Source organism: Somniosus microcephalus, chromosome 16 (genome assembly GCF_052327205.1).
Source record: "Somniosus microcephalus isolate GS21.2 chromosome 16, FLI_Smic_1.0, whole genome shotgun sequence".
Taxonomy (NCBI): Eukaryota; Metazoa; Chordata; class Chondrichthyes; order Squaliformes; family Somniosidae; genus Somniosus; species Somniosus microcephalus.
This window is the reverse complement of record NC_141002.1, coordinates 89,412,349-89,484,437: the sequence shown is the minus strand read 5'-3', so window position 1 is coordinate 89,484,437 and position 72,089 is coordinate 89,412,349.

Sequence of the window (72,089 nt, the reverse complement as noted above, 5' to 3'; positions counted from 1 at the left end):
TTTACATAGTGCCTTTAATATAAAAAAGCTTCTTAAGGCGCCACCCAGATAAGCGCATGGAAAAATGGACACTGAACCAGGACAGCAGACAGTACCAGCATCAAGGAGATGGGTTTTGAGGAAATTCTTAAAAGAGGAGATTAAGTCAAGAGGGGAGGGACTTGGGGCATCAGTTCCAGAGCATGATTTGAAGGCTCTGCCGTCAATTGTGGCGCGGAGGGAAGGGGAATACGCAAGAGTTTGGAATCAGAGAACAGGAGATTTTGGGTGATGGAGTATGGCACTGGAGAATGGTGCAGAGATTTTTTTAAATTTTTTTATTCATTTATGGGTTCTGGATGCCACTGGCATTTATTGCCCATCCCTAGTTGCCCTTGAGAAGGTGGCGGTGAGCCGCCTTCTTGAACCGCTGCAGTCTGTGTGGTGATGGTACTCCCATAGTGATGTTAGGTAGGGAGTTCCGGGATTTTGACCCAGCGACGATGAAGGATCGGCGATATACTTGACGGTGGGTGACTTGGAGGGGAGCTTGGAGGTGGTGGTGTTCCCATGCGCCTGCTGCCCTTGTCCTTCTAGGTGGAAGAGGTCACGGATTTGGAAGGTGCTGCCGAAGAAGCTTTGGCGAGTTGCCGAAGAAGCTTTGGCGAGTTGCCGCAGTTCATCCTGTAGATGGTACACACTGCAGCCACGGTACACCAGTGGTGGAGGGAGTGAATGTTTAAGGTGGTGGATGGAGTGCCAATCAAGCGGGCTGCTTTGTCCTGGATGGTGTTACATAAGAACATAAGAAGTAGGAGCAGGAGTAGGCCATATGGCCCTTCGGGCCTGCTCCGCCATTCATTAGGATCATGGCTGATCCGAATCTAGACTCACATCCACTTCCCTGCCCTCTCCCCGTAACCCCTAATTCCCTTATCTGCTAGGAAACTGTCTATCTCCATTTTAAATTTATTTAATGTTGCAGCTTCCACAGCTCTCTGGGGTAGCAAATTCCATAGATTTACTACCGTCCGAGTGAAGAAGTTTCTCCTCATCTCAGTTTTGAAAGGGCAGCCCCTTATTCTAAGATTATGCCCCCTAGTTCTAGTCTAACCCATCAGTGGAAACATCCTCACCGCATCCACCCGATCAAGCCCCTCACAATCTTATATGTTTCGATAAGATCGCCTCTCATTCTTCTGAGCTCCAATGAGTAGAGTCCCAACCTACTCAACCTCTCCTCATATGTCAACCCCCTCATCTCCGGAATCAACCGAGTGAACCTTCTCTGAACCGCCTCGAGATCAAGTATATATTTTCTTAAATATGGAAACCAAAACTGCATGCAGGATTCTAGGTGTGGCATCACCAATACCCTGTATAACTGAAGCAAGACTTCCCTGTTTTTATACTCCATCCCCCTTGCAATAAAAGCCAAGATTCCATTGGCCTTCCTGATCACCTGCTGCACCTGCATACTAACCTTCTGTGTTTCATGCACCAGGACCCCCAGATCCCTTTGTACTGTAGCACTTTGCAGTTTCTCTTCATTTAGATAATAACTTGCTCTTTGATTTTTTCTGCCAAAGTGCATAACCTCACACTTTCCAACATTATATTGCATCTGCCAAATCTCTGCCCACTCACTTAGCCTGTCTCTGTCCTTTTGCAGGTTTTTTATGTCCTCCTCACTCACTGCTTTCCCTCCCATCTTTGTATCGTCAGCAAACTTGGATATGTTGCACTCAGTCACTTCCTCCAAGTCGTTAATATAGATTGTAAAGAGTTGGGGTCCCAGCACTGACCCCTGCGGAACACCACGGGTTACTGATTGCCAGCCCGAGAATGAACCATTTATCCCAACTCTTTGTTTTCTGTTAGATAGCCAATCTTCCACCCATGCCAGTATATTACCCCAATCCCATAATTTTTTATCTTGATCAGTAATCTTTTGTGTGGAACCTTGTCAAATGCCTTTTGGAAGTCCAAATACACTACATCCACTGGTTCCCCTTTATCCACCCTGTATGTTACGTCCTCAAAGAATTCGAGCAAATTTGTCAAACATGACTTCCCCTTCATAAAACCATGCTGACTCTGTCCTATTAAATTATGTTTATCCAAATGCTCTGTTACTGTTTCCTTAATAATGGACTCCAACATTTTGCCAACCACAGATGTTAGGCTAACTGGTCTGTAGTTTCTGGCCTTTTGTCTACTTCCCTTCTTAAATAAGGGTGTTGCATTAGCAGTTTTCCAATCTGCCAGGACCTTTCCTAAGTCCAGGGAATTTTGGAAAATAATCACCAATGCATCCACAATCCCTACCGCCACTTCTCTCAAGACCCTAGGATGTAGGCCATCAGGTCCGGGGGATTTATCCGCCTTAAGTCCCATTATTTTACCAAGTACCATCTCCTTAGTGATTTTAATCGTGTTTAGCTCCTCCCCCCATTGCCCTCTGTTTGTCCAGTGTTGGGGTATTCTTAGTGTCCTCTACTGTAAAGACTGATACAAAATATTTGTTCAGCGTCTTTGCCATCTCCATGTTCCCCACCACTAGTTTCCCGGTCCCATCCTCTAAGGGACCAACGTTCACTTTAGCCACCCTTTTTCTTTTTATATAGCTGTAGAAACTCTTGCTATCTGTTTTTATATCTTTTGCTAGTTTACTTTCATAATCTATCTTCCCTTTCTTAATTAATCTTTTCGTTATTGTTTGATGGCTTTTAAATGCTTCCCAATCTTCTATCCTCCCACTTGATTTGGCTACTTTATATGCCCTTGTTTTCAGTCGGATACTATCCTTTATTACTTTACTAAGCCACGGATGGCTGTCTTTTCTTTTACTCCCCTTTTTCCTCAGTGGAATATATTTATCTTGAAAGATGTGAAATATCTCCTTGAATGTAGACCACTGCTCTTGTACCATCTTACACTTTAATCTGTTTTCCCAGTCCACTTTAGTCAATTCTACTCTCATGCCTTCGTAGTCTCCTTTATTTATGCTCAGTACGCTGGTTTGAGATCCAACTCTCTCACCCTCAAACTGAATTTGGAATTCAACCATATTATGGTCACTCATTCCAAGGGGATCCTTTACTAGGACATTTTTTTATTAATCCTGTCTCATTACACAGGACCAGATCTAAGATTGCCTGCCCCCTGGTTGGTTCAGTTACATACTGCTCAAGGAACCCATCCCAATACACTCTATGAACTCTTCCTCAAGGCTGCCATGCCCAATTTGATTAGTCCAGTCAATGTTAAAGTTAAAATCCCCCATGATTATAGCTGTTCCCTTATTACAAGCCCCAACTATTTCCTGATTTATACTCCGACCAACAGAGTTGCAACTGTTAGGAGGCCTATAGACTACATCCACTAGTTACTTTTTCCCCTTATTATTCCTTATCTCCACCCAAACTGTTTCACTATCCTGATCCTTTGACCCAATATCATTTCTGACTATTGCAGTGATTCCATCCTTGATTAACATAGCAACCCCACCTCCCTTTCCTTCCTGTCTGTCCTTCCCAATTGTCAAATACCCTTGTATGTTTAGTTCCCAGTCATGATCATCTTGCAGCCATGTTTCCGTAATGGCCACCAGATCATACCCGTGTGTAGTTATTTGTACTGTCAACTCATCTATTTTGTTACGAATGCTGCGTGCATTCAGATAAAGAACTTTCAAATATGTTTTCTGACAATTTATTCCTGCTTTTACCCCCTTTACTACTTTACCATTATACATTCTGTCCCTTCCTGACACGCTCTGGTTTTTAATTCCCCCACTTCTACCTTGCTCTATTGCCTTCTCCGCTGTTATTTTTATTTTTCGCTCTCTTAAAACCTCCCCCCCACTAATTAGTTTAAAGCCCTCTCTACAGCCCTAGTTATTCGATTCGCCAGGACTCTATTCCCAGCACTAGCCAAGTGAAGTCCGTCCCAATGGAACAGCTCTCTCCTGTCCCAGTACTGATGCCAGTGTCCCAAGAAGCAAAACCCATTTCTCCCACACCAGTCTTTGAGACACGCATTTAACTCTCTAATTTTATTTACCCTAGCCAAATTTGCACGTGGCTCAGGTAGTAATCCAAAGATTATTACCCTTGTGGTTCTGCTTTTTAATTTGGCCCCTAGCTGCTCAAACTCCCTCAGCAGAACCTCTTTCCTTGTCCTCTCTATGTCGTTGGTACCAACATGGACCACGACAACTGGATCCTCCCCCTCCCACTCCAAGTTTCTCTCCAGCCCAGAGGAGATGTCCTTAACCCTGGCACCGGGCAGGCAACACAGCCTTCGGGACTCTCGCTCTCGGCTGCAAAGAACCCTATCTCTCCCCCTAACGATACTATCCCCTACCACTACAACATTTATTTTAACTCCCCCCACTTGAATGGCCCCCCGCTCCACGGTGCTGTGGCCGGGTTGCTCATCCTCCCCGCAGTCCCCGTTCCCATCCTCACAGGGAGTAAGAGCCTCAAACCTGTTGGACAAGAGCAAGGGCTGCGGCTCCTCCAACACTACCTCCTGGATCCCCGTACCTGCCTCACTTCTAGTCACATATGTTTTCTGACAATTTATTCCTGCTTTTACCCCCTTTACTACTTTACCTTGAGTGTTGTTGGAGCTGCACTCATCCAGGCAAGTGGAGAGTATTCCATCACAGTCCTTACTTGAGGCCACGGAAGGATTTAAAGATGAGGATAAATGTTTTAAAGTTCATGTGTTGGGGAACAAGGAACTGTGTAGATCAATGGGTCCTGTGGTCATAGGCAAGCAGGATTTCGTGAAGGGGCAGGAAACATGCAATAGAACTTTGGTTAAGTTGGAGATTATGAAGGGTGGATGGATGGATGGATGGCCAGGAAGGAGAGCGTTGGAGACTGGAGGTGACAAAGGCACTGATGTACGAACATACGAACAATGACAGACAGGTTTCTTCTGGTCCATCCAGCCAGTCCCAGACGATTGCGATACCTTGTGCATCACAATATATCTACTTTCCTCCTCACCCGAAACCACGCCATTTCCTGGGAGAGCCAACAAAACATAAAAACCCAGGTCAATTTCGGGGGGGGGAAACTTCTGGGAAATTTCAGAGATGGAGACGGAAAATACTGTGGAGGTGGAAGTAAGCCGGCTTTGTGATGGAACGAATATGGGCCCAGAATTTCCTGGAAGGTTTCAGTGTAGCTATGGCGCGCAAGAGTGTTTTATTCCCTGAGGACATTCGTGCTTTACTCTGCAACATCGCTACATGCAAACTTCCTCTACCGTTTGCGGCCCTTCGGAGAGACATCTGCCGAAACCCTCTGATGCTCGTCTGCATAGCTCCGCCCCCCATGCAAAACACCAGCTTACATGAGTTTCTTGGATTTCCCTGCAGCACGGCCCAAAACCACCTGATGTTGGTGTAACTGAGATTTCTAGAGTTTGATAACGATTTTCCTCTCAGTCTTCCTTCACCTAAATATTGCATGCAAACCATCACTGGAGAATGTGAAAAAGTTTATGATGGACATTTATAGAGCCTCACTTGTGCACTGCTCAACTCAGCTCGTTAGCCCTGTTTCTCCACACAGAAGAAAAAAAAATCCAATGGCACAAAATTGAGATTATCAACATCCCACCATCTCTTTTTAAAATTTTACATTTTTGCGGGCCATCTGGTTCCCAATACTATGTTAACAAGAACTGGTCTTCCCACACACATTCACACGCCAAATTCTACAGCTGCTTATCATATAAATAAGCCATGCAAAAAGTTTACTAAATATAAAATGTAACAGGTTTCTGATATTGCAGAGGGATGCTTCCATCTGTTCCATTAATTCAAGTTTACAGTATTCAGGTTTGGAAATTTACAGAATCATTCCCTAATGGCACTTTTGTACTGTGAGGACCAGTTTGAGACTGGTACTTGTTTCGAGTGACACAGGGCCTGAAAGCCTAAGATTTAACACAATGCAGGCCCCACATTGCTCCTAGGTAAGGGAATACAGAGTTCCAATCACCAGCATCTGAATGCTGGCCACATTTTAATGTTAATGAAGTGCCAACAGCACATTCAGTTCTTTCTCGAAGAAGAGCAGGGAAGTTCTCCTGGCCAATATTTATCCTTCAACCATCATCACTGAAACAGATTATCTGGTCATTATCACATTGCTGTTTGTGGGAGCTTGCTGTGCGCAAATTGGCTGCCAAGTTTCCTACATTACAACAGCGACTACACTTGCAAAGCGCTTAATTGGCTGTAAAGCACTTTGGGGACATCCTGAAGTCGTGACAGGCGCTATATAAATGCAAGAACAGAAAATGCTGGAAATACTCAGCAGGCCAGGCAGCATCCGTGGAGAGAGAAACAAACGTTTCAGGTCTGGGACCCTTCATCCCAGACCTGAAACGTTAACTCTGTTTCTCTCTCCACGGATGCTGCCTGGCCTGCTGAGTATTTCCAGCATTTTCTGTTGCTATTTCAGATTTCCAGCATCCGCAGTATTTTGCAATTATATAAATGCAAGTCTTCCTTGTTGAAAAATGGACCGTCTATGAGCGTTTTACACATTGCTGTTCACTTATTACAGCACAACAGCAAAAATAAAATAGTGTGAGACCACCTCCTCAAGGTGCTTTCACACAGAGGAACATAGGAACAGGAGTCGGCCATTCTGCCCCTCGAGCCTGTTCCTCCGTTTGGCAAAGTAAGTTTGAGTGACTTCGCACCTGAACTATAGGACACAATTTATGCCAATCCAGAGGCAAGACAATTCAGTCTCGATGCAAAATGTGAAGGGTAACTGGTCAGTTGGTAAAAACAAGGGTATCTTGAAGGGATACTCGAGGTGAACAAAGGAATACAATATTTCTCTCCCTATTAGCTTGCAAACTCTGCTATTTTTAGACTGAATTAGGTCTCAGTTTTCCTGTTGATTGGTATTAGTGTGGCAAATCCACTGTCAATCTGGATAGTGACGGTGAAGGCCTGACATGGCCCCTTTTGTTTATAATACATGACTAAATTCACTGGCTGTAAATGTAGCTATCAAATCAAGTTCAAATTTCATGAATTAATTGTGTTACATAGAATTACATGGAACTTACAGCACAGAAACATGCCATTCGCCCAACTGTGCATGCTGGAGGCACGAGCCTCCATCACCTTACTTCATCTAACCCTCTCAGCATATCTTTCTATTCCTTTCTCCCCCATTTACTTATCTAATGCCCCAGGTATGAGTCATTTGCAATTTGCACATAAATCTGCTCCGTTTCCACTTTGAGTAAGTATTGGGGAATAGTAGTTAAAAAAACACAAGTGTGGGAACCATGAAGTAACATAGTAACATTTTTAAGGCTACGAATAGTGTCATGGGACCTTTCACGTCCACCTGATAGAGCAGGCGGGGCCTCGATTTAACATCTCATCCGAAAGATGGCACCTCCAACAGTGCAGCACTCCCTCAGTGCTGCAGTGTCAGTCTAGATTTTTTTGCTCACATCTCTGGAGATGGGACTTGAACCCACAACCTTCTGACTCAGAGGCATAAGCCACGGCTGACACCTCGATGGAAACACTGGAGAGAACAGCACAAGCGGGGGCTTCTGCCGATCTTCTGTCAAGCTGATAACAGGAGACTGGGAGAAATCCTACAGGAATTCGACCAGATGTTGTTTCTGATGCTCTCCCAAGACTCAGATGTTAGTTTTGGATGCAGGAATCTCTCCAGGAAGAAAATTTACTTGGTTCCTTCTTGCTGAAGGACATGTGTAAATAGAAACTAGTTGTGCACGTGCACACTTTTCAGCACAAGCCACTAGATAGCAATCAAGTAGAAATCCTAGCTGATTTTTACTCTCCCCAGCCCAGATGCGGTCATACCCCTTGTAGGCCCCAACCCTACCCCAGTTGAAAACAGCTAACTCAATACTGACCGTGGATGAAATCGGAGACCTTCCCTCTCTGCTTGGCTCAATCCTACACTAATACCTTTACCCAGTAAAACATCGGAGGGTCCTAGAGCTAGGTAGATTTAAGTTGTGAGCAATGACAAGCATGAAAACTTTTCTAGTAACATTTAAAATTTCACTTCTTTCTAAGGTTTCAAAGTGGCCGCACATCCCTTACCCGTCATTGGGAACAAGCCTAATTTAATAGCTAAAGAACTCAGTTCCTCTCACAACTTTACATAACTGGGAAGAAACTACTTCATGCATACTATTTGGTCAAGTATAATGCATGGAATCGTGGACTTTGACCTTAGAATTGATTCAACTGCAACAACAACAATTTGCATTTACATGGAGCCTTTAACTTTGCAAAACATCCCAAGGCGCTTCACAGGAGGGTTATCAAACAAAATTTGACACCAAGTCAAATGAGAAGATACAATAGGAAAATACTGCGGATGCTGGAAATCTGAAATAACAACAGAAAATGCTGGAAACACTCAGCAGGTCAGGCAGCATCGAGGAAAGAGAAAGAGTCAACATTTCGAGTCGGGGACCATTCATCATGAGAAGATATTAGGACAGGAAAGAGGTAGGTTTTAAGGAGTGTTGTAAAGGAGAAGAGAGAGGTAGAGGGGCGGAGAGGTTTAGGGAGGGAATTCCTGAGCTTAGGGCCCAGGCAGCTGAAGTCACGGATGCCAGTGGTGGAGCGATGAAAATTGGGGATGCGCATGAGGCCAGAATTGGAGGAACTAGTTAAATTAGATGGTTGTTTGGGCTTATTTGTCATTATAGATTGTCCTAGGATCAGGTAAATACATACAAACCACACAGAGGCACCTCACAGAATCACAGAAACCCCACAATGCAGATAGAGGCCATTTCGGCCCATCGAGCCTGCACCGACACATATCCCACCCGATCCCTGTAACCCCTACACCAACACATATCCCACCCTATCCCCGTAACCCCACGTATTTAATCCCCCTAACACTAAGGGTCAATTTATCATAGCCAATCAACCTAACCCGCACATCTTTGGACTGTGGGAGGAAACCGGAGCACCCAGAGGAAACCCACGCAAACACGGGGAGAATGTGCAAACTCCACACAGACAGTCGCCCGAGGCCGGATTCGAACCCGGGTCCCTGGCACTGTGAGGCAACAGTGCTAACCACTATGCCACCTGTGGGAATATTAATCAAAATTTCAAGGCAAATACATTCTGTCACTAGAGTAATCTAGATATCCCTTTGTTAGGCTGGTTTGTTGAGCATTTATACATCTAATCCCTCCCCAAACAATTAGTCTAGTTAAATAGACTAGTGCTTAGAGACCTTATTACCTGTAGCGAATCCTGTAGGTGATGTCACTCCTTTGTGTTTACTTCACAACTGTCACTACAACTCTGGTTAGATAGCCATGGGGCTGGAAAATAAAGCACTCATGCTGTAGATCAAAGAAAATGTAATATAAGCCAACTCAGTTAATTAGAGAATGTATGGCTGGTCCAACAAGAATATACATGAATCACAATTAATGATCCATCTTTGCGCTCAATGTATGTGGCAGAGGATTTTGCAGCTGGAATATTTCATTTCTCTTGGGGTGATGTTCAGTCATTCAGTTCCGATAGGGCATGAACAACAACAAGAGCTGCAGCAATGCTAATGGAACTGGAGGCAACTACAGCGGCAATAAGAGGATCAGTCGAGTGCAAACAGTAGCAGGCAGAGTAGCTGCAGCAGGAGGAACAGTTGGAGGACAAAGCCTTGAGATTTTTAAATGGCCCTTGTTTCTTTATCTTCTTCTTAGGCAGTCCCTCGGAGCTGAGGATGACTTGCTTCCACATTAAAAATGAGTTTGCAGGTGACTGATGAGTCTAATGCGGGACCGACAGTCTCTGTCACAGGTGGGGCAGACGGTGGTTGAAGGGGCGGGTGGGTGGGGTGCTTGGGTTGACGTGCGCTGCCTGCGCTTGGCTTCCGCTTGCTCCCAGCGAAGAGACTCGAGGTGTTCGGCGCCTTCCTGGATGCTTCTCCTCCATTTTGTGCGGTCTTGGGCCAGGGATTCCCAGGTGTCAGTGGGGATGTTACACTTTTTCAAGGAGGCTTTGAGGGTGTCCTTGAAGCGTTTCCTCTGCCCACCTGGGGCTCTCTTGTTGTGCCGGAGCTCCGAGTAGAGCGCTTGTTTTGGGAGTCTCGTATCGGGAATGCGGACAATGTGACCCGTCCATTGGAGCTGATTGAGCGTAGTCAAAGCTTCGATGCTGGGGATGTTGGCCTGAGCAAGAACACTGACATTGGTGCGCCTATCCTGTCAGGCTCCCATCTTTAATCTTACAAATATATGAACGATGACAGAGAGGAAACGACCCTCTGGTCCACCCAGCCAGTCCCACACAATTGTGATAGCTTGTGCATCACAACATATACACTTCCCCACCCCACCCGAAAACATGTGATCACCAGGAAGAGGCGAGAAACCTGATTTAAAAACCCAAGCCAATTTGAGGGGGAATAAATCTGGGAACTTCATCTCTAATCCCCTTAGCCGATTGAAACTAGTCCAGGAGATCACTCTGATCATAAGAACATAAGAACATAAGAAATAGGAGCAGGAGTAGGCCAATCGGCCCCTCGAGCCTGCTCCGCCATTCAATAGGATCATGGTTGATCTGATCCTAACCACCAATCTACTATCACAGAACCATCTCCTGAATCTAACAGAATTAGACACACGAAATAGAAGCAGGATCAGGCTACACGGCCCCTGGGCCCGCTCCGCTACCCACAGGGCCATGACCAATCCGAACCTAGACTCATGTCCAAATTCCTGCCTGCTCCCCGTAACCCTTAATTCCCTTTACTTCTAGGAAACTGTCTATTTCTGTTTTAAATTTATGTAATGATCCTTATAATGATATGCATCGTGGATATTTTGTAAGAGGCAATCTCCACCCCAGCTAAAAATAATTCCAGCTCTTGCTTGAAAGAATTCAGTTCACTGCAAGAGCTGGCAGCCTGTTTCAGAGGACCACTATTCTCTGGGGGAAGAACCACCTCCTGACATTTAACTTAGATCTGGCCTTCTACAACTTAAAATTGTGATCCCTGTTCCTCCCTAATCTATTTAATTGGAACAAACTGTCAACTCAAACACAATCTATTCCCTTCATCATCTTATAAACCTTGATCAGATCACCCCAAAGTCTACGCTTCTCTAAAGTGTGACATCCCAGCTCTTTTAGCCTATCTTGATAACTAAGATGCTTCAAACGGTGAATTAATCTAGTCGCCCTCCTCTGCACCCTTTCCAAAGTCTCAATATCACCCACTATGTGAGGAGACCAAAATTGGAAACAGTCTTCTAGCTGAGGTCTGACCAAGGTCTTGTGCAAGGACAATGGTAAACAGAAAACAGCTTTCATTGCAGAAAAACTTCGTGCAACTTGCAACAACTTGCTCTTCATGGGTATACAAAATTTGATGTTTTTCTACCATCTGCTTTCCCAAAGTTATGTTAACAAGAACTGGTCTACCCACACACACGCCCACAGTCAAATCTTTCGGTCTAACTGACTAATCACCTCTAGTATGAACCTAGCTCCTGTGATCTGATGATACTTTTTCCACATTGTTGTAAAAAAATTTCAGGCTTGAATGGGAAAATTGATAATTATACCTACAGGGTTTAAACTTAACCCCAGCCTTGCCTGATGGTCTAACTCCATTACTCTCATTGGTGAACTTGTCATGAAATGTGCCTGAATGGAGCCCTGCACAATGGAAACACTTTAGATTACACCCCAGAAATGAGCGCAATAACTCAATTCAATTCAATTCAATTCAATTTTATTTGCCATATATGCAGCAGACGTGTGTACTGCACAATGAAGTGTTGATTTTTACGAGTCCTCCCAACATTGGAATAAATATGGCATAACAATGATAAAATACTAATAGAAATACAGTAATAATAAATAAACCAACAGTAATAAATAATAATAAATTATTCGTTCATGAGTCTTATGGCCTGGGGGTAGAAGCTGTTTCGAAACCTGCTGGTACGATACCGTATGCTTTGGTATCTCTTACCGGATGGGAGCAGGGCGAAGAGATTGTGGCTGGGGTGGCTCGCGTCTTTAATGATTCTCAGGGCCTTCCTCCAGCACCTCTCGGGGTAGATATCCTGCACAGCAGGTAGTTTAATTCCTATAGTGTGTTGTGCAGCTTTCACCACCATCTGTAGAGCCTTGTGGTCTGTGGCGGTGCAGTTGCCATACCAGGTAGTGATGCAGCCGGACAGGATACTCTCGATGGTGCACCGGTAGAAGTTGGTGAAAATCTGGGGGGCCATTCCAAATTTCTTCAGTCTCCTGAGGAAGAACAGGCATTGGCATGCCTTCTTGGTTACAACGTTGATGTGATGGGACCACGTTAAGTCCTCTGTAATGAATACACCCAGGAATTGGAAGCTGCTGACCCTCTCCACCTCAGCCCCTTCGATGTAGATTGGGGTGTGTCCCTCCCCCTTCCGCTTCCTGTAGTCCACGATCATCTCCTTTGTTTTGCTGATGTTGAGGGAGAGGTTGTTGTACTTGCACCATTCTCCTAGGGCTCTTACCTCCTCCCTGTAGGCTGTCTCATCGCCATCTGTGATCAGGCCTACAACGGTAGTGTCATCAGCAAACTTGATGATGGAGTTGGAGTTGTGCGTGGCCACGCAATCGTGAGTAAACAGAGTAAACTGTCTCTGAGTTAGATTTGCCAAATCAGTGCATTTGAGTTGTTGAATTATATCCACTGAGGACCTATCAGGATAATTTCAATTATTCTCCCATCAAAGGAGGAGCATCATCAATCATTTTATCTGAGCTTTAAATTCTTACAACCACCAGATAGAATTCTTTTGGATGAGTTCATTGAGTGTATTAGGGATGGGTTTCTTGAGCAGTATGTAACTGAACCGACCAGGAGGCAAGCAACCTTAGATCTGGTCCTGTGTAACGAGACAGGATTAATTAAAAATGTCCGAGTAAAGGATCCCCTTGGAATGAGTGACCATAACATGGTTGAATTCCATATTCAATTAGAGGGTGAGAAGGTTGGATCTCAAACAAGCATGCTAAGCTTGAATAAAGGAGACTATGAAGGTATGAGAGTGGAATTGAGTAGAGTGGATTGGGAAAATAGATTAAAGGGTAAGACGATACATGATCAGTGGTGTACATTTAAGGAGTTAATTTACAACTTCCAAAAAAAATATATTCCACTGAGAAGAAAAGGGTGTAAAAGAAAAGACAGCCATCCATGGCTAAGTAAAGAAATTAAGGATAGTATTCGACTAAAAACAAGGGCATATAAGGTAGCCAAATCTAGTGGGAGGATAGAGGATTGGGAAAACTTTAAAAGACAGCAAAAAATAACAAAAAGATTGATTAAGAAAGGGAAGATAGATTATGAAAGTAAATTAGCAAAAAATATAAAAACAGATAGTAAGAGTTTTTATAGTTATATAAAAAGAAAAAGGGTGGCTAAAGTAAATGTTGGTCCCTTAGAGGATGAGACCTGGAAATTAATGGTGGGAAATATGGAGATGGCAAAAACACTGAATGAATATTTTGTATCAGTCTTTACAGTAGAAGACACTAAGAATATCCCAACACTGGACAAACAGGGGGCTATAGGGGGGGAGGAGCTAAACACGATCAAAATCACTAAGGAAGTGGTACTCGGTAAAATAATGGGACTCAAGGCAGATAAATCACCTGGACCTGATGGCTTACATCCTAGAGTCTTGAGGGAAGTGGCGGTAGGGATTGTGGATGCATTGGTAATAATTTTCCAAAACTCCCTGGACTCGGCAAAGGTCCCGGCAGACTGGAAAACTGCTAATGTAACACCCTTATTTAAAAAGGGCAGTAGACAGAAGGCTGGAAACTATAGCCTGGTTAGCCTAACATCTGTGGTAGGTAAAATTTTGGAGTCCATTATTAAGGAGACAGTAACAGGACATTTGGATAATCATAATTTAATAGGACAAAGTCAGCATGGTTTTATGAAGGGGAAGTCATGTTTGACAAATTTGCTGGAGTTCTTTGAGGAAGTAACATATAGGGTGGATAAAGGGGGACCAGTGGACGTAGTGTATTTGGACTTCCAAAAGGCATTTGACAAGGTGCCACACAAAAGATTATTGCTTAAGATAAAAAATCACAGGATTGGGGGTAATATTCTGGCATGGATAGAGGATTGGCTATCTAACAGAAGGCAGAGAGTTGGGATAAATGGTTCATTCTCAGAATGGCAATCAGTAACGAGTGGTGTTCCGCAGGGGTCGGTGCTGGGTCCCCAACTCTTTACAATCTATATTAACGATTTGGAGGAGGGGACCGAGTGTAACATATCAAAGTTTGCAGATGATACTAAGATGGGAGGGAAAGTAGTGAGTGAGGAGGACATAAAAAACCTGCAAGGGGACATAGACAGGCTAAGTAAGTGGGCAGAGATTTGGCAGATGGAATACAATACTGGAAAGTGTGAGGTTATGCACTTTGGCAGGAAAAATCGTAGAGCAAGCTATTATCTTAATGGCAAGAAACTGGAAAGTACTGAAGTACAAAGGGATCTGGGGGTCCTGGTGCACGAAACTCAAAAGGTTAGTATGCAGGTGCAGCAAGTGATTAAGAAGGCCAATGGAATGTTGGCTTTCATTGCTAGGGGGATAGAATATAAAAATAGGGAGGTATTGCTTCAGTTGTACAAGGTATTGGTGAGACCACACCTGGAATACTGCATACAGTTTTGGTGTCCATACTTAAGAAAAGACATACTTACTCTCGAGTCAGTACAAAGAAGGTTCACTCGGTTAATCCCGGGGATGAGGGGATGGACATATGAGGAGAGGTTGAGTAGATTGGGACTCTACTCATTGGAGTTCAGAAGAATGAAAGGCGATCTTATTGAAACATATAAGATTGTGAAGGGGTTGGATCGGGTGGATGCGGGGAGGATGTTCCCGATGATGGGTGAAACTAGAACTAGGGGGCATAGTCTTAGAATAAGGGGCTGCTCTTTCAAAACTGAGATGAGGAGGAACTACTTCACTCAGAGGGTGGTAGGTCCATGGAATATGCTGCCCCAAAAAGCTGTAGAAGCTACATCATTACATAAATTTAAAACAGAAATAGACAGTTTCCTAGAAGTAAAGGGAATTAAAGGTTACGGGGAGCGGGCAGGAATTTGGACATGAGACTAGGTTCGGATCGGACATGGTCCTGTGGGTAGCGGAGCGGGCCCAGGGGCCGTGTAGCCTGATCCTGCTCCTATTTCGTGTGTCTAATTCTGTTAGATTCAGGAGATGGTACTGTGGTAGTAGATTGGCGGTTAGGATCAGATCAGCCATGATCTTATTGAATGGAGGAGCAGGCTCGAGGGGCCGATTGGCCTACTCCTGCTCCTATTTCCTATTTCTTATGTTCTTATGTTTCCACCTGATTATTTTAATAACGGCCCAGAAATTCGGGTCGGAGGCTTCCCGCGGGTGCAAGCCTCCGACCTGCACTTACCTCGCGCGCCGGCCGTTGTGCTGTGGGCCCACGTGGGATTCCGATCCTGGGCCTCCTCCAACTGCCAGCACGCAGTGCTTGCGTATCCCAGGTGCGCAGTTAGTTCGAAGCATCCCCTGGGATCACGTGGGCCATGGAGAGCCAATGGTAGCAGGGAATGCTTCATTCATAAATTTGACAGGAAGAGCTGTTAAACCTATAAATACTATAAGCCCCAAAACATAACTAAAACTTCAAATAAATGTTTTAAAAAATCACATTTTAAAAATAACTATAAATTACATGAAGTAACTATTTTAAACAATAATTTAAATTTTAAAAAAATTAATTACCTTTTCTAACAGGGTTAAAAATAAACTTACCTTTCTTTAAAGTATTTAAAAATAATAAACCTTTGGAAAAAATGTTTCAATTTGAATTAATTCACCATTTACCTTGTTAAAAGCAGGCCTTGCGCCTGCTTTTTAAAAGTGTAACTGCTGGAGACTTACCCTCCCGCAGAACCCTGCAAAAAATCCGTAAGTTCGATGTGCACGCGCTGCCTCTCCGGTGCACGCGTTCCACCTGTCAACCCCTTCTTTCAGGGGAATGGAAGTTCCGGTTTCCCGTGCATGTGCAGTGCATGCACGAAACCGGCACTTTCGTTGGGCCTACGCGTGAGTACCCAGTGCATACTCACACGTGGGGACACGAATTTCTGGGCCATTGTACTTTTGTTTGCATCAGAGCTTAGTAACAGAGCAAAGGGCCATGGTAAGAGGAAAGTTACCCATGTAATACAATTCGGCGCTGGTCTAAGACACTAGTTAGGCCACAGCTAGAATACTGCATACAATTCTGGTCACCACATTACAGGAAAGATGTGATTGCACCAGAAGGGGTACAGAGGAGATTTACGAGGATGTTGCCAGGACTGGAGAATTTTAGCTACGAGGGAAGATTGGATAGGTTGGGGTTATTTTCTTTGGAACAGAGGAGGCTGAGGGGAGACTTAATTAAGGTGTATAAAATTGTGAGGGGCCTAGATAGAGCGGATAGGAAGGATCTATTTCCAATAGCAGAGAGGTCAATAACCAGGGGCATAGATTTAAAGTAATTGGTAGAAGGGAGTTAAGGAGAGATTTTTTCACCCACAGGGCGGTGGGGGTCTGGAACTCACTGCCTGAAAGGGTGGTAGAGGCAGAAACCCTCATCACACTTAAAAAGTACTTGGATATGCACTTGAAGTGCTGTAACCTGCAAGGCTATGGACCAAGAGCTGGAGAGTGGGAAGTACCATTGAGATGCTGTCAAACACTGACAATCACTATAAAGGTAAGCCCTTGCACCTAGACTCTCCAATGACTCTCTCCTTAGGATAAAACAGATGGCAGCTACAGGTGAGGGTACAGAAGCAATCTGTCACTTCTCCCATTGAGGTGAGGCCACACAAACACTTCAAAGCTTGTCACCTACAGAAAAATCTAAACACATTAAAAATTACTTTCCCAACATTTCCTTACCTCTGATACTCACCAGTGTCCCAATGCATCCTTCACACCACTTCTGCAGCTGTCATCTGTACACCAACAGTACAACAGACCCACAGCACGCCTCACTTACCCTGGCGGGGTTCCCCAATGTCAGGAAGCCCACAGCAGCAGTCGAAAAATTGGGAAAAGCCTCTTAACTGCCTGTTAACTACCTGTTAACAGGCAGTTAAGTGGTTATAATCCTCTTCCCACCGCTAGCAGTCGGGTCCCTGCGCAAATCAGGGACCCAACTCCCAGGAAGATTGGTTGGAGGCGGGTTGGGAGCGGGTTCGGCATCCGCTCCCATTCATTTTGAGGTTCCCAGCAGTCCCGCCTCCAAACCCGCCTCCTCAGGGCTGGTAAAATCCAGCCCCAAGAGGCAGTTCACTGGTCGAGGGAGGGGGTAAAATTTACTGGCCGAAGGCCTATGGTAAGTCAGGGAGTGGGTAGGCGAGCGGGAGGGGGGCTGATGGATGAGGTGATTGGGAGGGAGGCGAGCAGGAGGTGCGTGAGTGCGCACCGGCAACAGCCCACGGTTTTAATTCAGGTAAGTTTTAAAAGCTTACCTCTGTGTTCCTTCCATGATCTTTAAGGACTGCTGGTTAGGCCACTTTCAAAACAAAAAAGCCTGCCTGCGCACTTGCCCAATATGGCAGAGGGGTCCTGCCACAGGCACAGGAGCATTCTTTGTGTATTTAAATAGGGCCAGCGCTGCTTTCAACTGCCCGCCAAGGGTGCCTGAAGGAAGCGCGGTTCAACTTGACAGTTGCCATGCTGACGCCCCATAGCAAGCGCTGGACCTCACGCTCATTTACACGCCCGATAAATGGGTGAAACGCGTGCCAATTTCCGCCACCTCTAATCAGCAACTTACTGGTGAACTGAGTGCTCCAAATCTAAAGCAACCTGGTTAAGAATCATCTACAAGAAATTTGCAGCTTCTTTTCCGTAATATTGACACCCAACAGAAAGAGTAGATTGCTACAATATTGGGCCAGAAATTAGGATCGGGTGCTTGCCGCGCGTGCAAGCCCCCGATGTGCACTCACCCGGCGCGCCGACATCTGAAGCCTGGGCCTGCTTGGAATTCCTGTCACTGGCCCGGTTCAGATGTCGGCACGATGTGCTTGCCTGATCCAGTGGTGTAGTTAGTGCGATGTACCGGCTGGGATCAGGTGAGCACTGTGCAGCCAATCAGGGGAGGGGAAACTTCATTCATGAGTTTGATAGTAAAGACTGTCAAACTCATGAAAAGTACGGGCACCCAAAAGACTAGTTTAACTTTAAATAAAATTTAAAAAAACATCCCAATAATTAAATAAACTATAAATAACTTTTAAAAACTATTTTAAACAATTAATAAAATTTTTGAAAAAAATAATTTTTTAATAAATCGGGTCTAAAAATAAACTTACCTTACTGTAAAGTCCTTAAAAACAATGAAGCTGTGGAAAAAATGTAGTAATTTTAAATAATAGACCACTTACCTTCAAGAATCCAGTCCTTCCGCCTCCTTTTTATATGTATAAAAAGTTCAGGCCCTTGCACACGGGCAAACCTGTCAAAAAGAAGGAAGTTCAACACGTGCGCGGAGAGTCCTGCGCGCACGCGTTGGACCTCTGATACCCTGGGAGGAAATGCCGGTTTCCCGCGCATGCGCTGTGCATGCTGAAATCCGGCACTTCCAACGGGCCCACGCGTGAGTACCCCGTCCGTACTCACGCGTTGGGACCGGAATTACTGGCCCATTACTTCTTATCACATGTCCACTATGAATGGTTCGTGCTCCTGATTTTTTTATCTCTGTTCAAACCAGTCAGGCAAAGTCTTAAGACCATATGCAAACTGCAAAGGAAATTTGGTACAATTATATTGCGATATCCAGCCACAAATAGAATCAAGGATCAGTATCTGTTCCAAGAGGTGCTAATTGGGTACTTTTGCAGTAATTGTAATAATTATACTGCCTTTTGGTGCCTAATTATTTCTCCAATTGTGACTAATAATTTCAGGGTCCATCAAGTTTATTTCTGTTCGAATGATGTGTTTATTCAACTGAGAACTGATCGCTATTCAGAAGATCGGAATGGAAGCATCAGTGTTCCCTGTAAGCTGCACTTTGTTCTGCACGGCCTCTTTCTTTTAATGCAAACCCTTGAAATTTCAGCGCGTGCGCGGTATTTACACTGTAAACGCCAGTGAGCGGCCTGCACGGGACTTTTCCCATTGCTGCCCGGCGCTTGGAGGGAACATTGAGAAGTGTGTCTTCTTCTTCTTCTTAGGCAGTCCCTCGGAACCGAGGATGACTTGCTTCCACGCTAAAAATGAGTTCTCAGGTGACTGGTGAGTCCAATGTGGGACCTACAGTCTCTGTCACAGGTGGGGCAGACGATGGTTGAAAGGGCGGGTGGGTGGGGTGCTTGGGGTGACGTGCGCTCCTTCCTCTGTTTGCGCTTGGCCTCCGTTTGCTCCTGATGAAGAGACTCGAGGTGTTCGGCGCCTTCCCGGATGCTTCTCCTCCACTTTGTGCAGTCTTGGGCCAGGGATTCCCAGGTGTTGGTGGGGATGTTACACTTTTTCAAGGAGGCTTTGAGGGTGTCCTTGAAGCATTTCCTCTGCCCACCTGGGGCTCTCTTTCCGTGCCGGAGCTCCGAGTAGAGCCCTTGTTTTGGGAGTCTCGTATCGGGCATGCGGACGATGTGGCCCGTCCATCGGAGCTGATTGAGCGTGGTCAAAGCTTCGATGCTGGGGATGTTGGTCTGAGCCAGAACACTGACGTTGGTGCGCCTATCCTGCCAATGGATTTGCAGGATCTTGCCGAGGCAGCGTTAGTAATACCTCTTCAGTGCTTTGGGATGCCTGCTGTACATGGTCCATGTCTCTGAAGCATACAGGAGGGCGGGAATCACTACTGCTCTGTAGACCATGAGCTTAGTGCCGGGTTTGAGGTCCTGGTCTTCAAACAGTCTCTTCTTCAGGTGACCGAAGGCTGCACTGGCACACTGAAGGTGGTGTTGGACTTCATCATCAATGTCTGCCCTTGCTGACAGTAGGATCCCGAGGTATGGAAAGTGGTCCACGTTATCCAAGGCCTCATCGTGGATTTTGATAATCGGGGGTGGGGGGGTGGTGCAGTACTGTATGGTGGGGGCAGGTTGGTAGAGGACCTTTGTCTTATGGATGCTTAGTGTAAGGCCCATGCTCTCGTACGCTTCGGTGAAGGTGTTGACGATGGTTTGGAGTTCGACCTCAGAGTGTGTGCAGACGCAAACGTCGTCTGCACACTGCAATTCATTGCTAAGCAAAGCAGCGCAGCTACATACACACCACTGTAGACAGGACAAGCCAACCTCCCATCTACAGTGAAACCTGGTCCTATCGATACTCGCAAACGGCAGACAGCTGTGAAATATGGACTTTTCATCACCGTCCCAAATATTTTACATTATAAAAGATACAAGGCACACTAAAGCGATGGGCTCTCGCAAATTACTAAGTACGGACAGCCTTCAATGTACCAAGTCCTATTTACTTTTACACCTTAAAACGCGGGACAGTGTATCTTTCCTGAGGTGATGAGCTCAAAACTGAACATAGTGCTCCAAATGAAGTGTGACCAGTGATCTGTGTGAGGACACCGATACTTTGTGCTTTTATAGTTGAAATTACTTGTGACAAAAACCCAATATCCAGACAGCCTTTCGATCACTTTCTGAACAAGTAAACACGCTTTTAATTACTTCTGTCGATTTCTAAATCGGACCACCTTTGTTCTTTTATCCTTTCCCTTGCCCCATAGAATCTCCATTTAGGGCACGTTCACCGTTACATTTTGCACTTTAACTGCAAAGGTTTCCTCTTGCTATCTCAGTGAGCTTCACATCCCACATAGCTGATGGCTGGGTAACTTGTAGCGAGTCCAGGGTCCAAAAGGAAGTCTCGTCAAGGTATTGGGCTCTCACGCGAGTTCCATCAACCCGTGGCTTACGCTATGAACTGGAGAACGGGTAAAGCAGCTGATTTTATCCGGTGTCCTGAGATTCTTTATAACTCTTCTTTTTTCTTCTTAGGCAGTCCCTCGGAACTGAGGATGACTTGCTTCCACATTAAAAATGAGTTCGCAGGTGACTGATGAGTCCAATGCGGGACCTGCAGTCCCTGTCACAGGTGAGGCAGATGGTGGTTGAAGGGGCGGGTGGTGGGGTGCTTGGGTTGACGTGCGCTCTTTGCGCTGCCTGCGCTTGGCTTCTGCTTGCTCCCGGCGAAGAGACTCGAGGTGTTCGGCGCCTTCCCGGATGCTTCTCCTCCACTTTGTGCGGTCTTGGGCCAGGGATTCCCAGGTGTCGGTGGGGATGTTACACTTTTTCAAGGAGGCTTTGAGGGTGTCCTTGAAGCATTTCCTCTGCCCACCTGGGGCTCTCTTGCCGTGCCGGAGCTCCGAGTAGAGCGCTTGTTTTGCCCTTATAACTGTCACAAGCTTGGTGTGCAACAGATTGGCTGGAACCCCACCCCCACCGGGAGTCACCTTCTTAAAATACGGACAACGACTAAAAACGGACAACTGATGCCAGCCCCCTAGGTGCCCATAATTCACAGCGTTCACTGTATATAGAAATATATATCTATCTTTTTACTTACATAGAAGTTACAACACAAAACCTGTTCCCATTTTAAATTCACACTCCTCCCTCTTTGCCCCTTTACTCATAGTCTGCAAGATGGCACAATTGTACCAGCTGTATGATTCGCATGCAGGACTGATGCGTCGCTGAGATGAAGTGATCCATCACCCTAAACTTCTCCCTTCAACAGCCATTTGTTTTAATTTGTTCAATGGACATGAAAATCGGGAGAGATGTGTAATGGGCGGCTGAATTGATAGCACCCATTTTACACAATTGGCCAAAGTCAAAATGACCCCCAATCTGATTCGGTGTGAATAGCCAACTTAGTTTTTTTGATATAACAACAGAAAATGCTGGAAAAACTCAGCAGGCCAGGCAACATCCGCGGAGAGAAATTAGAGTTGACGTTTCGGGTCGAAACCCTTTTTCAAAACTGGAAAGGAAATAAAATAGATCGAAGGCAGGGCTGCGATAGAACAAAAGAAGTAAAAGAGACATTAAGAGGTATTCAAAACCAGACGAGATGGTAATAGGACAAGTGGAGACAAAAGACAGCTGAGATTAGGTGTGAGGTGTACTGGCAGGATAAGAGACAGCTGCCATGTGGGAGAGAGAAGAGAGAAAAAAAAGGAAAAGTGGGTGGGACGGGAAGACCCAAAACAAAGGGGTGGAAAAAAATATAAGTAAAAATGTAATGGGGGCCGAGGTTATGATTTGAAATTGTTGAACTCGATATTGAGACCGGAAGGCTGCAAAGTGCCTAATCGGAAGATGAGGTGCTGTTCCTCGAGTTTACGTTGAGCTTCCGTGGAACAATGCAAGAGGCCAAGGACGGTGAGGTCCGAGTGGGAATGGAGCGGTGAATTAAAATGACAGGCGACCAGAAGCTCGGGGTCACCCTTACGGACTGAATGGAGGTGTTCCGCAAAGCGGTCACCCAATCTGCATTTGGTCTCCCCAATGTAGAGGAGACCGCATCGTGAGTATTGTTTTGTTGATGCCAGGGTTGCAGTTTGCTTAGCACGAATTACATTTTTGGTGCCCTACGTTCTTAATGCTCTCCATTCCCAACCATCTCATGGTGTGTTGAGGATAAGGGAGAATTGAATGGCTGATGTGCATGTTTCCTAGGTGCAAAATAGGACAACTTCATTATGTTTTAAGGTGGCCATTTGAAAGATCCTGCAACTGAGATTATATCATCCTGGCTTTCTTTTGTTTTTGGCTGATTAATGGTTTGGATTCTCATCTTCTACCATCCTCCTGCCCTCCTCCAATTCAGAATGGACAATCATTGTGTCTGAGGAGGAGAACGTGCCAAAGGGAGCAAGCTGGCAAGGAAGAATTAGAGGAATATGAAGGGATAGGCTTTACTGGCACCAGGTATCCAGCACAGCCAGCCAGCTTGGCTCAGTTAGTTACACTCACATCGCTGGGTCAGAAAGTTGTAAGTTCAAACCCACAACAGGGCTTAAGTTCATCACTCCAGCAGGTAATGTACTGTACAAAGGTGTTGGTGATGTTTCAATGGCACCACTTAAGTGCAAGTCTTTGGGCTGGATTTTGCCAATGGGGAGATTTTGGAGGCGGGGCTCCCACTTGTCGGGTTTCAGTCACGCCTCCATCAACTTCTGGCCAACCCACGCTACTTTCCCTTGATTGACCTTGTTAAGCCCGCCCAGCGGGATTAGCAGGCCAATTAAGGGAAAGCCGGTTACATAGAATTTTTGACAGATGAATTGTCATCGTTTGACAGCTCTGTGAAGCTGTCAAACACTGACATTCTCTGTAGTTTGATGAGTTCTTGAATTCAAAACTCATCAAACCTCTTTCTTTGGCAGAAATTAGATGGTTGTTGCATTGGAGAATGCAACGGCCATCTGTCATCTCTGCCGCGGAGGTGCGAGACTCTCTGTATAACCACCGACTGAAGCCTGCAGGAAGAAACAAAGGTAAGTACACTTTTTCTAACATTTTCCACTTACCTCACATACTCACCTCTCCACACTTGCACCCATCACTTACCTTCACAGCGCACTTTTGGACCCCTCTTACCCCACAGACCCACGACTCACCTCGGTGACCCTGGCGGGTTTCGGAGCCTTTGGGAAGCCTGCACTTGTGTGGGCAAAATGGGGATAATCCTCTTATCTGCCTGTTAACTACTTGTTAACTCAGTTAACTACTGAGGAACTGGAAAATAAGCTACCCGCCTCCTGGCAAGATGGCACGGAGGTGGGTTGGGGGCGGGATGGGCACCCGCCCCCAAATTCTGCCTTTTTCCCGGCAGTCCCGCCTCCAAACCCGCCTCCCCAGGGCTGGCAAGATCCAGCCCATCTCAGTAATAGCATTTGGTTTAATTCTTCATAGATCCTTTTAATGGATCATCTTCCTTTGAGAAATTTTGGCTGCTTTTGGCAGCCCTGTGGTTTTCTCTTGAATTTGGAAATGTTGTTGAATTTTGGAATATTTGAGCCTGTGCATGTTAGCCATTGTTATTATTAGAGATCACGGTGTCCTTTTTTTAATGAATTGTTTCTCCAGATATGAATCCCTGATCCCTGATCCCTGAAAAATACCGTAGACATTAGTTGTTCTGCATGCAGTGTTCCATCAGTGGAACCTTAATCATGCTCGCTAGCAAAGATCAAGTTGCTAGTTTCTGATTAAAAAGTTATTTAATTGGCATTAGTACGTGCTACGTTCCATTGAATGACTTAACTCACTGTCGGCAGTATATTGCCATGCAAAAATAAGGGAAATGCCTTTACTAATAATTCAGCACTAAGTATGCCTGGTTGTCTTTCACGTCCGCAGACAGAACGACTCCAGCCAAAAACGTTAGCTATTTATCTAAATGGATTCATTCAACAGCTCCTTCAATGATTGTCATAGTTGAAGCAATTTAATGACACTGCACTCTTTAAAGAATCCCAAACCGTCTTGTCATTGGTAACGCAAGCTCACCTTTCTTCATAAGTGCATTAAAAAAAGATTGGTTACAGGAAAACTGAATGTTAAAAATTGACTTTGGTGAGCTAAATGTGACTATTTTCCTTAGAACATGCTAAATTTCAGCATTCTGATTTTTTTTTTAATTACTGTAGAATCTCTGTTATATATAGTAGGTCAGGGTGAGTAAATTGCTCCTGAAACACTGTGCTTTGCTGTTATAAAGTACTCGGGCTAAAGTTATATTTTGCCAGTGAGGGAAAGCAAGTTGAAATGTCAGGCGAGGCTGGGATTAAATCACAATTGTGTCAACCTAGTACTAAGTCAGCAAATAAAATATAACCTGGGAACGATAAATGTCCAGAGTTTGATAGGAATGTTTCTTGGTCAGAATGCGCTTGTATCATACTTTTGTGTTTGTTGATTTACCTACAAGCGAAGCTGTTGAAGCAGAGACATACTTTTGTGGGCATTATAATGTAATTGATGGCACAGTGGCAGCACTGTTGTCTCTGAGTCAGAAGGTTGTGGGTTCAAATTCCCACTCCAGAAACCTGTAGTACAAAATCTAGGCTGACACTCCAAGTGCAGTACTGAGGGAGTGCTACACTGTCAGAGGTGCCGTCTTTCAGATGAGACATTAAACAGAGGCCCCGTCTGCCCTCTCGAATGGACGATAAAGATCCCATGGCACTATTTTGATGAAGAGCTGGGAAGTTTTCCCCACTGCCCTGGCCAACATTTATCCTTCAACCAACATCACTAAAAAAGGTACAGATTATCTTGTAATTATCATGTTGCTGTTGGTAGAGCCTTGCTGTGTGCAAATAGGCTGCCACAGTCCCTACAGTACAACACTAACTACGGTTCAAAAGTACTTGATTGGCTATAAAGCGCTTTGGGACGTCCTGAGGTCGTGAAAGGCGCCATATAAATGCAAGTCTCAGCTAGGATTCTCCTTTATGAACACCCACAGTAGAATATAATGTTTACCAGTTTATGTAAAATAAACAATGTGAATATGTTCCCTGTTAAGCTGTTTTGGCATGGTGTAAATTGCTGCTAGGCTATTCAAAGCCAGGCCTGTTAGCGATTAAAATATGCAGTGAGCATAGCTGTTCTGATTAGCAAAGTGCAGCAAAAGCTTATTTTCCAGTTCCTCTCTGCTACTCTGATTGCTACAGCTTTTGTTTTCAAACTGGGGAAAAGAGTCTGCTGGGCCGAGGTTGATGGATGGCAAAGGTCAGTTGGCTGAGAATTGATTCGAAGGCTGTGAGGCTGAAGAAAAACAATTGAAAGTTCGGAGCTTGGAGTGTCCTGGGCCTGGGCCGAAAGCCTCTGTGGTCAAGTCAGTGACATGTAGAAAATGATAGTCTTGTGGTTTACTCTCCTTATACCTCCCTTCCATTTTCTCTCTCGTCGTGCATCCTCTTTTCTTTCTAAAGGCTGGATTATAGGGATTACTGTTACGACACAATTGGCCAATGCCAGTTAGGGTTGCCAACTCTGATTGGATGTATTCCTGGAGCTTTCATCATTGACCTTCTGCCTCCTACCGCCCCATCAGGTCAAACAGCCTTTTATTTCCCCCATTGCTGATATTTTTACAACGAACAAATTAAAATGTTCAAAGAAAATTTTAAAAACACATGTTTTTTTTTAACGCCTCTGTGACTTTTCTCCCGTATTGCTCACAGCAGTGTTCAGGAGATTAATCTTTAATTCCTGGAAACCCTGGAGGGCTGGCAACGATACTGCAAGTTGGCAATTGGAGCACCTAACTTCACCAGGGTCTTGGGTATCTGTGGTCACACAGGGAGTGGGACTCCTTCATGCAAGATCTTCATCATGGTTCCAGGAAAATGTTATTACATACATGTTGGGAGCGTGCATGAATAAAGTTGAAGGTGAAGGATACAAGCACTGTGAAATGGAACACTATTATACCTTTGTTACCCAGAATTTCCAGATGAGCAATTGCGCAGGCCAGCTATACCGAAGGGGATTTTAATGCGTCATTTTTAGCTGGGAGAAGAAGTTGATTGGATAAGCAGAGCACTCTGGAATAAGCGCAATATCAAGGTTGCCACTAAACTAAAGAGTATAAAGCAGTTGTCCTTCTCAATCTCCTATATGGATGCAAGACATGGACACTATAGAAGACACACTCAACTGCTGGAAAGGTTTCACCAAAGACACCTTCGCATTTTAGGTGGCAGGGCAAGATCAGTCACAACAAAGTACTTGAAAGTGCTGATAGTACCAGCATTGAAGCTATGATAATCAATGGTCACATCTGTCAGGCTGGACATGTTGTTAAGGTGGATGACATACAGTTGGCAAAGCAAGCGCTTTATGGAGAACTGGTGGATTGTAGAAGAAAGCAGGGCAGGCAACAAAGGGGCTACAAGGACACTCTGCAGATTCACTTGAAACATGGTCATTGACTCTTGGAAAACCCTGGCCACCGACAGAGGGCAATGGCGTGCCGAAGTGAGAGAAGGAGTGACGGGCTTTGACCGACAACATCACGCTAGTGGGAAGGCAAGACGCAAGGGACAGAAGGATCAGCAATGTCAAAGGGATCAACAGGAGAACCCGTCAGGAACTTGGTTATGTGAGGCTGATAGTAGGCAACATCTGTCACATATCAACCTGCACAGTCATCAATGCACACAGCTTCCATGCACTCATGTTTCACTTACTGTTGGCACCGTTATCATCGAGTACAAGGGACACACTACTGCTACCCTGGAGATCACTCCAATGCAGAAACAGATACTCTTCTAACGTGGAGCCACCAGCTTTTTTTCAAGCAGTTCTATAATTAAAGAGTAAACTTGGTACCAAATTTCAGTCAGTCTGAAATCAAGGTAGCCTAAGAATATTATTGTCCTTCAATTACATTACTCTGTGTATCACTCCGAAAATCTGAAACCTTTCAAAATGGATAGCAAGCTGGCTCCAAAACAGAAAACAGGGAGTAGGGGTTAAGGATAGTTACTCAGGTTGGCGGAAGGTGGAAAGTGGTGTTCCACAAGGATCGGTGCTGGGACCACTGTTGTTCACCATTTACATAAATGATTCAGACTCGGGAATGGGAAGTTCAATTTCAAAATTTGTGGGTGGCACCAAATTGGGAGGATTACATAGGATTCCATAAGATATACGGCACAGAAACAGGCCATTCAGCCCAACCAGTCAATGCCGGTGATTATGCTCCATTCGAGCCTCCTCCCGTCTTTCCTCATCTAACTCTATCAGCATAACCCTCTATTCCCTTCTCCCCCATATGCTTATCTAGCCTCCCCTTAAATGTATCTATACTATTCACTTCAACCGCTCCCTGTGGTAGCGAGTTCCACATTCTCACCACTCTCTGGGTAAAGAAGTTTCTTCTGAATTCCCTATTGGATTTCTTGGTGACTATCTTATATTGATGGCCTCGAGTTATGCTCTTCCCCACAAGTGGAAACATTCTCTCTGTATCCACTCTATCAAAACCTTTCATAATTTTAAAGACCTCTATTAGGTCACCCCTCAGCCTTCTCTTTTCAAGAGAACAGAGACCCAGCCTAAGAACATAAGAACATAAGAAATAGGAGCAGGAGCAGGCCAATCGGCCCCTCGAGCCTGCTCCGCCATTCAATAAGATCATGGCTGATCTGATCCTAACCGCCAATCTACTATCACAGAACCATCTCCTGAATCTAACAGAATTAGACACACGAAATAGGAGCAGGATCAGGCTACACGGCCCCTGGGCCCGCTCCGCTACCCACAGGGCCATGACCGATCCGAACCTAGACTCATGTCCAAATTCCTGCCCGCTCCCCGTAACCCTTTATTCCCTTTACTTCTAGGAAACTGTCTATTTCTGTTTTAAATTTATGTAATGATGTAGCTTCTACAGCTTTTTGGGGCAGCATATTCCATGGACCTACCACCCTCTGAGTGAAGTAGTTCCTCCTCATCTCAGTTTTGAAAGAGCAGCCCCTTATTCTAAGACTATGCCCCCTAGTTCTAGTTTCACCCATCATCGGGAACATCCTCCCCGCATCCACCCGATCCAAACCCTTCACAATCTTATATGTTTCAATAAGATCGCCTCTCATTCTTCTGAACTCCAATGAGTAGAGTCCCAATCTACTCAACCTCTCCTCATATGTCCATCCCCTCATCCCCGGGATTAACCGAGTGAACCTTCTTTGTACTGACTCGAGAGCAAGTATGTCTTTTCTTAAGTATGGACACCAAAACTGTATGCAGTATTCCAGGTGCGGTCTCACCAATACCTTGTACAACTGAAGCAATACCTCCCTATTTTTATATTCTATCCCCCTAGCAATGAAAGCCAACATTCCATTGGCCTTCTTAATCACTTGCTGCACCTGCATACTAACCTTTTGAGTTTCGTGCACCAGGACCCCCAGATCCCTTTGTACTTCAGTACTTTAAGTTTCTTGCCATTAAGATAATAACTTGCTCTACGATTTTTCCTGCCAAATTGCATAACCTCACACTTTCCAGTATTGTATTCCATCTGCCAAACCTCTGCCCACTTACTTAGCCAGTCTATGTCCCCTTGCACGTTTTTTATGTCCTCCTCACTCACTACTTTCCCTCCCATCTTAGTATCATCTGCAAACTTTGATATGTTACACTCGGTCCCCTCCTCCAAATCGTTAATATAGATTGTAAAGAGTTGGGGACCCAGCACTGACCCCTGCGGAACACCACCAGTTACTGATTGCCAGTCTGAGAATGAACCATTTATCCCAACTCTCTGCCTTCTGTTAGATAGCCAATCCTCTATCCATGCCAGAATATTACCCCCAATCCCGTGATTTTTTTTATCTTAAGCAATAATCTTTTGTGTGGCACCTTGTCAAATGCCTTTTGGAAGTCTAAATACACTACGTCCACTGGTTCCCCTTTATCCACCTTATATGTTACTTCCTCAAAGAACTCCAGCAAATTTGTCAAACATGACTTCCCCTTCATAAAACCATGCTGACTTTGTCCTATTAAATTATGATTATCCAAATGTCCTGTTACGGTCTCCTTAATAATGGACTCCAATATTTTACCTACCACAGGTGTTAGGCTAACCGGTCTATAGTTTCCAGCCTTCTGTCTACTGCCCTTTTTAAATAAGGGTGTTACATTAGCAGTTTTCTAGTCTGCCGGGACCTTTGCTGAGTCCAGGGAGTTTTGGAAAATTATTACCAATGCATCCACAATCCCTACCGCCACTTCCCTCAAGACCCTAGGATGTATACCATCAGGTCCAGGTGATTTATCCGCCTTGAGTCCCATTATTTTACCGAGTACCACTTCCTTAGTGATTTTGATCGTGTTTAGCTCCTCCCCCCCTATAGCCCCCTGTTTGTCCAGTGTTGGGATATTCTTAGTGTCTTCCACTGTAAAGATTGATACAAAATATTCATTCAGTGTTTTTGCCATCTCCATATTTCCCACCATTAATTTCCCAGTCTCATCCTCTAAGCGACCAACATTTACTTTAGCCACCCTTTTTCTTTTTATATAACTATAAAAACTCTTACTATCTGTTTTTATATTTTTTGCTAATTTACTTTCATAATCTATCTTCCCTTTCTTAATCAATCTTTTTGTTATTTTTTGTTGTCTTTTAAAGTTTTCCCAATCCTCTATCCTCCCACTAGGTTTGGCTACCTTATATGCCCTTGTTTTTAGTCGAACACTATCCTTAATTTCTTTACTTAGCCACAGATGGCTGTCTTTTCTTTTACACCCTTTTCTTCTCAGTGGAATATATATTTTTTGGAAGTTGTAAATTAACTCCTTAAATGTACACCACTGATCATGTATCGTCTTACCCTTTAATCTATTTTCCCAATCCACTCTACTCAATTCCGCTCTCATACCTTCATAGTCTCCTTTATTCAAGCTCAGCATGCTTGTTTGAGATCCAACCTTCTCACCCTCTAATTGAATATGGAATTCAACCATGTTATGGCCACTCATTCCAAGGGGATCCTTTACTAGGACATTTTTAATTAATCCTGTCTCGTTACACAGGACCAGATCTAAGGTTGCTTGCCCCCTGGTCGGTTCAGTTACATACTGCTCAAGAAACCCATCCCTAATACACTCAATGAACTCATCCTCAAGGCAGCCCTGCCCAATTTGATTTGTCCAATTAATATGATAGTTAAAATACCCCATAATTATAGATGCTCCCTTATTACAAGCCTCAACTATTTCCTGATTGATACTCCGTCCAACAGAGTTGCAACTGTTCGGAGGCCTATAAACTATGCCCACTGGTGTTTTTTTCCCCTTATTATTCCTTACCTCCACCCAAACTGTTTCATTACCCTGATCTTTTGACCCAATATCATTTCTCTGTATTACAGTGATTCCTTCCTTTATTAACATAGCCACCCCACCTCCCCTTCCTTCCTGCCTGTCCTTCCTGATCGTTAAATAACCTGGTATGTTTAATTTCCAGGCATTGTCACCCTGCAGCCATGTTTCTGTAATGGCCACAAGATCATACCCATATGTAGTTATTTGTGCCATTAACTCGTCTATTTTGTTACGAATGCTACGTGCATTCAGATAGAGAACTTTCAAATATGTTTTGTGACACTTAGTTCCTGCTTTTGCCCTTTTTATTACTTTACCTTTTACTCCATACCTTCTGCCCCTTCCTGACACGCTCTGGTTTTTAATTTCCCCACTGCTACCTAAGTCTATGACCTTCTATGTTGTCATTTTTATTATTTGCTCTCTGGGAACCTCCCCCCCAGCCTGTTCATTCTTTCCTGATATGTATACCCTCGCATTTCTGGTATCATCCTTGTAAATCTTTTTTGTACCCTCTCCAGTGCCTCTATGTCCTTTTTATAATATGGCGACCAGAATTGTACGCAGTACTCCAAGTGTGATCTAACCAAGGTTTGATACAAGTTTAGCATAACTTCTCTACTTTTCTATTCTATCCCTCTAGAAATAAACCCTAGTGCTTGGTTTGCTTTGCTTATGGCCTTGTTAACCTGTGTCGCTAGTTTTAGTGATTTGTGTATTTGTACTCCGAGATCCCTTTGCTCCTCTACCCCATTTAGATTCTTATTTTCCAAGTAATATGTGACCTCCCTATTTTTCTTACCAAAATGCAATACCTCACCTTTATCTGTGTTGAAATTTATTTGCCAATTATATGCCCATTCTGCAAGTTTATTAATTTCTTCCTGTAAGTTATTGCAGTCTTCCTCGGTATTGGCTAACCCCCCAATTTGTTGTCATCTGCAAATTTAGAAATTAGTTAATTCAAAGGGAGAATGCGACAAAATACAGGAAGACATTAATAAACTTGCAGAATGGGCCTTTATTTGGCAAATTAATTTCAATATAAATAAGTGTAAAGTGGTGCATTTTGGTAGGAAGAATACAGAGGCCACATAGTCCTTGGAAAATAAGGCCGGACTTTTCCCTACCTGGGCCGGTCCGGTGTGGACGGTGTCCGTGGCGGGTGCGACCCTGTTTGTGGACTCCATCCCACTGTTGAAAATGAACTTACCTTAATGGGGCCTATTAAGCCCGCCCAGCGTGTTACCCAGCCCAATGAGATGGAGTGGGTCTGGTGATGTCATTGATAATGCGTTTTCAGCCGGGATCTTCAAATGGACCATGGCCACATTACATTTGAAGTTTAATCTAACATAGTGCTGTCAGTGCAGTGCAGCATTGGATGCTGCAAACACTGACAATAACTGCACAGAGGCAGAGGGCTGCACCCAGGTTCTCCGATGACTCCCTCCATATGCTTATAGAGGGAGTCACAGCACGCAGGGAGGGCCTCTTCCCTTCCGATGGGCAAAAGAGACCTCCCCAGAAGACCAAGACAGCCTGGTTGCAGATTGCATAGGGGGTCACAAGCAGGGATGTTGTCAGGAAGACCTGGGTGCAGTGCCACAAATGTTTCAATGATCTCATTAGATAAGGAAACATTAGTACAAAGCCATATTCAACTGCATTCTGCTGTGCTTCTCATCACATCCCCATCACTCTGCCTTCCCTACCCTACTCCTGCACATCCTTACTCACACCAACTTACCTTGCCCCTCCACCCATCCCTCTCTATCTACATTATTACTTCACCATCTCACTAGCCACCCCTCAAACTCACCCTACTGCAATCATACCAACTAACAACACACAAGGGTAGCCACTTAGGTGTTTTATCCAATGTTTATGTAAAGTTTCTGTTAATGTGGTGACAAACATAAAAATCTTTATTTTCAACGCTTTGTGTTCTTGGACAGATTTGTGTGCACCTTCGGAAGTGGCTTAGTGAGTTGGAGTGAATGGTGAGACATCACGGTACCCCCCGCAATGGTGGTGAGTGTGAAAGGAATGGCTTGGCCATTGTTGAGATGCTTTATGGTGTTGGTGTGGGGTGGTGCCAACCTGGCACATCACGTGGCAGCCATATGGGTGTTCAGAGTTAAGTTAACTAAATCTGGCCATGATGAGGCCATCCCTGGCCTCCTGGGCAGCAATGTGCTTGGGTGCTGATGCCCTCTGTCCTGTGCAGCATCAGTTGATTGCGGAGAAGGTTGGTGTCGTTGTTGGTGCAGCTGGTGTGCATGTTGCTGTTGGTGTTGGAGCTCATCGAGGTCTGATTCTGTGGACCAAGGTGAGACGGTATAAACGGCACCCATGTTGATGGAATAGATGGCAGGTGAAGTAGAGATGACAGAAGGTGAGAGAGTTCTTCCAATGAGGTGACACTGGATGGAGACTTTGCTGGAAAGACTTGAAGCCTGCAGAATCTGTGTTGGCAATGGACTGAGCAACAGCTTCTGCCTGAGGAAAGTGATCATCTGTCAGGTGGGACCTTTACTGTACATTTGATGCTGTCAAATAATCAGCTGGAGCAACTCCCGCCTCAGGTTGACAGATGTGGTTCCTGAGCAGCGTGAATCCTGTGGCCATGCAGGGAAATTTAAAAAGAAAGTGAAAAAAGGCTTTTAAGTGCCTTTAAACTACCTGATAATGATTTCAATTGGATTGCCTGCTGGTGCTGGTAGGATCGGCTGCGTGGTGACAGACGTGCCTGGGGGATAGAGGCGTGGGGGTGAGATAACAGCGGGTTCCCGACCCTCGGTCAAAAATAACAACTTTCCCACCCGACCCGCCACTGATCGCGCCCGCTACCACCCCAGAAAATTCAGCCCAAAGAGTCTGAATGGGGCAGAGGAGCCAAAGCACCTAGGTCTACAAATACACAAATCACAGAAAGTAGCGAAGCAAGTTAATAAGGCCATAAAAATAGCAAACCAAGCACTGGGGTTCACTTCTAGAGGGATTGAATTGAAAAGTAGAGAAGTTATGTTAAACTTGTAATAGAAACATAGAAACATAGAAGATAGGAGCAGGAGTAGGCCATTCGGCCCCTCGAGCCTGTTCCACCATTTAATGAGATCATGGCTGATCATCCAAATTCAGTACCCTGTCCCTGCTTTCTCCCCATATCCCTTGATCCCTTTAGCCTTAAGAAATATATTTAACTCCTTCTTGAATATATTTAATGAATTGGCCTCAACTGCCTTCTGTGGTAGAGAATTCCACAGGTTCACCACTCTCTGGGTGAAGAAATTCCTCCACATCTCAGTCCTAAATGGCTTACCCCTTATCCTTAGTTTCTCCCACCATCGGGAACATCCTTCCTGCATCTAGTCTGTCTAGTCCTGTTAGAATTTTATAAGTTTCAATGAGATCCCTCTCATTCTTCTAAACTCTAGCGAATATAAGCCCAATCGACACAATCTCTCTTCATATGTCATTCCTGCCATCCCAGGTATCAGTCTGGTGAATCTTCGCTGCACTCCCTCCATGGCAAGAACATCCTTCCTCAGATAAGGCGACCAAAACTGCACACAATACTCAAGGTGTTGGCTCACCAAGGCCCTGTACAACTGCAGCAAGACATCCTTGCTCCTGTACTCGAATCCTCTCGCTATGAAGATATACTATTTGCCTTCTTAACCACCTGCTGCACCTGCATGCTTACCTTCAGCGACTGGTGCACAAGGACACCCAGGTCTCGTTGCACTTCTCCTTTTCCCAATCTATTGGCGGTCAGATAATAATAAGTCTCCCTGTTTTTGCCACAAAGTGGATAACCTCGCATTTATCCACATTATACAGCATTTGCCATGCATCTGCCCAATCACCCAACCTGTCCAAATCATACTGGAAATTCTCTGCATCCTCCTCATAGCACACACGCCCACCCAGCTTTGTGTAGCCTGCAAACTTGGAGATATTACATCTAGTTCCCTCATCTAGATCATTAATGGCCCAGAAATTCGGGTCGGATGCTTCCCGCAGGTGCAAGCCTCCGACCTGCACTTACCTAGCGCGCTGGCCATTGAGCTGTGCGTCCGCATGGGATTCCGATCCTGGGCCTGCTCTAACTGCCGGCGCACAGTGTTTGTGTATCTCAGGAGCGCAGTTAATTCGATGCGTCCCCTGGGATCACATGTGCCATGGACAGTCAATGGTAGCAGGGAATGCTTCATTCATAAAATTGACAGGAAGAGCTGTCAAAACTATAAATATTATAAGCCCCAAAGCATCACTAAAACTTCAAATAATTTTTTTTTTAATCACATTTTTAAAATAACTATAAATTACATAAATAACTATTTTAAACAATAATTTAAATTTTTGAAAAAAATTAATTACATTTTCTAACAGGGCTAAAAATGAACTTACCTTTCTTTAAAGTATTTAAAAATAATAAACCTTTGGAAAAAATGATTTAATTTTAATTAATTCACCAATTACCTTGTTAAAAGCAGGCCTTGCGCCTGCTTTTCACATGTGTAACTCTTGGAGACTTACCCTCCCAGAGAATCCTTCAAAAAAAATGTAAGTTCCATGCGCACGCGCTGCCTCTCCGGCGTACGCATTCGACCTCTGAACCCCTTCCTTTAAGGGAACGGAAGTTCCGGTTTCCTGCGCATATGCAGTGCATGCACGAAAGCGGCACTTCCGTTGGGCCTACGGGTGAGTACCCCGTGCGTACCCATCCGTGGAGACCTGAATTTCTGGGCCAATAGATATTGTGAATAGCTGCGGTCCTAGCACTGATCCCTGAGCTACCCCACAAGACACTGCCTGCCACTTGGAAAAAGACCCGTTTATTCCAACTCTTTGCTTCCTGTCTGCCAAACAGTTCTCTATCCAAGTCAGTACCTTACCACCAATCCCATGTGCTTTCACTTTGCACGCTAATCTCTTATGTGGGACCTTATCGACAGCCTTCTGAAAGTCCAAATACACCACATCCACTGGTTCTCCCTTATCTATTCTACCAGTTACATCCTCAAAAATTTCCAGTAGATTAGTCAAGGATGATTTACCTTTTGTAAATCCATGTTGACTTTGTCCGATCCTGTCACTGTTTTCCAAGTGCTCTGCTATTACATCTTTTATAATGGACTCTAGCATTTTCCCCACTAACGAAGTCAGGCTTACCAGTCTATAATTCCCCGTTTTCTCTCTACCACCTTTTTTAAATAGTGGGGTTACATTAGCTACCCTCCAATCCATGGGAACTGTTCCAGAGTCTATAGAATTTTGGAAGATGTATAGCAATGCATCTACTATTTCTATGGCCACTTCCTTAAGTGCCCTAGGGTGTAGATTATCAGGCCCTGGGCATTTATCAGCATTCAATCCCATCAATTTCCCTAACACCATTTCCCTACAAATACTGATTTCATTCAATTCCTCCCTCTCATTAGACCCTATGTTCCCCGACATCTCTGGGAAGTTATTTGTGTCCTCCTTTGTGAAGACGGAACCAAAGTATGTATTTAATTGGTCTACCATTTCTTTGTTCCCCATTATAAATTCCCCTGAATCTGACTGCAAGGGACCTATGCTTGACTTCGCCAATCTTTTTCTCTTCACATATCTATAGAAGCTTTTACAATCAGTTTTTATGTTCCCTGAAAGCTTACTCTCATACTCTATTTTCCCCCTCTTAATTAATCCCTTTGTCCTCCTTTGCTGAATCCTAAACTGCTCCCAATCCTCAGGTTTGCTGCTTTTTCTGGCCAATTTATATGTCTTCTCCTTGGATCTTATGCTATCCATAATTTCCCTTGTTAGCCATGGTTGTCACCTTTTTTGTTTTATTTTTATGCCAAACAGGGATGAACAAATTCTGTAGTTTATCCATGCAATCTTTAAATGTTTGCCATTGCCTATCCACTATCAACCCTTTAAGTAACATTCCTCAATCCATCCTAGCCAACTCGCATCTCATACCATCGTAGTTTCCTTTATTTAAATTCAGGACCCTAGTCTCTGAGTCAACTACTTCACTCTCTGTCTTAATGAAGAATTCTACATATTATGATTGCTCCTCCCCAAGGGGCCTCGCACAACAAGATTCCTAATTAATCCTTTCTCATTACATAATACTCAGTCTAAGATGGCCTGATCTCTAGTTGGTTCCTCGACATATTGGTCCAGGAAACCATTCCGTATGCACTCTAGGAATTCCTCCTCCACAGTATTGTTACTAATTTGGTTAGCCCAATCTATATGTAGATTGAAGTCACCCATGATAACTGCTGTGCCCTTATTGCACGCATCTCTAATTTCCCATTTAATGCCATCCCCAACCTCAGCATTACTGTTTGGGGGCCTGTATACAGCTTCCACTAATGTTTTCTGCCCCTTGGTATTTCTCAGCTCTACCCATACAGATTCCACATCATCAGAGCTAATATCCTTCCTTACTATTGTGTTAACCTCCTCTTTAACTAGCAATGCTACCCCACCTCCTTTTCCTTTTTGCCTGTCCTTCCTGAATACTGAATACCCTTGGATGTTGAATTCCCAGCCTTGGTCACCCTGGAGCCATGTCTCCATAATCCCAATTTTATCATATCTGTTTACATCTATTTGCGCAGCTAATTCATCCACCTTATTACAAATGCTCCTCACATTAAGACACAAAGCCTTCAGGCTTGTTTTTTTAACATTCTTAGTCCTTTTAGAATTATTATTTATTGTGGCCATGTTTGATTTACACCCTTGATTTCTCTGCCTTCCACTTTTGCTTTTCTCCTTCCTGTCTTTTGTTTCTATCCTTGCTTCCCTTTCCTCTGTCTCCCTGCACAGGTTCCCAACCCCCTGCCATTTTAGTTTAAACCCTCCCCAACAGCACTAGCAAACACTCCCCCTGGGACATCGGTCCCGGTGCCGCCCAGATGCATTGTATAGAACCTTGGTTAGACCACACTTGGAGTACTGTGCACAGTTCTAGTCTCCATATTATAAAAAGGATATAGAGGCACTGGTGAAGTTTCAAAATAGATTCACAAGGATGATACCAGAACTGGGAAGATATACTTATCAGAAAAGGCTGAACAGGCTGGGGCTCTTTTCTTTAAAAAAGAGAAGGCTGAGGGCTGACCTGATAGAGGTTTTTAAAAGAATGAAAGGGTTTTGATAGGGTAGAAGTAGAGAAAATATTTCCACTTGTAAGCAGTCCACAATTAGAGGTCGTAAATATAAGATGGTCATTAATAAATCCAACAGGGAATTCAGGAGAAACGTCTTTACTCAGAAAGTGGTTAGAATATGGATGTGCTACCACAAGGAGTAGTAGAGGTGAATAGTTAAGATAAGCACCTGAGGGAGAAAGGCATAGAAGGATATGCTGATAGGCTTAGATGAAGTAGGGAAGGAGGAGGCTTGTGTGGAGCATGAACACCGACATAGACCAGTTGGGGCGAATTTCATGTTTCTGTTCTGTACACACGATATAACTCAACAACAACAACTTGTATTCATATAGTACCTTTAATGTAGTAAAACATCCCAAGGCGCTGCACAGGAATATTACAAGACAAAAAAAATTGAAACTGAGCCACACAAGGAGCAATTAGGGCAGATGACCAAAAGCTTGGTCAAGAGGTAGGTTTTAAGGAGCGTCTTAAAGGAGGAAAGAGTGGTAGAGAGGCGGAGAGGTTTAGGCAGGGAATTCCAGAGCTTAGGGCCTAGGCAACAGAAGGCATGGCCTCCAATGGTTGAGCGATTATAATCAGGAATGCTCAAGAGGACAGAATTAGAGGAGTGCAGATATCTCATAAGAACATAAGAAATAGGAGCAGGAGTAGGCCAATCGGCCCCTCGAGCCTGCTCTGCCATTCAATAAGATCATGGCTGATCTGATCCTAACCTCAAATCTACTTTCACTCTGCATCCCACCCGAACCCATGTGATCTCCCGGGAGAGGCGAAAAACCAGATAAAAAAACGAATGTGCCAAGTTGGGAGAAAAAATCTGGGAAATTCCTCTGCGACCCATCTGGGCGATCGAAACTCGTCCAGGAGATCACTCTGTCCCTGTATTTCCTACAGTACTTACCTTCTGTAAGAGGTGATCTCCACCCCAGCCAGGAACAGGCCCAATTTACTCTTGAAGGACTCCTAGCTGGCAGCCTGTTCCCAAGGTCTCCACTAATCCCTGTGAATAGAACCATTTCCTGAAATCTAACACAGAATTAGAACACAAGAAGTAGGAGCAGAACCAGGCTACACGGCCCTTGGGCCCGCTCCGCCACCCACAGGGCCATGGCCGATCCGAACCTAGACTCATGTCCGATTTCCTGCCCACTCCCCGTAAACCCTAATTCCCCTTACTTCTAGGAAACTGCTGTCTATTGCTGTTTTAAATTTATTTAATGATGTAGCTTCCACAGCTTTCTGGGGCAGCAAATTCCACAGACCTACCACCCTCTGAGTGAAGAAGTTTCTCCTCATCTCAGTTTTGAAAGAGCAGCCCCTTATTCTAAGATTATGCCCCCTAGTTCTAGTTTCACCCATCATTGGGAACATCCTCACCGCATCCACCCGATCAAGCCCCTTCTCAATCTTATATGTTTCAATAAGATCGCCTCTCATTCTGCTGAACTCCAATGAGTAGAGTCCCAATCTACTCAACCTCTCCTCATATGACCACCCCCTCATCCCCGGGATTAACCGAGTGAACCTTCTTTGTACTGACTCGAGAGTAAGTATGTCTTTTCTTAAGTATGGACACCAAAACTGTATGCAGTATTCCAGGTGTGGTCTCACCAATACCTTGTACAACTGCAGCAATACCTCCCTGTTTTTATATACCATCCCCTTAGCAATAAAAGCCAACATTCCATTGGCCTTCTTGATCACCTGCTGCACCTGCATACTAATTTTTTGTGTTTCGTGCACCAGGGCCCCCAGATCCCTTTGTACTGCAGTGCTTTCCAGTTTCTTGCCATGAAGATAATAACTTGCTCTATGATTTTTCCTGCCAAAGTGCATAACCTCACACTTTCCAGTATTGTATTCCATCTGCCAAATCTCTGCCCACTTACTTAGCCTGTCTATGTTCCTTTGCAGGTTTTATATGTCCTCCTCACTCGCTACTTTCCCTCCCATCTTTGTATCATCTGCAAACTTTGATATGTTACACTCGGTCCCTCCCTCCAAATCATTACTATAGATTGTAAAGAGTTGGGGTCCCAGCACTGACCCCTGTGGAACACCACTAGTTACTGATTGCCAGTCTGAGAATGAACCATTTACCCCAACTCTCTGCTTTCTATTAGATAGCCAATCCTCCACCCGTGCCAGAATATTACCCCCAATCCCGTGATTTTTTATCTTGAGCAATAATCTTCTGTGTGGCACCTTGTCAAATGCCTTTTGGAAGTCTAAATACACTACGTCCACTGGTTCCCCTTTATCCACCCTGTATGTTTCGTCCTCAAAGAACTCAAGCAAATTAGTCAAACATGACTTCCCCTTCGTAAAACCATGCTGACTTTGTCCTATTAAATTATGTTTATCCAAATGTCCTGTTACTGTCTCCTTAATAATCAACTCTAAAATTTTACCAACCACAGATGTTAGGCTAACTGGTCTATAGTTTCCAGCCTTCTGTCTATTACCCTTTTTAAATAAGGGTGTTACATTAGCAGTTTTCCAATCTGCCGGGACCTTTGCTGAGTCCAGGGAGTTTTGGAAAATTATTACCAATGCAGCCACAATCCCTACCGCCACTTCCCTCAAGACCCTAGGATGTAAGCCATCAGGTCCAGGGGAGTTATCCGCCTTAAGTCCCATTATTTTACCGAGTACCACTTCCTTAGTGATTTTAATCGTATTTAGCTCCTTCCCCCCTAGAGCCCCCTGTTTGCCCAGTGTTGGGATATTCTTAGTGTCCTCTACTGTAAAGACTGATACAAAATATTTGTTCAGCGTTTTTGCCATCTCCATGTTTCCCACCATTAATTTCCCGGTCTCATCCTCTAAGGGACCAAAATTTACTTTAGCCACCCTTTTTCTTTTTATATAACTATCGAAACTCTTGCTATCTGTTTTTATATTTTTAGCTAATTTACTTTCATAATCTATTTTCCCTTTCTTAATCAATCTTTTAGTTATTTTTTGCTGTCTTTTAAAGACTTCCCAATCTTCTATCCTCCCACTAGATTTGGCTACCTTATATGCCCTTGTTTTTAGTCGGATACTATCCTTTATTACTTTACTTAGCCACGGATGGCTGTCTTTTCTTTTACACCCTTTTTTCCTCCGTGGAATATATATTTTTTGAAAGTTGTAAAATAACTCCTTGAATGTACACCACTGATCATGTACCATCTTACCCTTTAATCTATTTTCCCAGTCCACTCTAATCAATTCCGCTCTCATACCTTCATAATCTCCTTTATTCAAGCTCAGTACGTTTGTTTGAGATCCAACCTTCTCACCCTCTAATTGAATATGGAATTCAACCATGTTATGGTCACTCGTTCCAAGGGGATCCTTTACTAGGACATTTTTTATTAATCCTGTCTCATTACACAGGACCAGATCTAAGATTGCCTGCCTCCTGGTCGGTTCAGATACACACTGCTCAAGAAACCCATCCCTAATACACTCAATGAACTCTTCCTCAAGGCTGCCCTGCCCAATTTGATTTGTCCAGTAAATATGAAAGTTAAAATCCCCCATAATTATAGCAATTCCCTTATTACAAGCCCCAACTATTTCCTGATTAATACTCCATCCAACAGAGTTGCAACTGTTAGGAGGCCTATAGACTATGCCCACTAGTGTTTTTTTCCCCATCTTATTCCTTATCTCCACCCAAACTGTTTCATTATCCTGATCCTTTGACCCAATATCATTTCTCTGTATTGCAGTGATTCCTTCCTTTATTAACATAGCCACCCTACCTCCCCTACCTTCCTGCCTGTCCTTCCTGATTGTTAAATACCCTCGTATGTTTAATTCCCAGTCATGGTCACCCTGCAGCCATGTTTCTGTAATGGCCACAAGATCATACCCATATGTAGTTATTTGTGCCGTCAACTCGTCCATTTTGTTACAAATGCTACGTGCATTCAGATAAAGAACTTTCAAATATGTTTTGTGACACTTAGTTCCTGCTTTTTCCCCTTTTACTACTTTACCTTTTACTCCATACATTCTGTCCCTTCCTGACACTCTCTGGTTTTTAATTCCCCCACTGCTACCTAAGTCTATGACCTTCTCCGTTGTCATTTTTATTATTTGCTCTCTAGAAACCTCCCCCCCACTAATTAGTTTAAAGCCCTCTCTACAGCCCTAGTTATATGATTCACCAGGATTTTAGTCCCAACACTGGCCAGGTGAAGTCCATCCCAATGGAACAGCTCTCTCCTCTCCCAGTACTGGTGCCAGTGTCCCAGGAAGCAAAACCCATTTTTCCCACACCAGTCTTTGAGCCACACATTTAACTCTCTAATTTTATTTATCCTAGCCAAATTCGCTCCTGGCTCAGGTAGTAATCCAGAGATTATTACTCTTGAGGTTCTGTTTTTTAATTTGACCCCTAGCTGCTCATACTCCTTTAACAGAACCCCCTTCCTTGTTCTATCTACGTCGTTGGTACCAACATGGACCACGACAACTGGATCCTCCCCCTCCCACTCCAAGTTTCTCTCCAGCCCAGAAGAGATGTCCTTGACCCTGGCACCGGGCAGGCAACATAGCCTTCGGGACTCCCGCTCTCGACTGCAGAGAACCCTATCTATCCCCCTAATGACACTATCCCCTACCAGTACAACATTTCTATTTACTCCCCCCTCTTGAATGGCCCCCTGTTCCATGGTGCTGTGGCCAGGTTGCTCATCCTCCCCGCAGTCCCCGCTCCCGCCCCCACAGGGAGTAAGAACCTCAAACCTGTTTGACGAGAGCAAGGGCTGCGGCTCCTCCAGCACTACCTCCTGGATCCCCGTACCTGCCTCACTCATAGTCACACCGTCCTGTCCCTGACCACGGACTACATCTGGATTAATTAATTTCATAGGTGTGACTACCTTCTGAAACATAGAGTCCAGGTACTTCTCCCCCTCCCTGATGTGTCGCAGTGTCTGAAGCTCGGCCTCAAGCACATCAACATGGTGCCGAGTTCCTCTAGCATCAAACACTTGTCGCAAATGTATTCACCGTGAGCATCAATGGTGTCCACCGGCTCCCACATTTCACAGCAGTAACACATCACCTGCTCACCCATTTCTATATAATTAATTACATTTCTTATTATTAGTTATAAAGACCCTCTGCCCCCGATATATATGATGACTATCACACCACTATTTAATAGGACTTACCAACTTATAAAGGTATAAAAGAGAAGGAAGAGGACCTACCAACCAGCTGATCACCCGCCTCCCTTTTGAATGCTGTCTGTGGGGCCTGTTAGGTTGAGTTGTCTCGTTGCTCCGCTTCCGTAGTGCTGGCTAAGCCTGAGAGTGGGAAGCAAAACAGAGCAAAACACCCCCTCACCTCCCACTTGCCCGAACTCTCTCACTTACTAAACTCTTGCTTACACTCAACGCCGACTGCACTCGCACTGCTGCACTCGGCCCGCCCCTTTTTATACCCGGATTCTACTTCCGGCTTAAACTCCCCAACAGTTTAATTTACTTTAATAAATTAAACTTACTTCAGAAAACTAAATTTTCCCTTCACTTAAATTCACTAAATAAACTTAAATAACTTTTCTCTCACTTACCAAACTCTTGCTTACACTCAATGCCGACCGCATCTCGGTGGGGTTGTGGGGCTGGAGGAGATTAAAGAGATACAAAGGGGCGAGGCCATGGATGGATTTGAAAACAAGGATGAGAATTTTGAAATCGAGGCGCTACTTAACCAAGAGCCAATGTAGGTCAGCGAGCACAGGGGTGATGGGCGAACGGGACTTGGTGTGAGTTAGGAAACGGGCAGCTGAGTTTTGGATGACCTCAAGTTTAGGCAGAGTAGAATGTGGGAGGCCAGCCAGGAGTGCATTGGAATAGTCAAGTCTAGAGGTAACAAAGGCATGGATTAGAGTTTTACCAGTGGATGAGTTGAGGCAAGGGCGGAGACAGGCGATGTTACAGAGGTGGAAATAGGCAAAATACAAGTATCATTTTTTTATATTCATTTTCAGTATGAAGATGCCAGTGGCAAGGCTGGTGTTTATTGCATTTCCATAGTTGCACTGAGTAGGTGGTGGTGGGCCTTCTTCTCGACCAGCTGCAGTGATGTGGTGAAGGTGCTCCCACAAGAATTCTTTGTAGTGGTTCGATGCAACTGAATGGCTTTCTGGGGCGCTTCAGAGGGCAGGTAAGAGTCAATCACGTTGGCACTATTCGAAGAAGAGCAGGAGAGTTCTCCCTGGTGTCCCGGCCAGTATTTATCACTCAACCAACATCACTAAAACAGATTATCGAGTCATTGTCACATTGCTATTTGTGAGAGCTTGCTGTGCGCAAATTGTCTGCCTGGTTTCTTACTTTACAACAGTGCTTAATGGGCTGTAAAGCATTGTGGACATCTTGAGGTCATGAAAGGCACTGTATAAATGCAAGTCTTTCTGAAGTGGCCAAGCAAGTCACTCCGTAGCTTCAAGAAGGTAGTTCAGTGCAGGATAATAAATGCAGCCTTTGCAGCGTCATCCATACCCTGAGAAGAGATATTTGCTATCATCACGTAAAGATCTGTGCCGGGAACATTGATTGTAAACGTTGTTTCATATGTGTTTAGAAATGTTCTCCCTCAACTATTCAAATGTCCAAAAGAGTGGAGATTCCTGCACACCCACATGATATTTATTGATTTCCATTGCTCCGGCAATAACCAAGCAAATCAATTATACGTTCTGGAGGAGCACAAGCATCGTGGCTGTCAAAGTTTATTCTTTCACGATGTCGCCACATTTCCTCTTGTAGGTTTAATGGGGCATTTAACAGTCTCAGTGTGCTTAATAATTGAGCTCGGACGGGATTGTACCCGATATATGCATAGATTATAAGTGGTAATTATGTGCAACAGTTTTCAAAACAAAACATTCATTACTGAAGATAAAAGTTATAAAAAAGACAAAGCTGTCAACTTTTATTTTTAAGTTAACCAGTGTTAATGAGAACCAGATGCTAAATCTTGCTTTTGTGCTGGATTCATAAATAAAAAATCTGTCAAAATGCAGTCTTTGCGAGGATGTGTGCTTCCACTCCATCGTACCTACCACCTGAAGCATGTTCCTTAACCATTTCAACAAGCCAGGTGGAAGAAGTACATGTCAGTCCCATTTATCCTATTCGGTACCAAGCAGCTGACAGCTGTAAGAAGCAGAATGCAAGTGCGTTTTTTTTTTGCCAGTGAATCTGGAACAAACCTTTCACAAATCTTCCTTTCAGGGAGTCAATGGACGTATGTTCTGAGAATCTGTTCACTCTTGCGGGTTTCCAGTCAGATTTCTTTTGACAATGCAGATCTAACTTGCCAGATGGTCCACTTCTTCTACCTATCACGCTTCAAGGAGACGATAGCCTGTGACACCAAGCAAAAACATTGTATTCAATGCCGTATAACGGGAGATGAATGCACTGCTCTCGGTGGCCCAGTCAATGTCCATCGTTTGCCGACAGTGATCCGAAATGAGCACCGAGAGAAGTACAGAGCAGGCGTTCTGCAGAATTATAAAAAACAGTTCCTTTGTTTAGAACGGGTTAAGGTGCTATATAAATGCAAATTCTTCATTTATTTTGGAAATTGCAGGTTTCCATTTACAAGATAATTAAGGATAACTTTCAAAGTTTAGAAAATGTGACGTCTTTACTGGCTACACGTTACGGGTTACAATATTTCCTCAGGTTGCAAGATTGGGCACGGGTGGATAATTTGAAAAGACTTGCATTTATATAGCGCCTTTTACAACCTCAGGACGTCCCAAAGTGCATTGCAGCCAATTAAGTGCTTTTGAATGTCGGCGGGAGGCGCGAGCAGGAAGCTTAAAAAGGCTTCAGAGACCCAGGTAAGGCCTCAGACCGCGGGTGTGGGCGGGAGGCGCGAGCGGGAAGCTTTAAAAAGGCTTCAGAGACCCAGGTAAGGCCTCAGACCGCGGGTGTGGGCGGGAGGCGCGAGCGGGAAGCTTTAAAAAGGCTTCAGAGACCCAGGTAAGGCCTCAGACCGCGGGTGTCGGCGGGAGGCGCGAGCGGGAAGCTTAAAAAGGATTCAGAGTCCCAGGTAAGGCCTCAGACCGCGGGTGTCGGCGGGAGGCGCGAAGCTTAAAAAGGATTCAGAGACCCAGGTAAGGCCTCGGACCGCGGGTGTCGGCGGGAGGCGCGAGCGGGAAGCTTAAAAAGGCTTCAGAGACCCAGGTAAGGCCTCAGACCACGGGTGTCGGCGGGAGGCGCGAGCGGGAAGCTTAAAAAGGCTTCAGAGACCCAGGTAAGGCCTACCAATCTCTAGTCTCCGAAGTCAGAGGGAAGGAGAGAGGTCAAAAGTAATCCAAGTGTGACGTCACCTGAAAGCGGGTAAGTGTTTCTCTCTTTTGAAGCTTAACCTCTGTGGGTTATAGTTTCTAAGGCACGATATTCATCTAGAATCGGGGCAGAGGGTATTTAAGAATAATATTAATAAATTTAATTAATTACATAGAATGGGAGATCAGGTGATGTGTTGCTGCTGCAATATGTGGGAGCTGGTGGACACCATTGATGCTCACAGTGATCACATTTGCAGTAAGTCTTGGCTGCTCGAGGAATTCCGGCTCCGTGTTGAAGAGCTGGAGTCCGAGCTTCAAACACTGAGACACATCAGGGAGGGGGAGAGTTACCTGGACTCTGTTTATCAGGAGGTAGTCACACCAATTAGATTAATTAATTCAGATGTAGTCCGTGGCCAGGGTCAGGATGGTGTGACTAGAAGTGAGGCAGGTAAGGGGATCCAGGATGTAGTGTTGGAGGAGCCGCAGCCCTTGCTCTTGTCCAACAGGTTTGAGGCTCTTACTCCCTGTGAGGATGGGAACGGGGACTGCGGGGAGGATGAGCAACCCGGCCACAGCACCGTGGAGCAGGGGGCCATTCAAGTGGGGGGAGATAAAAGAAATGTTGTAGTGGTAGGGGATAGTATTGTTAGGGGGATAGATAGGGTTCTTTGCAGCCGAGAGCGAGAGTCCCGAAGGCTGTGTTGCCTGCCCGGTGCCAGGGTTAAGGACATCTCCTCTGGGCTGGAGAGAAACTTGGAGTGGGAGGGGGAGGATCCAGTTGTCGTGGTCCATGTTGGTACCAACGACATAGATAGGACAAGGAAGGAGGTTCTGCTGAGGGAGTTTGAGCAGCTAGGGGCCAAATTAAAAAGCAGAACCACAAGGGTAATAATCTCTGGATTACTACCTGAGCCACGTGCAAATTTGGCTAGGGTAAATAAAATTAGAGAGTTAAATGCGTGGCTCAAAGCCTGGTGTGGGAGAAATGGGTTTTGCTTCCTGGGACACTGGCATCAGTACTGGGACAGGAGAGAGCTGTTCCATTGGGATGGACTTCACTTGGCCAGTGCTGGGATTAGAGTCCTGGCGAATCGAATAACTAGGGCTGTAGAGAGGGCTTTAAACTAATTAGTGGGGGGGAGGTTTTAAGAGAGCGAAAAATAAAAATGACAGCGGAGAAGGCAATAGAGCAAGGTAGCAGTGGGGGAATTAAAAACCAGAGCTTGTCAGGAAGGGACAGAATGTATAATGATAAAGGTAAAGTAGTAAAAAGGGTAAAAGCAGGAATAAATTGTCGGAAAACATATTTGAAAATTCTTTATCTGAATGCACGCAGCATTCGTAACAAAATTGACGAGTTGACGGTACAAATAACTACACATGGGTATGATCTGGTGGCCATTACGGAAACATGGCTGCAAGATAATCATGACTGGGAACTAAACATACAAGGGTATTTGACAATTAGGAAGGACAGACAGGAAGGAAAGGGAGGTGGGGTTGCTATGTTAATCAAGGATGGAATCACTGCAATAGTCAGAAATGATATTGGGTCAAAGGATCAGGATAGTGAAATAGTTTGGGTGGAGATAAGGAATAAGAAGGGGAAAAAGTCACGAGTGGGCGTAGTCTATAGGCCTTCTAACAGTTGCAACTCTGTTGGTCGGAGTATAAATCAGGAAATAGTTGGGGCTTGTAATAAGGGAACAGCTATAATCATGGGGGATTTTAACTTTCATATTGACTGGACTAATCAAATTGGGCATGGCAGCCTTGAGGAAGAGTTCATAGAGTGTATTAGGGACGGGTTCCTTGAGCAGTATGTAACTGAACCAACCAGGGGGCAGGCAATCTTAGATCTGGTCCTGTGTAATGAAACAGGATTAATAAAAAATGTCCTAGTAAAGGATCCCCTTGGAATGAGTGACCATAATATGGTTGAATTCCAAATTCAGTTTGAGGGTGAGAGTTGGATCTCAAACCAGCGTACTGAGCTTAAATAAAGGAGACTATGAAGGTATGAGAGTAGAATTGACTAAAGTGGACTGGGAAAATAGATTAAAGTGTAAGACGATACAAGAGCAGTGGTCTACATTCAAGGAGATATTTCACATCTTTCAAGATAAATATATTCCACTGAGGAAAAAGGGGAGTAAAAGAAAAGACAGCCATCCGTGGCTTAGTAAAGTAATAAAGGATAGTATCCGACTGAAAACAAGGGCATATAAAGTAGCCAAATCAAGTGGGAGGATAGAAGATTGGGAAGCATTTAAAAGCCAGCAAACAATAACTAAAAGATTAATTAAGAAAGGGAAGATAGATTATGAAAGTAAACTAGCAAAAAATATAAAAACAGATAGCAAGAGTTTCTACAGCTATATAAAAAGAAAAAGGGTGGCTAAAGTGAACGTTGGTCCCTTAGAGGATGGGACCGGGAAACTAGTGGTGGGGAACATGGAGATGGCAAAGATGCTGAACAAATATTTTGTATCACTCTTTACAGTAGAGGACACTAAAAATATCCCAACACTGGACAAACAGGGGGCAATGGGGGGGGGGGAGGAGCTAAAGACGATTAAAATCACTAAGGAGATGGTACTCAGTAAAATAATGGGACTTAAGGCGGATAACTCCCCCGGACCTGATGGCCTACATCCTCGGGTCATGAGAGAAGTGGCGGTAGGGATTGTGGATGCATTGGTGATTATTTTCCAGAACTCCCTGGACTCAGGAAAGGTCCCGGCAGATTGGAAGACTGCTAATGTAACACCCTTATTTAAGAAGGGAAGGAAAGGTCCCGGCAGATTGGAAAACTGCTAATGTAACACCCTTATTTATGAAGGGAAGTAGACAAAAAGCTGGAAACTATAGACCAGTTAGCCTAACATCTGTGGTTGGCAAAATGTTGGAGTCCATTATTAAGGAAACAGTAACAGAGCATTTGGATAAACATAATTCAATAGGACAGAGTCAGCATGGTTTTGTGAAGGGGAAGTCATGTTTGACAAATTTGCTCAAATTCTTTGAGGATGTAACATACAGGGTGGATAAAGGGGAACCAGTGGATGTAGTGCATTTGGACTTCCAAAAGGCATTTGACAAGGTTCCACACAAAAGATTACTGATCAAGATAAGAAATCACGGGATTGGGGGTAATATACTGGCATGGGTGGAAGATTGGCTATCTAACAGAAAACAAAGAGTTGGGATAAATGGTTCATTCTCGGGCTGGCAATCAGTAACTAGTGGTGTTCCGCAGGGGTCAGTGCTGGGACCCCAACTCTTTACAATCTATATTAACGATTTGGAGGAAGGGACCGAGTGCAACATATCCAAGTTTGCCGACGATACAAAGATGGGAGGGAAAGCAATGAGTGAGGAGGACATAAAAAACCTGCAAAAGGACTTAGACAGGCTAAGTGAGTGGGCAGAGATTTGGCAGATGCAATATAATGTTGGAAAGTGTGAGGTTATGCACTTTGGCAGAAAAAATCAAAGAGCAAGTTATTATCTAAATGGAGAGAAACTGCAAAGTGCTACAGTACAAAGGGATCTGGGGGTCCTGGTGCATGAAACACAAAAAGTTAGTATGCAGGTGCAGCAGGTGATCGGGAAGGCCAATGGAATCTTGGCTTTTATTGCAAGGGGGATGGAGTATAAAAACAGGGAAGTCTTGCTGCAGTTATACAGGGTATTGGTGAGGCCACACCTGGAATACTGCGTGCAGTTTTGGTTTCCATATTTAAGAAAAGATACACTTGCTCTCGAGGCGGTTCAGAGAAGGTTCACTCGGTTGATTCCGGAGATGAGGGGGTTGACGTATGAGGAAAGGTTGAGTAGGTTGGGACTCTACTCATTGGAGTTCAGAAGAATGAGAGGCGATCTTATCAAAACATATAAGATTGTGAGAGGGCTTGATCGGGTGGATGCGGGGAGGATGTTTCCACTGATGGGTGAGACTAGAACTAGGGGGCATAATCTAAGAATAAGGGGCTGCCCTTTCAAAACTGAGATGAGGAGAAACTTCTTCACTCAGAGGGTAGTAAATCTATGGAATTTGCTACCCTAGAGAGCTGTGGAAGCTGCAACATTAAATAAATTTAAAATGGAGTTAGACAGTTTCCTAGCAGATAAGGGAATTAGGGGTTACGGGGAGAGGGCAGGGAAGTGGACGTGAGTCTAGATTCAGATCAGCCATGATCCTATTGAATGGCGGAGCAGGCCCGAGGGGCCGTATGGCCTACTCCTGCTCCTACTTCTTATGTTCTTATAACGTTGCGAGCTATGCAATTTTAAAAATTCATCTCGGTAATTTTCCTTGTACTGTGCAACTCAAGATGAAGGATATCAAAATTGGGATGCAATTTCTTTTCCCAAAATGATTGTTGAACATCAGTATGCCAACACTCCCAGATGCAGACGCAAGCTTCCTCTGCTCTGCCTCAATAATACGGCTAACCCCCACCTCTTAAGAACACATCCGGCTGCACCGGTGCCAGATGTTTTCATTTCTCACACCAATCACCCCTCGTTCAGCTTCTGTTGAATGAGATTGCCAATTAGTGCTGTGCGCTCAGTTCCCCTGAGCAACGGGATTGAGACTTCTCAAGCTCATTTCATTTCGGATCAATACGAGCCAGCAGAGAGAGGAAGCTTTTATCCCATCACTCTGAGCCGGTGCTTGAACTCAGATCCCAGAGGTAGAGTTAGCATTGCACAAGTTGGCTCCTAATCAGCTCGTGGCGGTACAATGAGAATAAATACTACTCGAGGTGAAGCTCAAAACAGATAGCAATTTTACTAAAACAGATGCAGGTAAGAATCAAGTCCCAGCACATCTGAAAGTTGCATTATAAGATATATTTCTAATTGTTCCAAATGTGATGCAAAAATATTCAGAAATTCTCCACAGTAACATCACAACAATGTGTGTACAGGCGTGCACAACCTTGTGGAAACACATTTATGATTTTTGGGGCTCCTGATGTTTATTTACTGCACAGTAGGGCTTGAGTCAAGATAATTAGAAGTTTCCGCATGCGATCCATGCTTATCCCACTTTTTCCTTCTTCTTACCAAGTGGACAGTTCAATGGGCCTCAGACTACCTCAGGTTCAATTTAACAGCAAAACACAAGCAGGAGCCAATAGTAAACTCAAAGACGCTAAATCCTGTAAAACAAGTGCCACAACATTTTCCTAGACCTCTTCCACTTTTCACAAGCCCACACTAAAATATTAGAAATGTGCTAATGTGCTAGTTGATTTCCCTGTAGCATTGCTTATGGTCAAGAAGAAAATAATATTTATGTCTCTCTATCTCATTGCTTGTCTCCCACTCTTTAGTCTTTGTGTCTCCTTTTCTCAGTCTTGTGCTTATTGCTGTCCCTCTGTCTTTCTCCCTCTGAGACACTTTCTATTGTCATCTCTATCTTGCCTCTGAGTCTTTCTCATTCTGGCTCCATCCTCTATAAATCTCTTCGTTCCTCTGTCTTCAATTTTGTATGTTTCGCACTTTGCATTTATCTGTCATACAGTTTGAGCTCCCTGTATCAGTACTTACGTATATTCTTCTTCATTGCTTTGCCAGTCTGTGTGCTTCTTGCACACTTTGATTTTGTGCTTTTATTACGTTATGAACTTGCTTTGCTTTTTTCTTTCTGATCTACTTTCCTCCTTTGATTCTCACTCTACATTTTCTTGCAAATTCACTTCTAATTATATATTTTAATTTTACTGTAGCATTTAATTCCCCAGTCTCATCTCTGCAGTGGTGCTTGGAGGGGAAGTGGGTGATTGGTGGGGGTGAGCGGAGGAGGAGGGGAGAAGACGAGATGTGCGTTGGCACAGATCTGGCAGAGCAGACAGGCTAAATAGACCAGGTCCTCAGTGTATGGGCTGTGCTTCAAGGGGAGAGTCAGGTGGGACAGAGGAAAGAGGCTGAGGAGCCAGACCGGTTCTTAATGGGGCAGAGATTGCATCATATAGAAGGTAATCCTTGTACATGAGTCACTGAAAGTGAATGTGCCCGTGCAGCAAGCCATTAGGAAGGCAAATGGTATGCTGGCCTTCATTGCAAGAAGATTTGAGTACAGGAGTAAAGAAGTCTTACTCCAATTATATAGGGCCTTGCTGAGACCACACCTGGAGTACTGTGTACAATTTTGGTCTCCTTACCTAAGGAAGGATATATTTGCCATAGAGGGAGTGCAACAAAGGTTCACGAGATTGGTTCCTGGGATGGCGGAACTGTCATATGAGAAGAGATTGAGTAAACTAGGCCTGTATTCTCTTGAATTCAGAAGAATGAGAGGGGATCTCATTGAAGCATACAAAATTATTACAGGGCTTGATAGGATGGATGCTGGGAGAATGTTTCCCTTGGCTGGGGAGTCTAGAACCAGGGGCCACAGCCTCAGGATAAAGGGTAGGCCATTCAGGACTGAGATGAGAAGAAATTTCTTCACACAGAGGGTGGTGAATCTTTGGAATTCTCTACCCCAGAGGGCTGTGGAGGCTCAGTCATTGGGTATATTCAAAACAGAAGTCGATAGATTTCTGACTAGTAAGGGCATCAAGGGATATGGCGATAGGGCCAGTGAATGGAGTTGAGGCAGAAGATCAGCCATGATCTTATTGAATAGCAGAGCAGGCTCAAAGGGCCGAATGGCCGACTCCTGCTCCTATTTCTTATGTTCTTATGTAAGTGGATTATAGATAATACATGGTCCATGTCATCTCATGGACTGGTTTCGATCACCTGAGGGTGTTGGAGAGGAATTCTCCAGAGCATTTTTTCCCTTATTGGCCCTGGGTATTTTGCCTCTCCCAGGAGATTGCGTGGTTGTGGGGGATAGGAAGTGTCTATCCATGATGCTTCAGCCATCATGAGTGTGAGGCAGGCTTGATGGACCAGCTGGTCTTTCCCTGCCCGGCATTTTGATATGTTCGTATGTATGCACAGCCAGTCTCAGAGGGGAAGGGAGATGATCAGGAGTAACTGCACAATCTACAATATTGAGCCAGTAATTCCTGTCCCAACGCGTGAGTACGGACGGGGTACTCACGCGTGGGCCCGGAGGAATTGCCGGTTTTTAGCATGAGGTGCGGGGGAAACCGGCATTTCCTCTCCTCTGACCCAAGGGGTTAAGAGGCGGAACGCGTGCGAGGTTTCAGGTAGCGTGTGCGCGCTGAACTTCCTTTCTTTTTGAAGAGTTGCCCGTGGGGAAAAGACTCCGTTTTTTACGCGTGAAAAAAGCAGCCGTAAGTACTTACTTTTAACAGGTAAGTGGTCTATTAAGTAAAATTAGAAAATTTTTCCACAGGTTCATTATTTTTGAAGACTTTACAGTAAGGTAAGTGTATTTTTAGCCCCGATTTTTTATATAATAATTTTTTTCAAAATTTAAAATTATTGTTTAAAATGGTTTTTTACAGTTATTTATAGTTCATTTAAGTAGTGCGATGTTTTTTTAAATTTTCTTTCAAGTTTAAGTAGTGTTTTGGGGCCAGGAGTTTTCATAATTTGACAGTTCTTACTATCAAACTCATGAATGAACTTTTGCAACCTCCCATTGGTTGCCCAGTGCTCACGTGATCCCAGCCGGCTCATCGCACTAAGTACGCCACTGGGTCACGCATGCACAGCGCGGCAGGACCTGAAGCGGGCCAGTGAGAGGAAATGCAATGCGGGTCAGGATTGAAATGTCAGCGCGCCGGGGAAGTGCACGTCGGGGGCTTGCACGCGCGGCAAGCCCCCGAACCTAATTTCTGGGCCATTATATTCTTACAGATATATAGGCCCAAAACATTTAATAATATCAATGTTTGGAGGAACTTAAGTGTTTACTGAGATGAAAGGCATCAATACTAGCAAATTGACCACTTTTCCACTTTGGTCACCTAAGCAATCCGAAGTAAGGATTAGTGCAGATCAGATGCAAAGCAATGCAGTTTTTACTCTAGTACAACAAGGCTACAACTTCAAAAAGTCAGCCCCAGTTGCGCTATTGTTGCACTTCCTACATTAGCAATCCTTGTCGTCTCACTGGGTGAAGCTTTCAGTTTGATGCCTCAATCAGTACATAAGAACATAAGAAATAGGAGCAGGAGTCGGCCATTCGGCCCCACGAACCTGCTCCGTCATTCAATAAGATCATGGCTGATCTTCTACCTCAACTCCACCTTCCCGCACTATCCCCATATCCTTTGATTCCCTTAATATTCAAAAATCTATCGATCTCTGTCTTGAATATACTCAACGACTGAGCCTCCACAGCCCTCTGGGGTAGAGAATTACAAAGTACCAAGTTACAGGCATAAGATCATAAGAATTAGGAGCAGGAACAGGCCATATGGCCCCCTGAGCCTGCTCCGCCAGTCAATAAGATCATGGCTGATCTTCAACCTCAACTCCACTTTCCCGCCCGATCCCCATATCTCTTGATTCCCTTAGAGCCCAAATGTTTCATGCTGTGGGGACTAAACTTACAGGGCTGAAGCTGCCCAAGCTCATTTTGTGTAGGTTCCTTGCAGCTGGCAAAGAGGACTCTGGGCTAGATTTATACTTAGTCACCACAGGTGCAAGGGCAATCTATTGACTCGCTGTGCCACTCAAGCCCCCAGTCGCTAAAATTTTGTTCTGAGTTTTTTTTGTGTAACGGGGATTTTTTTCAGTGTCTTCCATATTATTGTTACTTCTCATTCATTGTAATTGTTACGGTAATCCGATTTGTGCAATGCATTCACAGAAGACAAGTAGCTCTAACTTGCATCAGCATTAACAGTAAAACATCGCAAAAAATGCAGTTTAGGTGTCACAAATTCAACTTAAACTTTTCCACTCCAAGGTTGAACACTGTGTCCTTCAATGATCCCTAAAAATGGCTTTGGAATCCCATCTGCATCGCCAAAAATGTAATGTATGCGGGTAGGACAGAGACAGGATGAGTTGCTCGTCAAGGTGCTTGTTTACTAGGCCAGGGCGAACTGAGCATGCTCATACTAAATCATGTGACAAACCATGTGATAATACAGTACACTATACTTCTACCTCCCTTCCATTTTCTCTCTCGTCGTGCATCCTCTTATCTTTCTAAAGGCTGGATTATAGGGATTACTGATGCAACACAACTGGCCAATGCCAGCTAGCAAATGTGAGGTCATCCACTTTGGACCTTTAAAAGGATAGAACAGGGTACTTTCCAAATGGTGAAAAGCTAAAAACAGTGGATGCCCAGAGAGACTTGGGGGTGCAGGCACATAGATCATTAAAATGTCATGAACAGGTACAGAAAATAATCAAAAAGGCTAATGGGATGCTGGTCTTTATATCTAGAGGACTAAAATACAAGGGGGTAGAAGTTATGCTGCAGCTTAACAAAACCACACCTGGAGTACTGAGAGCTGTTCTGGGCACCACACCGTAGGAAGGATAAATTGGCCTTGGAGGGAGGGCAGCGTAGGTTTACCAGAATGATACCTGGACTCCAAGGGTTAAATTACGAGAGGAGATTACACAAACTAGGGTTGTATTCCCTGGAATTTAGAAGGTTAAGGGGTGATGTGATCAAAGTTTTCAAGATATTAAAGGGAACAGATAGAGTAGATAGAGAGAAACTATTTCCGTTGCTTGGGGATTCTAGGACTAGTCTAAAAATTAGAGCCAGACCTTTATGGAGTGAAATTAGGAAACACTTCTACACACAAAGGGTGGTAGAAGTTTGGAACTCTCTTCCACAAACGGCAATTGATGCTCGATCAATTGTTAATTTTAAATCGGAAATTGATAGATTTTTGTTAACCAAAGGTATTAAGGGATATGGGGCAAAGGTGGGTATATGGAGTTAGGTCGTAGATCAGCCATGATCTCTTGAGTGGCAGAACAGACTCGAGGGGCTAAATGGCCGACTCCTGTTCCTACATTCTTATAACTGTGGTTATGTGCATAATCTACTCAGAAAGTTAGTCACCAGAATCCACTGTGAATATTACTCAGCTAACACAAACAAATGCAGTGGGTGCAGATAGAAAGGGTTTGGGATCTTGAGCTTCTATTCAGCAAAAATATTGAGCAATCAGCTATTCACTTAAGTGGAATACACTGGATTAGTAGTTAGTAATTGAAAAGTGATGGGAATAATAAGATAAGGGAAACTCTTATTGATAAAAGACTAACCAATTACTTAACATCACGAGAATTTAATTAGTTACACACAGAGTAATGGCTGGGCAGGCCCCACAGCAGCAGCGGCGGTGGCAGTGCGGACCTGGGAGGAACGGCGAGGCGGCGGCGGCGGCGATATAAAGAGAGCCCAAGGTGCAGGTAGGCCCCACAGCAGCGGCGGCGGCAGTGCGGACCTGGGAGGAGCGGCAAGGCGGCGATACCAACTCAGCACCGACAGAATTTTCAAAGAGTGACGTCAAAAGTGATGTTGGCACAAGGGGAGGGAGCTGATTGAGGCCAGTGTCGGGGGCGGAGAGAGCGGCAGTACTAGGCTTACTAATCTCACAGAAGGGCGGCGGCTTTCCGGAGCCACGTCACGATTCAAAAAGTGACGCGGGCAAGAGGAAGCAGCTGATTGGGTGAGTACGGGCAGGTGAGTATTCACAGAAACCACAGAAACCACACATATTTATACTACACTATAGTTTGACAGTTAAGATTAATAGTTTATAAAGTTTAAATGTTCTTAATTTTTGTGGTTACAGTTACTAAGGTCCCTGTTGTGTATCGGGGAGTGCTAGTAACCAAGGGCCCTTGAGTATATCATTTAATTGTAGTGTAATTAGTGGTATTGATTTGATTTAAATTAATTAAAGGGTAAGTCATGGCAGGACAGCTCGGCCCCATGGCATGCTCCTCCTGCGCTATGTGGGAAATCAGGGACACTTCCTGTGTCCCTGACGACCATGTGTGTGGGAAGTGTATCCAGCAGCAGCTACTGACTGACCTCATTGTGGCGCTGGAGCTGTGAATGGATACATACTGGAGCATTCGCGATGCTGATGACATCATGGATAGCACATTTAGGGAATTGGTCACACCGCAGGTAAAGGCTGCACAGGCAGGAAGGGAATGGGTGACCACCAGGCAGAGTAGTAGGCACAGGCAGGTAGTGCAGGTGTCCCCTGTGGCCATCCCCCTCTCAAACAGATATACCAATTTGGATATTGTTGAGGGAGATGGCTTATCGGGGGAAGGCGGCAGCAGCCAACTTCCTGGCACTGTGGGTGGTTCTGCTGCACAAGACGGGAGGAAAAAGAGTGGGAGAGCTATAGTGATAGGGGATTCTATTGTAAGGGGAATAGATAGGCATTTCTGTGGCTGCAAACGAGACTCCAGGATGGTATGTTGCCTCCCTGGTACAAGGGTCAAGGGTGTCTCAGAGCAGCTGCAGGGCATTCTGGAGAGGGAGGGCGAACAGCCAGTTGTCGTGGTGCATATAGGTACCAAAGATATTGGTAAAAACCGGGATGAGGTCATAAAAGCTGAATATAGGGAGTTAGGAGGTTAATTAAAAAATAGGACCTCAAAGGTAGTAATCTCAGGATTGCTACCAGTGCCACGTGCTAGTCAGACTAGAAATAGAAGGATATTTAAGATCAATACGTGGCTAGAGGAATGGTGCAAGGGGGAGGGATTCAAATTCCTGGGACATTGGAACCAGTTCTGGGGAAGGTGGGACCAGTACAAACTGGACAGTTTGCACCTGGGCAGGGCCGGGACCGATGTCCCAGGGGGAATGTTTGCTAGTGCTCTGGGGGAGGGTTTAAACTAAAATGGCAGGGGTTTGGGTACCTGTGCAGGGAGACAGAGGAAAGGGAAGCAAGGATAGAAGCAAAAGACAGGAAGGAGAAAAGCAAAAGTGGCAGTCAGAGAAATCAAGGGTTTAAATCATACATGGCCACAGTAAATAATAATTCTAAAAGATCTAAGAGTGTTAAAGAAAACAAGCCTGAAGGCTTTGTTTCTTAATGCGAGGAGCATTCGTAATAAGGTGGATGAATTAGCTGCGCAAATAGATGTAAATGGATATGATATAATTGGGATTACGGAGACATGGCTGCAGGGTGACCAAGGCTGGGAATTCAACATCCAGGGGTATTCAATATTCAGGAACGACAGGCAACAAGGAAAAGGAGGTGGGATAGCATTGCTAGTTAAAGAGGAGATTAACACAATAGTAGGAAGGATATTGGCTCTGATGATGTGGAATCTGTATGGGTAGAGCAGGACAGATTGGGTGATTGGGCAGATTCATGGCAGATGCAGTATAATGTGGATAAATGCAAGGTTATCCACTTTGGTGGCAAAAACAGGGAAGCAGATTATTATCTGAACGGCAATAGTTTGGGAGAAGGGGAAGTGCAACGAGACCTATGTGTCCTTGTGCACCAGTCGCTAAAGGTAAGCATGCAAGTGAAGCAGGCGGTTAAGAAGGCAAATGGTATGTTGGCCTTCATAGCGAGAGGATTCGAGTACAGGAGCAAGGATGTCTTGCTGCAGTTGTACAGGGTCTTGGTGAGACCACACCTTGAGTATTATGTGCAGTTTTGGTCACCTTATCTGAGGAAGGATGTTCTTGCCATGGAGGGAGTGCAGCGAAGATTCACCTGGCTAATACCTGGGATTGCGGGAATGACGTATGAGGAGAGATTGGGTCAATTGGGCTTATATTCGCTGGAGTTTAGAAGAATGAGAGGGGATCTCATTGAAACTTATAAATTCTAATGGGCTAGACAGACTAGATGCAGGAAGGATGTTCCCGATGGCGAGGGAGTCCAGAACCAGGGGTCACAGTCTAAAGATGAGCCATTTAGGACAGAGATGAGGAGGATGAATTAGCTGCGCAAATAGATGTAAACGGATATGATATAATTGGGATTACGGAGACATGGCTCCAGGGTGACCAAGGCTGGGAATTCAACATCCAGGGGTTTCAATATTCAGGAAGGCAGGCAAAAAGGAAAAGGCAGTGGGGTAGCATTGCTGGTTAAAGAGGAGATTAACACAATAGTAAGGAAGGTGTGGTAAACCACGGTTTGTATTCCACTGTGTACATGTCTGTACATGCCTCGGCTGACTCCTCCCACGAGTCCAGGTATAAAGGTGACTGCTCCACAGTCCCTCTGTATTCTGGACTGGTCGACCACTCGAGGCACACCTTCATTCTCTTGTTAATAAAAGCCTGTTAGTTACTCGCTTAACCTCAGTCTTTTGAGTGATTGATAGCGCATCAATTTTATTAACAAGATTTTTTTATAATGGAGAAGATCCTCACACCAGCATGCCTGGACTTAGACCATCGGGAGGCGGACGCATCCACCAAGTTTGCTCACTGGCTTAAGTGCTTTGAAAAATTCCTGATCACCTCCGCTGCAACGGTCAAATCGGATGAGGACAAACTGGATGTCCTGATCTCCAAAGTGAACCACCGAGCGTACTCGGTCATCCAGGACGCGACCTCGTACACGGCTGCTCTCAAGCTCCTCAAGGACCAGTACACGTGCCCAGTGAACGAGGTGTACGCCAGGCACCTTCTGGGGAGTCGTAAACAACAACCTGGGGAATCGACCGAGGAATACCTTCAGGCACTGTCTGTGCTTGGCCGGGCCTGTGGTTGTAAGGATGTAAAGGCCGCCGTGTACACAGAGGAACCTATCCGGGACGCTTTTGTGGCGGGCCACAGGTCCAATTACACCCGACAGCGACTGTTGGAGCAGAGTGACCTCGACCTCAACAAGGCCTCTGAACTCGCACTATCATTGGACGCAGCCTACCGGGGCATGGATGCCTACTCCTCTGCACCGTGGACGCTGCGGGGAACGACAGCCTGGGACACGGTAGGACCGTCTCATAGCGCCGTGCCACCCCAGCCACATCCCAGCAACGGCCCAACTACCGCAGCAGTGTCCCAAGGCCAGAAATGCTACTTCTGTGGCCAGGCCAAACACCCCAGAGCACGCTGCCCGGTGAGAAATGCGATCTGCTCGGGCTGCGGGAAGAAGGGACACTACGCCAGCATCTGCAGGGCCAAAACCACCCCGAACCCCAGCAGCGCCGCGTGTGGGCCGTGTGGGCCGCCATCTTCGGCCTCCCCAGCCATGTGCGAACCACCGGAACAGCAGCCATTTTGGACGCCTCCAGCCACATGGGGATCATGGACGCCGCCACCTTGGACGCCAGCCGCCATCTTGGCCCCCAACACCGCCTCATCTGATACCCGCAACGACACACCGACCCCTACGCTGGCCTCTGTTATGCTGGACCAAGCAAGACCGCACCAACTGGCCCGGTTCACAATGGACATTAAGGTAAATGGTCACGAAACAATCTGCCTTTTTGACTCTGGGAGCACGGAGAGCTTCATCCACCCCGACACGGTGCGGCGTTGCTCTTTCCCAGTCCTGCCTGCGCACCAGCGGATTTCTATGGCCTCCGAGTCCTAGTCGGCGGACATTGGCGGCTACTGCGTGGTGACACTCTTAGTAGACGGGACTGTGTACGATAATTTTAAACTTCTGGTCCTGCCCCACCTCTGCGCTGCCGTTCTACTGGGGTTAGATTTTCAGTGCCACCTTAAAAGTGTTACGATGGCGTACGGTGGACCCCTCCCCCCACTCACAGTCCGCAGCCAGCAGCTTCCAAATTGCCCGCCGCGCACCAGGTGCAACCTCTCCACACTCAGAGTCACCCCCCCCCACTGTTTGCTAACCTCACCCCCGACTGTAAGCCCATCGCCACAAAGAGCAGGCGATACAGTGCCGGGGACAGGGTTTTCATTAAAACCGAAGTGGAGCGGCTCCTGAAGGAGGGGATTATTGAGGGCAGCACCAGCCCCTGGCAAGCCCAGGTTGTGGTCGTTAAGACCGGCGAGAAGCAGCGCCTGGTCATCGACTACAGCCAGACAATAAATCTCTACACCCTGCTGGACGCTTACCCACTCCCCCGCATAGCTGATATGGTCAACTAGATCGCGCAGTACCGCGTCTTCTCGACCATTGACCTGAAATCAGCGTACCACCAGCTCCCTATCCGCCCTGAGGACCGCCAGTATACTGCCTTTGAGGCAAACGGCCGCCTCTATCACTTCCTTAGGGTTCCCTTTGGTGTCACCAATGGGGTCTCCGTCTTCCAAAGGGAGATGGACCGGATGGTCGATCAAAATGCGTTGCAGGCCACTTTCCCATATCTGGACAATGTGACCATCTGCAGCCATGACTTGCAGGACCATGACGCAAACCTCGAAAAATTCCTCCGCACCGCCCAACTCCTGAACCTGACGTATAACAAGGAGAAGTGCATATTCCGCACAACCCGCCTCGCCATCCTTGGCTGTGTTGTGGAACACGGAGTCATCGGTCCCGACCCCGACCGGATGCGTCCCCTTATGGAACTCCCACTGCCCCACTGCCTCAAGGCCCTGAAGAGGTGCCTAGGGTTTTTCTCCTATTACGCCCAGTGGGTCCCCTACTATGCGGACAAGGCCCGTCCGCTGATCAAGTCCACCTCTATCCCCTTGACAGCAGAGGCCCGCTTAGCCTTCCACCGTATCAAGGAAGACATTGCCAAAGCCACCATGCACACAGTGGATGAATCCATCCCCTTCCAGGTGGAAAGCGACGCGTCCGACTTTGCCCTGGCCGCTACCCTTAATCAGGCGGGGAGACCCGTGGCCTTCTTTTCACGAACCCTCCAGGGCCTGGAGACCAGACACTCCGCTGTTGAGAAGGAGGCCCAGGCTATTGTGAAGGCTGTGCGTCATTGGAGGCACTACCTGGCCGGAAAACGATTTACCCTGCTCACTGACCAGCGTTCAGTTGCTTTTATGTTTAACAACAAGCAGAGGGGCAAAATCAAAAACGACAAGATCTTGAAGTGGAGAATCGAACTTTCCACCTACAATTACGAGATCTTGTACCGGCCCGGGAAGCTCAATGAACCCCCGGATGCTCTATCGCGTGGCACCTGCGCCAGTGCGCAGATCGATAGACTGCGGGCCCTCCACAATGACCTCTGCCACCCGGGGGTCACCAGGTTCTTCCACTTCATCAAGGCCCGCAACCTGCCTTACTCCATTGAGGAGGTCAGGACCATGACCAGGAACTGCCAAGTCTGCGCTGAGTGCAAACTGCACTTTTATAGACCAGACAGGGCTCACCTGATAAAAGCCACTCGCCCCTTCGAGCGCCTGAGCGTTGATTTTAAAGGGCCTCTCCCCTCCTCCGACCGTAATGTGTACTTCCTCAACATTATTGATGAGTACTCCCGTTTCCCGTTCGCCATCCCCTGCCCGGACATGACCAGTGCCGCGGTCATTAAATGTCTAAACGACCTCTTCACCCTGTTCGGTTTCCCCAGCTATATCCATAGCGACCGGGGCTCATCGTTTATGAGCGACGAACTCCGCCAGTACCTGCTCGCTAGGGGTATCGCCACAAGCAGGACCACCAGTTACAACCCCCGGGGGAACGGACAGGTGGAAAGAGAGAATGCGACAGTTTGGAAGGCCGCCCTGCTAGCCTTAAAGTCTAGGGGCCTTCCGACCTCCCGCTGGCAGGATGTGCTCCCTGATGTGCTCCACTCTATTCGGTCACTGCTCTGCACTGCCACTAACGCCACCCCTCATGAGAAAATGTTTGTCTTCCCAAGGAAGTCCACATCGGGGACATCGCTACCGCCATGGCTGACGTCCCCAGGGCCGGTCCTACTGAGAAGACACGTGAGGACCCATAAAATGGACCCCCTGGTCGAGAGGGTCGACCTCCTCCACGCCAACCACCAGTACGCTTACATTGCGTACCCGGACGGGCGGGAGGACACAGTCTCCATACGAGACCTCGCACCCTCGGGGGCTCCAGTAACCCACTGCCCACTACCACCCCCCCACCACGATCCAATATCCAACCCCAGCAGACGGCACGCCTGGGCCCCGCGACCCGCTCGACACCCACGAGGACTACACACCAGTGCCCCAGCCTACGCGGGACTCGATGCCGGAAGCTTCACTACCCCTGCCGTCGCCACGTCGATCACAGCGGCAGACAAGACCTCCGGAGAGACTCCAATACACAAACTTTTAATACACTTCACCCCGCCGGACTCATTTTTAAACAAGGGGTGAATGTGGTAAACCGCTGTTTGTATTCCACTGTGTACATGTCTGTACATGCCTCGGCTGACTCCTCCCACGAGTCCAGGTATAAAGGTGACTGCTCCACAGTCCCTCTGTATTCTGGACTGGTCGACCACTCGAGGCACACCTTCATTCTCTTGTTAATAAAAGCCTGTTAGTTACTCGCTTAACCTCAGTCTTTTGAGTGATTGATAGCACATCAGAAGGATATTAGCTCTGATGATGTGGAATCTGTATGGGTAGAGCTGAGAAATACCATGGGATTGAAAACGTTAGTGGGAGTTGTATACAGACCCCCAAACAGTAATGCTGAGGTTGAGAATGGCATTAAACGGGAAATTAGAGATGCGTGCAATAAGGGCACAGCAGTTATCATGGGTGACTTTAATTTACATATAGATTGATCTAACCAAATTAGTAACAATACTGTGGAAGAGGAATTCCTAGAGTGTATACGGGATGGTTTCCTGGACCTATATGTCGAGGAATCAACTAGCGGTCAGGCCATCTTAGACTGGGTATTATGTAATGAGAAAGGATTAATTAGCAATCTTGTTGTGCAAGGCCCCTTGTGGACGAGCGATGGTAATATGATAGAATTTTTCGTTAAGATGGAGAGTGAAGTAGTTGATTCAGAAAGACTTGGTTACTGAATTTAAATAAAGGAAACTACGACGGTATGAGGCGCGAGTTGGCTAGGAAGGATTGGGGAATGTTACTTAAAGGGTTGATGGTGAATAGGCAATGGCAAACATTTAAAGATCACATGGATGAACTACAGAATTTGTTCATCCCTGTTTGGCATAAAAATAAAACAAAAAAGGTGACTCAACATTGGCTAACAAGGGAAATTAGGGATAGCATAAGATCCAAGGAGAGGATGTATAAATTGGCCAGAAAAAGCAGCAAACCTGAGGATTGGGAGCAGTTTAGGATTCAGCAAAGGAGGAAAAAGGGACTAGTTAAGAGGGGGAAAATAGAGTATGAGAGTAAGCTTGCAGCGAGCATAAAAACTGACTGTAAACATTTCTATAGATATGTGAAGAGAAAAAGATTGGTGAAGTCAAGCGTAGGTCCTTTCCAGTCAGAATCGGGGGAATTTATAATGGGGAACAAAGACATGGCAGACCAATTAAATACATACTTTGGTTCTGTCTTCACAAAGGAGAACACAAATAAACTCCCAGAGATATCGGGGAACATAGGGTCTAATGAGAGGGAGGAATTGAATGAAATCAGTATTTGTAGGGAAATGGTATTAGGGAAATTGAAGGGATTGAAGGCCGATAAATCCCCAGGGCCTGATAATCTACATCCTAGGGTACTTAAGGAAGTGGCCCTAGAAATAGTAGATGCATTGCTGGTCATCTTCCAAAATTCTGTAGACTCTGGAACAGTTCCCATGGATTGGAGGGTAGCTAATGTTACCCCACTATTTTAAAAAGGTGTTAGAGAGAAAACGGGGAATTATAGATCGGTAAGCCTGACATCGGTAGTGGGAAAAATGCTAGAGTCCATTCTAAAAGATGTAATAGCAGAGCACTTGGAAAACAGTGACAGGATCGGACAAAGTCACCATGGATTTGCAAAAGGTAAATCATGCTTGGCTAATCTACTGGAATTTTTTGAGGATGTAACTGGCAGAATAGATAAGGGAGAACCAGTGGATGTGGTATATTTGGACTTTCAGAAGGTTTTCGATAAGGTCCCGCATAAGCGACAAGCATGCAAAGTTAAAGCACATGGGATTGGGGGTAAGGTACTGACTTGGATAAAGAACTGATTGGCAGACAGGAAGCAAAGAGTTGGAATAAACGGATCTTTTTCCGAGTGGAAGGCAGTGACTAGTGGGGTACCACAGGATCAGTGCCAGGACCCCAATTATTCACAATATATATTAATGATCTAGACGAGGGAACTAGATATAATATCTCCAAGTTTGCAGACTACACAAAGCTGGGTGGGCGTGTGTGCTGTGAGGAGGATGCAGAGAAACTCCAGTACGATTTGGACAGGTTGGGCGATTGAGCAGATGCATGGCAGATGCAGTATAATGTGGATAAATGCGAGGTTATCCACTTTGGTGGCAAAAACAGGAAGGCAGATTATCTGAACGGCAATAGATTGGGAAAAGTGGAAGTTCAACGAGACCTGGGTGTCCTTGTGCACCAGTCGCTGAAGGTAAGCATGCAGGTGCAGCAGGTGGTTAAGAAGGCAAATGGTATGTTGGCCTTCATAGCGAGAGGATTCGAGCACATGAGCAAGGATGTCTTGCTGCAGTTGTACAGGGCCTTGGTGAGACCACACCTTGAGTGCAGTTTTGGTCGCCTTATCTGAGGAAGGATGTTCTTGTTATGGAGGGAGTGCAGCGAAAATTCACCAGACTGATACCTGGGATGGCAGGAATGACGTATGAAGAGAGATTGGGTCGATTAGGCTTATATTCGCTAGAGTTTAGAAGAATGAGAGCGGATCTCATTGAAACATATAAAATTCTAACAGGACTAGACAGATTAGATGCAGGAATGCTGTTCCCGATGGCGGGGGAGTCCAGAACCAGGGGTCATGGTCTAAGGATAAGGGGTAAGCCATTTAGGACTGAGATGAGGAGGAATTTCTTCACCCAGGGAGTGGTGAACCTGTGGAATTCTCTACCACAGAAGACAGTTGAGGCCAATTCATTAAATATATTCAAGAGGGAGTTAGATATATTTTTTAAGGCTAAGGGGATCAAGAGATATGGGGCGAAAGCAGGGACAGGGTACTGAATTTGGATGATCAGCTATGATCGCATTGAATGGCGGAGCAGGCTCGAGGGGCCAAATGGCCTACTCCTGCTCCTATCTTCTATGTTTCTAAGTGAACTACTGATACGTCTGTAGTCCCAAGTTGGTTTGGAGATGCTCAGTTATGATGCTGTTATATTTGTCATTAAGGAAAACACACCTCCATAATTTTTGCATCTTTATAATTGTGCACTATTTCTGGAATTGTATCATTAATATGATTTCCGCCCTGTATTATACATTTTTATTGCTGCAGCTTCCTTGCAGAAGTCTTAGAATCAGCTGTGTGGGAGATAGACAAGTAAGGGCTTTTGTGCAGCTAGCTTTAACCATCAACCCCGCTCTACCCCTCAGCATATGCTACCTCCTCCTCAGCTCGTCTCTCCTCTCTCCCCAACCCTCCTCCCCCTCCCCAACCCTCCTCCCCCTCCACCTGCTCCACCTCCCCTTTCTCTCTTCCTCCTCCTCCACGAACCCACCTCAAACCACATCCATTTTTTTAAATATAGGCCATATGAAGTCTAAATCCCTGCTCTGCACCCGAGGAAGGGCTTGAGCCGGTCTGCTGACCAGCAGGTGCCTACTTCTGCTCTCTTATGTATCATCAACTGGACACTCCTCTAACTGCCTATCTAAACCCCCCCCACCCAGGGTGGACATACCACTTGCTGCAACAGGAGTCTTCCCTTTTATGTTCTCAGGCTCCAGATGTCAAGTGCGGCCTGCTCAAATTGGCTAAATGGTTCCAAATTCCTGGGCTCTCCTCCCGTTTAGGTTGGCTCCCTCCTGTTACCTGTTGCCTTGTCCTGCAAACAGAGAAATCGTTTTGAGATGTTGGGAGTTTGAGCAGCACTGAAAGGACACCCAAGTGTGTCCACCCTGCACCCCAGCTTGTGTGTGAGTAGATGTACATGTGACGTGTTGCTAGGTTGTGTTGGAAGGTTGCTTTACAGCCCATCGACGCAAATGGTAACACAGCAACAGCAGCAGTATTATCGTGTGCCCTGCTGCAGTATGGGTAAGCAAGGGAAGCTTAGCAAGCCATTTTCTAAGGGCCTAGCCTGCTGTCTCACCATTATGTAACAAGGTGAGAAGAAACTCTAAATGCTATGTTTATTTGCCCATATATTTGCTATAGTGAAATGAGGGCTAACTTTACCTTGGCAGTAGCAGCTCCACGGCAGCATTTGAAAATGGAGGTGCCCTGCATCCTTGCCCAGGTATTTCTAGGTCCCTATCCTGAAACAATCAAGCAGCTCCTTTAAACAGCGGCTGTAGGGGGTAATTCTGACTTTGTGCGATAGTGTAAAATGGACGATAGCGAATCGTCAGCCCGTTTTACACCCCTCCCATTGACGTCGATGGAAATAATAAATGGGGAGAGATGTCCGCCGATTCGTTATCAGACGTTTTACACTCTCGCTCAAAGTCAGAACGACTCCCGTAGCCTTGCAAGAAACACGCCTACATGTTAATTCCTGCCCTCCCCTGCTGATAGTGAGATCTTGCCGGTGGGCCTGCATCAGGACAGGAGCTTGCCTTGCATACTTAATGAGGCTGAGCTCAGGAAATTCAACAAGGTCGGCCCAGCTTGAATTCGGTGAGTTCAATGCCCCGTGTCAGTTTAATGTAGAATGCGAATCGCTTAAAAAAACATCTTTTCACAGTAGCTAGCAGCGGGTGAGTAACGATATTAAAACTTGCAATCTTTTTCCTTCGCTTTTAAATCTATCTCAGACAGCTTTGATCCAAACTTTCCCCACTATGCTGGCTCATGTATTCAATCAGTTGTAATACAATGTTCCAATCGGTTGAATGCAGAACCTTCAAATGCGATTGAGGACACTCAGGCTTGATTGAAAATAACCTCACGAGACATTCTAGCAGATGACGGGGTGGCAACCAATCACCCTCTTCAGCATGTCAGCAGCAATTGAAAGTTCTCTGCTGCTGTTTGACCCCCCAAGGTGCTGGTTTCTGAAAACTGCAAAGGACTGGGGAAAAAAAAGAGAAGTGGCTTAAGTGGCAGAGACTGTGGCTGAGCAGTAATGATGGACTCCTGCACAACAAAATCTGTGAATATCGAAACATAGAAGATAGGAGCAGGAGTAGGCCATTCGGCCCCTCGAGCCTGTTCTGCCATTCAATGAGATCATGGCTGTTCATCCAAATTCAGTACCCTGTCCCTGCCTTCTCCCCATATCCCTTGATCCCTTTAGCCTTAAGAAATATATCTAACTCCTTCTTGAATATATTTAATAAGTTGGCCTCAGCTGCCTTGTGTGGTAGAGAATTCCACAGGTTCACCACTCTCTGGGTGAAGAAATTCCTCCTCATCTCAGTCCTAAATGGCTTACCCCTTATCCTTAGACTGTGACCCCTGTTTCTGGACTCTCCCGCCATCGGGAACATCCTTCCTGCATCTAGTCTGTCTAGTCTTGTTAGAATTTTATAAGTTTCAATGAGATGCCCTCTCATTCTTCTAAACTCCAGCGAGTATAAGCCCAATCGACCCAATCTCTCCTCATACGTCATTCCTGCCATCCCAGGTTTTGCTGGGGTTTCGAAATAAAAAGCAGAAAATGTTGGAAATTCGCAGCAGGCCCATCATTATCTGATAAGAGAAAGGACTGGTTGACTTTTCAGGCTGACAGCTTTACGTTAGAACTAATAAAGGAACGTGGGAAAGTCCTTTTGAAAATACTCAACCAGCTATCAGTTGTGATGAAGGCTCTCGATCTAAACTTTAGCCTCTCTCTTTTCAGATGTTGATGGATCTCCTACACAGTTCCAGAATGTTCTGTTTTCATTTCTTCCGTACTTTACCAGGAGACAAGCCAGAGCTGATGGAAGAAATCTATTTGTCATCTCATCCTTGCAGGGAGCTTGCTGGGCACAAATAGGCTGCTGCGTTTCCTACATTACAACAACATCCAGGACAAAGCAGCCCGCTTGATTGGCACCCCATCCACCACCTTAAACATTCACTCCCTCCACCGCCGGCGTACTGTGGCTGCCGTGTGTACCATCTACAAGATGCACTGCAGCAACTCGCCAAGGCTTCTTCGGCAGCGCCTCTCAAACCCGCGACCTCTTCCACCTAGAAGGACAAGGGCAGCAGGCGCATGGGAACACCATCACCTCCAAGTTCCCCTCCAAGTCACAGACCATCCTGACTTGGAAATATATAACCATTCCTTCATCGTCGCTGGGTCAAAATCCTGGAACTACCTCCTTAACAGCACTGTGGGAGTACCTTCACCACACTGACTGCAGCGGTTCAAGAAGGCGGCTCACCACCACCTTCTCAAGGGCAATTAGGAATGGGCAATAAATGCTGGCCTTGCCAGCGATGCCCACATCCCATAAACGAAATTAAAAAAAAAAAATGACTACACTTCAAAAGTACTTCATTGGCTGTACAGCGCTTTGGGGCTTCCCAAGGTCGTGAAAGGCGCTAGAGAAATGCACATCTTTTGATTTACACAGGATGAAAACTACAGCTTAACAACAATTCAGAGAGCACAGGGTGGTTTGAATATTCTACAGTAGCCTAAAAGCTAATTTACAGCCCATCAGTGCTGTGAGGTGAGGTCATATTAAAAAAATCACAGCAATTTAAAATTCTAATTAAAATAAAAATCCCACAGATTTACTTCCAAGTATGTGCAGCGACTAAACAGATTTTTATTTTGTTATTCATTAAATAATTTAAAATGCAAAGCCCAACCGCTCAAAGGAGGAGCTATAAACAGTTATGAAATCACCGTGTTATCACAAGATAACACAGCAAGTAAACCTGTCGGCTATATTGATATTTTTATTAATAAAAGAAAAATGTTGTGAACTTTCGCGTAGTTTCAGCTTCAAAAATGAAACAGCTTTCTGCTCAGCTGCACGATATTACCTGGTATACCACCCTTGCTAAGTGTTATGTATGGCCCAACAGTGCAGATCAAGCCACATAGCATAAATTGGCACTTACACAGCAGAGCAGATCCCATCTATAGAATGAAGACCGAGGCCGTGATTTTCCCTACCTCGGCGGGCGATGTCGGTGGCGCGTCATGGCCCCGCTGCTGGCTCCATCCCAGCCTCCGACATGAGTTTCCCCTGATTGGGCTTGTTAAGCCCGCCCAGCGAGTTTCCCAGTCCAATTGAAGGAAGTGGGTCTGGTGACGTCATTCATGACGCATCAGCAGCCGGTTTCCTCAAAGGGACCATGTGCAAATTTACTTTGGCATTTGTGCTGTCAGTGTTCTACAGCATTGAGGTGCTGCAAACACTGACAAGCACAGCACAGAGGCGCACGGCTGCACCCAGGCTCTCCCATGACAGTACGCAGGGAGGCCCTCTTCCCTTCCCATGGGCAGAAGAGACCTCCCCCAGGAGATCAATGCAGCCTGATTGCACATTGCACAGGAGGACACAATCAGGGAAGTCATTAGGAGGACCAGGCTGCAGTGGTGCAAACCTTTCAATGATCTCAGTAGATGATGAAATGTTACTGCCAAGCCACACTCAACTTCATCCTGCTATGCCACTCATCACAACCCCATCACTTTTCCTTCCCTACCCTACTACTGCACATCCTTACTCACACCAACTTACCTTGCATACATAGAAACATAGACGATAGGAGCAGGAGTAGGCCATTCGGCCCCTCGAGCCTGCTCCGCCATTCAATGAGATCATGGCTGATCATCCAAATTCAGTAGCCTGTTCCTGCCTTCTCTCCATATCCCTTGATCCCTTTAGCCTTAAGAAATATATCCAACTCTTTCTTGAATATATTTAATGAATTGGCCTCTACTGCCTTCTTTGGCAGAGAATTCCACAGGTTCACCACTCTCTGGGTGAAGAAATTCCTCCTCATCTCTGTCCTAAATGGCTTACCACTTATCCTTAGACTGTGACCCCTGGTTCTGGACTCCCCGACCATCGGGAACATCCTTCCAGCATCTAGTCTGTCTAGTCCTGTTAGAATTTTATAAGTTTCAATGAGATCCCCTCTCATTCTTCTAAACTCCAGCGAGTACAAGCCCAATCGACGCAAGCTCTCCTCATACGTCATTCCTGCCATCCCAGGTATCAGTCTGGTATCATCCCAGGTATGCAGCTCCACGTATCCCTCTCTATCTACATTATCACTTCCCCATCTCACTAGCCACCCCTCATACTCACCCTCATCCTAGTGCAATCATACCAGCTAACAACACACAAGGGTAGGCACTTGTGTGTTTTATCCGATGTTCATGCAACGTTTCTGTTAGTGTGCTGTCAAACATTGAAATCTTTATTTTCAACACTTTGCGTTCTTGGACAGATTTGTGTGCACCTTTGGAAGTGGCTTTGTGAGTTGCTGTAAATGGTGAGATATAACCGTACCCCCCCACAATGCTGATCCATGTGAAAGGAATGACTTGGGCATTGTAGATATGCTATATGTTGTTGGTGTGGGGTGGTGCCAACCTGGCACATCATGTGGCAGCCAGGGTGTGCAGCATCAAGTGAAGTAAATCTGGCCATGGTGAGACCATCCCTGGCGTCCCGGGCAGCAATGTGGTCGGGTGCTGATGCCCTCTGCCCTGTGCAGCATCAGGTGATTGCGGAGAAGGTTGGTGGTGTTGGTGCTGCTGATGTGCCTGGTGATGCTGGTATTGGGGCTGATTGTGGTCAGATTCTGAGGACCAAGGTGAGAGAGTATAA